This window comes from Cydia fagiglandana, chromosome 2 (genome assembly GCF_963556715.1).
Source record: "Cydia fagiglandana chromosome 2, ilCydFagi1.1, whole genome shotgun sequence".
Lineage (NCBI taxonomy): Eukaryota > Metazoa > Arthropoda > Insecta > Lepidoptera > Tortricidae > Cydia > Cydia fagiglandana.
In genome coordinates, this window is record NC_085933.1 from 7,278,998 (window position 1) to 7,351,086 (window position 72,089).

Below are 72,089 nucleotides of genomic sequence, written 5' to 3' on the forward strand. Positions count from 1 at the left end.
TAAAACTTTATTGAAGTATTTATATAAAACTAAAAGGGAGGTCGTTATTTAAGAGTTAAAACATTTAACGGAAGATTTTTTTTTATACACAGATAGGTACTAAACGTTGAATGACAATCAGAAAACTTAATAGAATATAATTTTGTGACTTATGTAAGATAACAAAAGAATCGTACAATGAATTTGAAGTAATAGTTTATTCTGCGTATAAAAAATAAAAACGTAAGCTATAAAATATCTTCAACGACATTTCCCAAACGATATTTAAAAGTAACAAAACATGGAACTCAATCTTAATTTTAAGGATACAAGGTACTTCACAGGGAACTAACAGAATCCTACCGGCAGGTACAACCTACCTACGTACTAACGAATACTAGTAATGGCAAGACAGCATTACCGATGGAGGACGAATGTATGTATGTATGTAATCTATTTAGCAAATTGCTCATTGTTTCACATGAATTACACATCTTTACGAGGCAGAAACAATAAAGAGAACCCGACGTAAATCAATGGACGTACGTACATACACGTTAATATCGTTACTATGTTACAAGTTCTACCTATTGTTGTATGGAACTAAACGTACAGTTACAAAGCTGTACTCCTTATAACTTTTCGAACGGCTCCTAATTTGCACATTCCCATAAAATATCAATAAAACAATTACAAACGGAATAAACGCAAACGTTAACGGCTTAGAAAATGCAACAATTTAATTCGTATACACACGTTGTCTAGCTCAATAACTTTTCAGTGGGCCCTGTATGGTCGCATTTTTATAGTTGGGGATAAGACTTCAATACTCTTCTGACAAGTATGTATTTAAGCACGAAAGTGAAATATGTTATTCTTATTAGCTACAAGACAAGACAGTAGCCACATCCAGCCAGGAACATGCCTGCTCAGGACTAGCCGGCATACCAGGGGACGAAATTTTGAGGGGAGTGACACGCTCTGGGATGGGGAGGGATAGTTATAATCAGCCGGCTATGCAGTCTACAGCCAATATTGGAAGGTAACCATAAAACCGCGACCATAATAGACATGCAGTGTGTACTTACGTCCGGTCTGATGAATTATGCGTGCATTCTAATAGTAGTTAGACCAATATAACCGACAGATAAACAATGGACTCTTTCTGTCACTGGACTGCGTTGACTTTGGAATATTTTGGCGAAATCTAAGTTCACTTTCACGGTAGCACCACATAACATAGATTAACCAATTGCGTATCTGTCTTTGTACTAGATTGATGACTGCCCTTGCACTATGCGAACAATACCAAATAATTTCAAGCGCTTTTAATCGTTACTAACCATCAGATATCTAAGATATTTATTACCTATGCATTATAATTTATAAAGCCTACTTATACCGAAGTTACTTAAGTACATTTTGTTCGATTTTCATTCTCGATTTTTAGTTTAGAATGAGATAAAGTTCTATTACTAACGACAACCTTATACGAAGACTATGGGTTATTTACGGTTAAAGGATATTTGTAATTATTGCACGAAGGTCCACAGGTTGATTCTAAGAAAACTTTTTAACGAAAAGACAACGATCCTTGTAAAATGTCAATCTTTATGGCGTTTCGTTAAAATTGGCCTCCTTTATCAGCCTGATGACATCAACGCATTTAATGCAATCTAAAAATATAATCAAATATTTTACAATAGCTATGTTAATGACTGACCTCCGCACGGTTACTTTGTTCCAGTCTACAAGAAACTATTGGAATAACCTTTGAAATGTACTTATATTAAGGGGTGGTAATCCAACTGAATCCTTATAGTTCGTATTTTTCTGTCACACCGTGGACAAAATAAATAATACACCAACTTTGATTTTTGTTCGCTTAAAATAATATGTTTTACAATTTAAGATGTCGTATAATTAATATTTCACTTAATACTTTGTAGGGAATAAACGCTAAAATGGACTCCATGCAACCACGTATATCGCGTCGCTGCATGAAAAATCTCCTTTTAAAGAATCATGTTAGAAAAATAACAATTTTGAGAATTTATTTCAGGTAGGTTGAGTAGAAATGTTTTCTAATTTGACCGATAACTTAACAGATAAGCTAAATATGCGTCTCTCCCGTGTCGCAGAACTTACACCTACTTACCGACGACTTATCTTGTGCTAATGATATCACGACATATACTCGTAATCTGTAACTGCTATAGCTACAGATATACAACTTCCCCAATAATACAAGTGGACAGATATTGCGAGATGATCTATCAAAAATTTTGATAAGCGAAGAATTCAAATCCATACAGTTATTTATTCACTATTTTTCTTTTTATTCTACCCTGACATTTAATTTACGTATATGGTGACTATCAACACTAAATTTTTAATCTAATTTTGTTCGGATTACGTATTGAAGTTTACAGATATTTTGATACATGAGGTTTCGCAAAAATAAAAGCAAGTGAGAAGGGAGTGGTGAGAATAGCTATAAATTATTTTAAATATATTTTGGCACAATACGAAATTGTAAATTAAAAGTGAAATACAAGCGGTTTTAAAAGATGGTTAATTAATGGAATTGTGAGCTTCTTTTTGTGTTTGCTAGGTAAATATTTTTTTTTGAAATAAGTAAAAATACTGTTGTCGGATAATGTTAAATAGCGCGTGTAGATATTACTCTAGATACAGGTTTATCAATAATTCATACAAAGTCGGACCTATTATTTATCTATGTATTATACACTTATTCTACTCCACTTTTAAAATTACGTGTAAAATTTTATATTTAGTCACATTATTGTTACCTATTTATTATATGCTTCATCGTTACGTATATAATTTTGAACATCAGATAATTCCTGATTGTGGACAACACTTTGAAAGTCATTTTTATTTGTTCGTTAATTTGGTTTACCTTTATTTTGAGTATATGGACAAGGAATTTTTCGACTATATTTATCAAAAAATACAGCCTAATTCGAATCAATATCAGGTCCGAAGACAAAACACAAACACATAACGTTAGTATCAACTAATGACGAAGACCTATTTGCAATTGTACTTCGATACGTATTTTGTTACTAAATATTTATTTTACCTTCTCATGGAATTAATAATGAAGGTATATACAATAAAGAGTGAAGATATATGTACTATTGTAAACAATATAGGCAATAGGTATGACCAAGCAGCAGTTGTAGCACTATATACCTATAAACATAAAGTCAAATAAACAACAATTTATGATCCTAACTACTGGTGTGAATCACAACTGGACAAAAACTAAAAGGACAACCCTTTTGAAATCAATTGATAAATATAACAAATATTACAATTATTAAAAAAAATGTGACCGACAAAACATAACAGTCCACTGAGAGCGGACAAATAATAAAATATACATCAAAATGTACAGAATATATCTATTAATAAAAAAATATAACATAATGGATTATAGTAAGTGGTAGCAATAAATACTATGAGATTCACAGATTTAAAATCTTAACTAACAATACCGATCATCGCCCTGGCTCCGTGTAAACCTTAGAGCGATTTTGTTAATTTAGTAAAATATTATTGCAATACAATGTGTGGTTATGGCAACAAAATAAATGCTTAAAGCACATCACCAGCCTGTCCACGACGCGCCGCCCGGGGCCCCGGGGCCCGCGGCCGCCTCCGCACTAAAGGAACATATACAGAGTCACACGCCTCCACAACGAGGCGACTTAATCAGCCGCAAAACATAAAAACTAGTGGATACGAAACGACTAACGTAGTCCGCCGTCCTTAAGACGCACTCGCATTCATGTATTCACACTATTATGATACAGAATCAGTCAGGATTTGCTAGCAAGGGACGCCTTACGTCGGGACCTTGTTCACTTTGAGGAGGTCGCCGGAGCCCTTGTCGAGGGGCATCTTCATGGGGTCGTGGTGGTGCGTGACGTGGTGTCCGTGGTGCTCGAGCTTGGCCTGCTTCTCTTGCTGCTGTTGCTTCATGCGATCCTGCTCCTCACGCTCGCGGCGCGCCTGCTCGTTGATCTCCTTAACTGCGCGGAGCTCTTTCTTTAGCTTCATGCGTCGGTTCTGGAACCAGATCTTGATCTGCCGCTCTGTGAGGCAGAGCGCGTGCGCGATCTCTATCCTGCGCCGGCGCGTCAGGTAGTGGTTGAAGTGGAATTCCTTTTCTAGCTCTAACGTTTGGAACCTCGTGTAGGTCTGTCGGCCCCGCCGTCGTGGACAACCGTTTGGCCCTGAAAAGAACAAAAAAAAATGTTACATACCTTGATTACATATTCATATAAAACACAATCGCAATTGCATTTAAAGGATCACCTCAAGCCGTGCTGATAACAACAACTGCACTTGAGGATGAGGAATAGCCATAAAATTTCACTTTATACCATCTCAGATTTTAATGGCTCATTAATAGATATTTTATTGCAGCACTAAAGTTAATTTTAGAGCTATCGGCTACTGTGACCGACCGCAATGTAGATCAAATATTAAAGTTTAACAGGCAGAGAAATAGGTAATAAATGACAAACGGTTCGACGCTAACGCTAAAATGGGAGCTGACCGTTAAACGGCGCTGCCGAGACGCGAGGTAACAAAACCCAATTTGAGTAAAGCAAAAAGTAACGGAAAGGGTTAAGAACAAATGGACCATAAATGGACAATAGTGTTCCCTAAAAAGGACGGTAAAGAAGGGTTGCGCAACTTTCTAATGCATTGTAAGGTGTTCTTTTAGTCGATTCGAGGAATCCGTGAAAGTCAACCCTAGTCATAAATCTGGCCGGCCAGAAACACACCGAAGTAGTAATCCTTATCCACGATTAAATTTCATCTTATTAATTCTCACGTAGCCGGGGCTACATAGACAGGTAAATGTTCTCACAAAGGTTGGCCGGACTGGTTTTCGAGTCAGATAATAAATAAGACAAGATAAATGGTCGTCCCGTCGTGTATTAAATTAATAGCGGGCCGACATTCTCCGGGAATGTGTTGTAGCGGCGCTGCTGCCCTCTACCTGCGCGTAGCGGAGAATAAATGAACGACTCGCGGACAACAACTATCAATTTAATTAATTACGTTTAGATTAAGAAAATGTATTTCCGCGGCTAGAGACGTGTTTAAAACTAAGTGACGAAGATTAGACATCATAGAATTGGCCATTAAAACGTTTTCTACATTTTTTTTACGTAAATAAGCTCTTAACACATTTTTGACCTTCTGATTTCTATAATTACTTTTAGGTGATTTACCTACTGACTTTATTGACCGTTTGCGAGAAACAGTAGATCTGACATTAAGTTAAATATATTCAGTGTTGAAAACTTCGCGTAAATTAGAAAGATAAATGCCGTAGGTACAGTTCTTTGTTTAAACTGCTAAAAAGATTAGGAGCAGGATAAGTAACCGTCCTTCCATAACCAAAACTTTGTTGTAAAAACTGTAAAAAGGTTGCTCACCGACTTTACATTGTAGACATGCAACTCACCTCATAATGCTTAAAATTTTCAAACTGGGCACGTAATTAAAAAATGTGCAAGTGCGTATAAATCATGCGACTCGCCCAAACTCGGCTACCACATTTACATGTGCCGTAAATTACCCAAACTGCATTTTTACGGCCGTAATAACATTTACGGTCCTCGCTTACTTCAACAAAAACTTAAAAACTGTTTAAAATGTCATAAATAGAAAATGGGATAATTATATAAGTGTGGTTAGACGAGCACAAATAGCCAAACGCACGCGCGCGAGAGAGATAGAAAAAGCCATTCTAATTTTAAAAAGCAAAGATGGAACCCAAAACACGAGCTATTAAAATGTAAGGTCGTAAGTGATGACCGTTGACGTATGAGCGGCATCATTCCGGTTTACGCGGTAGGGTCTAAATCTGTGTGCGACGGAGGGCGAGTTGGGCCGTTTGATGGGGGTCGGTGATATGTTAGCGAGGCAGGTTGGGCACCCCTCGGTCGCCATGGCAACGGTAAGGAACCTCCCGTCAGCTGGCTTCCATTATTCTCCACCGTATTGTTGTCGGGGTGGTTTGTTGTAGTTACGAATACCTGCACACGCTCTTTTTTAATGGGAACTTTTTCCCATAGCCGATAGAGATCGGATTGAACAGGATACAATATGTTTGCCTTATTTGCATTTGCCTCATTCCGAATCTGATTAACGTTTTTTGTGCAAACAATAGGTGTTTTATATAGACGCTTTGTTTTTTATTTGAGTAATTTAGTGTACGAGGCGGCAATTATTTGTGGCAACGGATTTAAACGAAAAAGTATGTTAAGGCGTAAACACAATATATCTGGGGGAACGACGCGCATTAATAAGAGCGGCATTGTCGATGTCCGGACGACACGGGCATGCCGGCTCTCGCTCTCGGTCCTATCCCGTCTTACAGCTGCCTTTTTGTCATGTCTTCTACTTATTTTTTGGGGTATTCTAGAAAATATGCCGAATAATTGAAACAAGCAAAACTACAGTCTAAAATTGGGGAAAACATCATAAAAAATTCAATTTTTAAATTTGTAAAGGTATAATTAAAATAGTTCCTAATAAGTTAATAAAAAAGTGTTTTTAAAAGCACTCTTTACACACATTGAGTAGCGGCTCGATTCGGAAAATGAATTAGATCTCTACTAGACCTCAACAAGTTACGATATGGATAATTTAAAGATATTTGTAAGATAGACATGTAAAATTTGACGTTTCCGCGATTCTGGAGGTCCTCTTGAACGATTTCGACAAGTTATGACTTAGATATCCAAGTCACATCTAGTCGATATCTAATGTAAATCTAGTTGATCTCTATATCGTCTCTAGATCTTGTGATTATCTCGTTTCCCGAATACACGTGTAGGTAGTATAAAACTAAAGAACGTATTTATTTGGATAGCCAAAGGACATATCTGCTGACTGTGTATGTCAGAGTCAGACGATACATACATATAGCCAAGTAAATACGTCTACGCAAACACCACCGTGGCAATACGACTTGGCTCGCTTTTATCTCAGATATAAATCTCCCAGAAAGCCGCTACCTTATTTATTATTTTATTTAACTCGGCCCACCTTTGTACGAACCTGTTTCTTGTCGCTTGATTAATGGTGCCGGATCGCTAAGGGTCCGATACAAATAAATAATACTGAAGTTCGGTCCAGTAAGAGCGTTATTTATAGTAGGCTTAACATTAAGGGTGGTTTAGAGAAAATTATGAAAACCATTCTATAACAAAGTAAATTAATTAGAGTTTCATTAGACGCACCCGTAAGTAATGCCGACGTTAATCTAAATATACCTAACGCCGGCGCGACCGGCGAGGTGACATACAAACGGTTGTTTAAGACAATAGATTCTCATACGGCCTAATAATTCGTCGAAATTAAGCCCCGAATTGTATTAGGTATCAATTTAAGGCGCATTAAAGCGTCAAAGGGTTCCATAATTCCTGTGTTGGCGAACGGTTTATGGGCCATAACTCGCGAATTGTCGTAAATAGTCGGCTGTGTTCGGTCGCGCTCGGGACTCCATCTTAAAATAGTTCGTGCGCTTTCGGAAAACGGGATTAACGATAAAGGTTACATTTGGATGTCAACTGTAGCTTTACTGTTGAGTGTTGCCAACATAACTGTGTCTGTCGAGTTACTTGTTATAATAAGGGCTCATTCAGACGATGCGAGAACTCGCATGCGAGTTTCATTACATTGCGGGTTTTGATCGGTCGGTTGAATTGGACGTAACTAACAGTCCGCAGTGTAACTAAAATCGCATGCGAGTTCGTATCCCGATTTCATATTTTTTAAATCCTTATGGAGGCACATGGTACCAAATAAATTGGACTACAAAGTAATTTTAGGTAATTAATGAAAACACACGTAGGAATGTTCCGGTGACTAATAAGTATAATAATGTATAAATACCTAATATACGAACCTATATAGACATTGCAATCTTTGTTTAAAATACCTTCAATATCTTAGTGCGATTTTCTTTGTGCCAAAAGGCCCAATCAACATTCCTCAGATAACGCGTGAAGTAGCATTAAATACATTAAAGCTTTTAAAGGGCCACTTAACTGGATTTAAAATAACTTATTGTATTTAAAGAAAATAAATTCAACACTATGTCGTAAGGGAATCATCTTTTCACGTGTTTAAAATTACTGTAATGTTTATATTAAACATTATTTCAACTATTTCATTTTAATGCCAGTAACGGGACCCCATCGCGTTAGAGGTAATTAATATGAGATTTATTCCAAGTGCATGTTATCTTGGGAGGAGAAAGTTTTTTGAACAAGATTTATAGTTTTGGGTTGTTGCTTAACAATTTTGGTGCAATAAATTGTCTTTATTTGCATTCTTTGTGTCATTAATTTTCGGTCAATCATAGGAAATTTCGACTCTATATTCCAGGATTTTTTTTTTACATGTAGTTGATGTAGTATATATGTAAATATTTTTCAAGAAAAGTCGATTACTTAATTTCAACCGGGATGCGAATTCTGCCGCCAGTTACTTTGCACTTACTACTCCTCTACTTATACAAGTAGAAAAATAAAACATGTAGTCTTAATCTACACACACCTCTTAAGCTCGCTTGGCCAACTACCTATGTGTTGGATAACTCGAGTCGTTTGAGTCCTCTGCGTTAACAGTAACACTCTACTCAGTTTTTAGGGTTCCGCACCCAAAGGGTAAAACGGGACCCTATTACTAAGACTTCGCTGTCCGTCCGTCCGTCTGTCACCAGGCTGTATCTCACGAACCGTGATACCTAGACAGTTGAAATTTTCACAGATGATGTATTTCTGTTGCCGCTATAACAACAAATACTAAAAACAGAATAAAATAAAGATTTAAATGGGGCTCCCATACAACAAACGTGATTTTTGACCAAAGTTAAGCAACGTCGGGAGTGGTCAGTACTTGGATGGGTGACCGATTTTTTTTAGTTTTTTTTTTAGACTCAGACTCTATAAAAACCAGTCGAGTTATTAAATTGTAGACTCAAAATACTCGAGTTCCTACCAACACTAAAACTACTTACATAGCTGCAAAGCGCGCGTAGCCGCATGAAAGGAACCTGGCTAATATTTCACGGGCTCGTTAGGTCGGTAAGGACTTTTTTGCTCACTCACGCGCAAGTTAAATCACCACAATGTTGTTCTGTGCTCGCTAAAGGACATTGGCATTGGTCAGGGTTGGCACATGTGTTGGTTCCGAATGTGTCATTGTCGTAACGGTTGTTACGTGTTCGATGATCGCTTTAAAATTATTTGACTGAAGTTCCGGCGATACCTATTTATTATTTGCTTAAACATGTCATTACTTATTTTAATCTGATATTTATAGCAAAGTTTTTATCTTATCTTATCTTATCATAAAGATAAGATTGTTTAAATATTAAATTCAGGCTCATAAAGCAATCATCTGCCTTGCACGTAGGTATTCGTATAGAATTTAGAATCGTAGGTAATTAAGAAGAATAACTATTATGCTATAGGTACTTTAGGGTTTTTCCTGAAGGACTAGGTATAACCGCCCTGTATTACAATTAGGTTCTTACCTAAATATGGTAAACATCAGGTGATTATAGACCCCTATTATAGCTACTAACGACGTTGGCCTATATTTCTGTATTAAAGTCACCACTGCACTGACTTTGGAGAAAGGCCGACAGTATAGTTAACCTCATCGAACTCACAGATGGAACAGAAAACCTACCTAACCTACACTATTATATACTTTAGAGTTGTCCTATAATATAACAGCTGTTATGACATATTTTCCTAGGTGTAGGTATGTTCAACCGACAAAGGAATTACATCGAAACTTAGTAAGATTTCCATGATTTTTCATACACAGTTAGGACGTGTAATTATCCGGTAGTCACTGGTTTGACAACCCTAGAGTTCGTTCAGCACATTGGAGAGTTGAAGTGAAACGATCTTTGATCCCGCGCGGCAACTGACGTCACGATTTATTCGTCCCGAGTAAGTACACTCATCCGTGGCTGCATGACTGTAATGTAGGCCGGGATTAGGTATATTTAACTGTCGCTTATTCAGAGCTTAGGTTAACTAAGGATCAGTTGCACCAATTCGTCTGTCAACGTTAAAGCTTCTGCTAAATTTTAATATTTTAACTACTAGGTATCACTTTTAGTAGTAGTAGTAAACTCTTTATTGTACAAAAAGACATATTAAAAATGACATACAATTAGTAAGAAGTACAAAAGCCAACTTATCCCTTTGAAGGATCTCTTCCAGTTAACCTTTGAGTAGATGAGAGGAGAGATTAAAAAGAGGGTGACAAATGCAGCAAAATGTACAACAAGGTACCAGAAAGATAAAGGATATAAATATATACAAAATTTATAGGATAAACATACATATATTACTCAAAAAGGAATGGGGAAAATACACTAAAAATTGGAAAGAATTAGAACGATATAAAGTAAGTACTTACTTACTATTACTTACTTATTAGTACTTGGTACTTTTTTGACGTTTACTTAGTTTTTTAAGGATTAACCATCATATAATTTAGTACAAAATGGCGAATGTGTAGATATTTGAACTATTAAATATTAGTTAAATGCTTTCCTATTAAATTACCAAGAGCTATTATTGTTGAATTAGGTATATATACTTCCAGTTTTTCAAAAACCGTCACCTTGCAGGTTCATACAATACACATTGAATACACGTCTCATATGTCAAACTAAATACAATAATAAATAATCCAATCATAATAATACTCCTTGTATAACAGCCATCAAAGATAACATTAACTATACATAAAGACCTATATTTTAAGAACAGTGTAACACTGAAGATTGTACATTTATTACTGGCAATAAAACGCTATTTATTATATACAAGCCTATACTTTGTGCATATAAAGGTAGTTGTTATTGAAATTGATGACTTTATATGAGATAAAGAGGTTAAAGGATATCGTTGACGACACATCTGCGGGTTTGGAAGAGGAATGGCGTATGTGGATATTGCTATATACTCGAAATGTGGTACTTTGGTTATAAGATCACGAATAATGCTTGGTTTAATTAGCCTCAATGTTTCCATTATATATACAAAATATACCTACATATAATGACCTTACATAATATAAAGGTTAGTAGTATCTGTCATCTACATGATGGCGATATAAGTAGGTACCTACCTACTTAGTTTTAATTGCAGGGAGGGTAAATTACCCCAACATTGGCCTAAATTGTGGTTGTTGCTTACTTTCGTAGGACAGCCTATATTGCTGCCTTAAAACAAGGTTGAAGGTACGTAAATATAATCATTGGAGGAGATCGACTTTGTTATTAGGTAAATACACCTTAAGTAGCTTAGAAGTGTTTTTTATTTGACTTACAGGAAATTTCTGATTGCTAGCAGGTAAATGATTACTTGCTAACTTTTATCTTACTGCTCTAAGGCAATATCGTTTGTCAACCTTAAACTATTTAAGTAATAATGATTAAAGTTTGTATTTACTTCGTCATATCGATGAGTAAATACAGGATTGTCATTAAAGTTTTAAATCTATTTTAAATATTTACAAAATTGTATACAATTGAGTACTTCAGATTAATTTAGCAATAAAATAAAAGATTTAATTTCCCATCCCAATAAGAGAAGATATGGTAAAGTCAAATAAGAAATGTAAAAGCTTTTCAGTCATTTGGCGTGTTGCCAAAATACGTTGCCAAATGCATGGTTTAAGAAAAATGCCACCATATATGTCTCACAGTAGAAATACAGCATCTTTAAAGTAAGCGAAGCAAAGATATGACAGAAGGTCATTTGCTAATGAAAATTTTAGAAAAGGGACATTACTAAACTCTGTAAGAAGAGAAATATTTATACTATTTATAGTAATTTCTAACACAATGTGCCTACTGGTTTTATTCGGCTATTTTTATCTATGTCCCTATTTTGAATTATATGATATGTATATAGGTGTACCTACTTGTGTTTTATTCTTATCATATCTGAAACTCAATAAATCCCAGTAAAACTGTTTTATTTTGTCCAAATATCGTAAAAACTATCTCTCGAGAAAACGGAACGGAAGAGTTTTAAAACTGGAAAGTTCTCAGGTAGGTGGATTTGTTTGTTAAGGGAAATCTATTTGAAAACACCTTTATTCTTTCCCTCCTCTATTTTCTTTCGCTAACATTGTAACAAATTCTTGATTTTTGTTAAGAATTTTGTTTTTGTACCTATAGTACCTGTAGATAAATTCCATAGTTTAACTCCATTTAGCGTTAGACAGGTAATGATGTTTGTAAAGAAATATTTACAGGTACTATTATATGTATAGGTAGGTGGTGTATGTCGCTTCTAGTTCAATCTTCGAATGTAGTTCCTTACTAATGAGTTCCATTTAATAGAATTGTATTGATTTTAAGGATCGAAAACTTGATAAATATAGTAAAGTAATACTCAGAACAATATATGTATATTAGGTACCTAAATTCTAAAACTTAGCAAAACTCGTAGAAATTTTCTACATACATACTTCTTCTACTTACTTTACAACAGCATGTAAACCCGGTGTAAACTCCCTACAAAACCATTTCTCACAACAGATTTATCTCAAAAACCATGTATCACAGTTGCAAAGCGTTCTCGGTAGCAGGGACTGGTTCCGTATGCAAGCCAGCCCGTCACTCGCATTCATACTGAATGAGCAATGAACCTTGCCAGACCGGCCAAAAGACATCTAAATGAACCAAACTTGCTACACGACACGGGTCAAGTCACACTGGCCAGGCTGGCCAAAGCATGAACTCTTTGCAATCTCCAGCAAGCAATTACATCCCTAACACTGAAGGATTTTGGATCTAGAATCGCGTGATGTTAGAAATGATGCTACTTATGATAATGCTATCGACCGATGGCATCAGGATGCATTGCGGGACGCAACTTCGGCGGCGCCAATTATACGCAGTAATAGTTAGTTTTCTAGCATATAGATATAAATGTAAGTATACTTAACGTAGAATATATGATGACGATTAAGTTTAATATCCGTCCGTATTGAGATCAAACCGATATCATATGTTGAGTTCCTATTCACGACTATAGGTACCTAAGCCCTATTCATCCGCAACGTATTTGCAGTAAAATGCTACTATAATGTGCCACAATAGTGCCACACCCGTGTTTAATTAACAAACATAACCATCAACTTAATGAAAATGAATCACGAAACTAATTTAAAAGACAAACAAGAGTTCGCGACACAAAACAAACAGCAGCCCTCGGTAGTAAATATACGTCTATTAGGTATATTATATAGCCTTCAGGAGTGATATTACAGTCGCTTACCAAGTAAGGGCGAGTCACAGCTCTAGAGAACTAGTTTAAGTATTTTCGTTTACACGAAGTTGGTATAAATCTTTATAAAGAATTGTTATAAAGAGTACGGCTACCATCAGTTTGGCATTGACATAAACGCTATCGTGAACGTAATTTACTTTCTATATATCTCTTTCGCACTAATATGTCAGTACGAGCGAGATGCATAGAAAGTAAATTACGTTCACGATAGCGTTTATGTCAATGCCAAACTGATGGTAGCCGTAGAGGTCACGCTACACCAGTACTTTCTTAAACTAGATTATACTAGCGCGACCAATAGTATTGAGGATTTTGGTCGCTATTAGAAGCATACATACTCGTATATGTATGTAGGTAGTTAGCTAGCGCCAGTGCGTCCAAACAACGAATCCCAGAGGGCGTAATTATACAAAGTCTGCAGCGGATGTGCATTCACCGCGCCGCCCCAAAAGGAACGGCGCAACTGTTACTAGACTCATGCGGAAATGCACTCTAAACTATTAGCATTGAGTCCTTTTACCAAAGAACGGAAAAGCGAATTTTCAGCGAGGATTTTCCCATTTAATCCACGTCTGAAATACATACGTTAGCGACACAAATAAATAAGTGCAGTCTGCCGCCCACTGCGCCGGGATTAATTCACTCGCCTCTGATGTTTTAATCAAGCTAAATATAAACTCGGATTAAAAGAATTCGTTTTGCTTTATATGCTAGTTTCCGTGTCGATGTAGCGCTTTGATATCTAAGGTTTCTTTGAGATAGATGCCGACCAATGTTCTAAGAATGCTTGTGTCAGCTGTTTTAGGCAACAATGTTCCAAAAATAATTGCTGATGTTACACTTTTTTCTTAGTCAGTATTTATGTTAGAGGCCCACGTGTTAATACTAAAACAGGATGTTTAAAACTTCAAATTACCGCGCTAAGTACGCACTTCATTTCCTATTATTATTTTTGAGTATTCGTGTAGTAGATAAGCTCGCGGCGTCGGCGCTCGCGGGGCTTAGAAAGCGTTATTTTGATAATATATTAATGTGAAGTGGTCGTACATTCCCATGGCGAGAGGAGAGGCCGTTTTATTTTTGAAAATGACTCCATCAGTCACAGATAACGTTCCTGAGGCGTCACAAAAAAACTGTTATTGTACGTATCGTGTGTCACGTACCGGTTTGGAGTAACTAAATATTGTTCAGTTGAAGTTAGTGGATACTCCCGTGACTTTATCGCTTGTAGCCGCCGAGGGGATAGTTAATTTATAGATATCTGGGAGATTACACCGGAAAAATCTTCCAGTAAGATAAAGCGAGGAATAGAGCTCTTAAAATAAATTTATTTCCGAATAGCACAGAACCCGACAAATATTTAAGATACTAATGCGTTGATATAAGAGGTAGGTGGCATTATTATGAAAATATAAATAACGTTACGGTGCTTATTAGTAAGAAAAATCTATCCAACAAATCAGCTTTAACTCTTTGAACTTAGAAAAAACGTCTCACAAAAACGCGACACTGAACCGCCCACGTAAATTTAGAAAATGTACGCCGTCATTGTTGGTGTATAATTAATTGTGAAATTATCATCTCATAACTGCCAAGGCTGGTGTAAAAATCTTAGGCACTGTCCAATGAATCACAGTAATGTAGATAATGCCGGTTTATTCTCGCGTTTATAGAGCATAAAATTTAAAATGCAGTATCGTAAGTAAGCGCTGGGTGCGGTACGTACTGGTCGCACAATAAAAGAGCTTTTAAAAACATCAGCTATCTCGCCAGCCATTCAGTCGGTCGTGTTACGCGTTGTTTTGAAAGCGCATAGAACGATTACGATTACGTTTCCGACGAACCGTCGACTTCAAGTTACCTACGTATCGTCATTCGAATCTCGCGCTCGGATGTTTGGTCCGAAACGGCCGTTCATTAGCATTTTATGAGTGATACGAGCGATAATGGTGTAATAAGACGCATCGAGCGGTCATACGACGTGATAGACGCCCGGCCTGCTGGCACACAGCGCTCTTATGGCCCATACTCATTCAGATCAACGCATTCCCATTCACTCGATGGCTCTTATTGTACATTTCAGATGTTCCGATGCTTTGAGCGACGGTTTTGTATTGTTTTATGGGTTCAGTAAGCACTTTACGACAGCAATCGATATTACTAAGCTGTTTCAACTCGAACGGCAGTATAAAACATTTATTGTTTAGTTTCATCATGACCGGTTTTGATTCTTGGCACACATTATCTCTAGATATCAAATTTTGCCTATATTTATATAAATAAAAGTATTTATTCCTACGTAAATACTTCTGCGTCGTTATTGCTTCATCGGATCGTAACAGAAACATAAATGAAACATTAAAATGGTTTTATGACACATTTCGTTAACGAGTTACCTTGTCATCTCTTCCCAAACAAGAAGATCGTTAAACTTGCCTTCACTTCGCACCTCTTACTTCCTTTGGATATAAAAAAAAACCGGATGGTTTCAATTCAAAGGAATTGCATATCCGGTGCTAACATGATTGAGACTACAAGATTTGGTCTTAGCAATAAAAATTAGTCATATTGTGGGAGTGTCTAATCAACGAGGGGAAACCTTGCATGTGGAAGAGAAAAAACCTCTACAGTATTGCTACCTGTGTTAACATACCATCTTTGTGACCTACAAAGGTCTTGCCTATCTAATAGGTAAGCATGTGTAGGTATTTACAGATAGAATAAGTTCCTAGCCTAGTCAATAGACTAATCCTCGGGCAGGTGTGGAGTCCGTGCCCCATCTGCCGCGGTCCGGCTGCCCACGGTCCACGCTCTATACTCTACGCTCGTGCTCACCCCCATGCCCATCATAAACTCAATCAGCCAGGGGCGGAAGATCGTAAACTTTTTTTAGAACGTCTCTCAACAAAACGCGAATCGTAAAAGTAATTGGAGCCCATTCATATTAATAGACGTTTACGAGGTCTTCTCCATAAAACTGAGATTGTCATCGCTCTTGCGCAAGCTATGTCTATACGATTGCTTTTGAATTTGTTGAATAGTTTTTATTGGCTGTAAATCATAAGCCGTTGGATTAGAACGGTTTATAATTAATAAAATTCTGATTCATTGAGGATTGGCGCGTTCCTTGTATAACGGCTCGTGAGCTCGTGACGCTATTGTTTCCAAGGTTACGCCTACACTACATGGGTTGCCGCGATTGTTTGTTTGTCAACGAATCAAAGTTTTAAGCATTCTGATTAGTTTACGACTTGGATAACCTACACGCGACATCTCAATAATACTTCAATCAATTACTCTGATTTCTACATCAAACTTCAAAGTAGGGTGTGGTCAGTTCAAATAATACCCTATTACGTATGAAAGCTTCGAAAATTTCCTGACTGATTAAGTATTTGGGGATAGACCTGTACACACAGAATATCTATTTATTCATAGGAAAGTTAATTTTGGCTGCTACACACAAGGAAAATTACATTCTCGAGATACGTATTGTTCTTGATTGTAAACCTTATCTGCCCACGGGCACATCTGCCATATATACCATCGCAGGAATTATTTTCCATCGTTCCTGAAACGATATCGAGATAATATGGGGAACATAGTAATATCGGACCGTTTTCCCGATCGCGGAAATAAATAGAAAGTCCACATCTGTCGCTCACCTCCTCCCAAGGGAACCGTGCAATTTTCTTACCCTCACTTTAATTCGATCCCCGGAAGGCTCAGGCCATCCCAAGAATATTTATTATTATATCTTTATTAACGCCCTCGTTACGTCTCTCGTTTATTGCGGATTAGATTTGTGCTTACTACTGCTTTCTATATGCATTTTTACGTCAGAAAGCTACCACGTAAATTATAGCATCAGCGTAGCGGCGTTTGACAAGTCGTAAATTATTAGACTTTCGAAATTTCCAAATAGTATTTCACGGGCTTAACGTGTTGTTAAAATTAGCACGACAAATTTTATAAGCAGTAATTTTATAACGAAATTGTCGTTAAGATTATAAAATGAAAAAAGCAAATCGTAAAACACTTCGTTGAATTAAAATCGCGTATAATTTCTATTAAGGTACATTAAAACCAGAGTAGAGTAGGCTCTCGTACATTAAAAATACATAAAAACCTTTGATAGATTTTACAAATTTACGATATGTCGAATAAGCTTTAATGACTCAAATAACGTCGGGCGGGGAATAACTGTGATATTAATTGTGAAATAGTTCTCAGAAAAATGACGTTTCATGGCGCAGCGGGCTGTATTTTCAGCTATTTTACTGCTTGACAAGCTAATGAATCATAATGACTGATGCCAATCCTAAGGTATGCTGCGAATACCTACACGGAGCGTATCGTGTGTTGTTTGCTCACGATTCTTAGTATAAAGATAATCAAAGATACCTAGATGCCTCGACACGGGGTTCCGATAAACTAATTAAACCGAGTGCCTCTAATATTTTATTCCAACCCTCTCCCGCTTGTTTATATCAGCAATATTTTAACTCCCAAAGCAATATCGTAACGTAATTTAAAACGAATTAGTCTCCCCTACAGGGCTCCAAATTTGAATACCGCATAGGTCGCTCGCGCCCTTTTTCATAGGTACAATATACCTTTAAAAAACAAAGGGCGAACACTGTTTTATAATTCGCCCCGCCCCCGCTGTAGCTGCTCGCGTAAATGTATTTTGGAATAGACTCCCTAATGTACGAGAATGTCTAGAGAGCTTAAGTGAGAAAATATTTCGCTTCAAAATGGATGCTTTTATCTCTGGTTATATTGGCATTTTGTCTGATAGTGCTATGAGATGGGAATTTCGGTACTGAAAAATGTAAGCGTATTAGGTTAAGATGAGTCTACGGCTTCAGTAATTGAAAATTAAGTAGATATTTCGTTTAGTTGTACCACTGTATATAAATAAATGAGTTAAAAAAGTAAAGTAAGTAAGTAAGTAAGTAAGTAAAGTAAGTAAGTGGCTTTTTTTAGAAATTAACAACGTCAAGTATGTAACTATGTATTAGAAATATTATAGGGAATTGTATAGTAGGTACAAATAATACAAATAAAATCAAAACAAGTAAAATCAAATATACCTATATGAATACTGTCAATTCTTAATACACCGATAACTACGTAACAAAATGCACTTTCAAACCGGTCAAGGCTAGATCTCCCGCAGTAGTTATTTATGTCGGACATGCTTTTCCTACTATAGCTAGTATTAGAAAACTCCAACTTGCATGATTGGTACTTTTTCTTATATGATTGGTATCTATTTTCAGTTTATGATGACGAAAGTCATCTTCAAATGAACACATTTACTGCTAACTCGTGTTACGCAAAATTCAATCATATCATCATACAACTAATTTTGATTAATAAACCCCTTAGTAACAAATGTACATTTTGAGACTCGATGTGCTTTGTCTTTCTTGAGTTATTTATAATGTTTTTCCTTCTTAGCATACGAATGTCAAAAATCAATGTACAAAATATCTACAATATCAGAAACCTTACGGTCCTTAAAACAAATTCCTACCGAATCGTCTATTTTAAAAGATACTTAGGCGCCTAATTTTACTAGATTAAGTACACAGAATTCGTTTCAGTTTGCCCGTATATGATTTACGCCACGTCACTGACGAAAGTAAATATTTTTCTAAGAAGCGTCTAGCGTTTAAAACCTGTGGTCAGGCGACAAAATGGCTACAAATTGAAGCCAGGGCGTGGCTTGCTGCAGGGGTTAGATGCAAATCTAATTTGCTATGCGTCGCAGACCTCCGACAGGGCTCGTTAGCCCTCCTTTGTTATTAATTTTACCATCCAAGCTACAGTTTATGACGAGTTTGTACGGACGCATAAATTGTGATAATTGAAAGTTAATGCGGGCATACGTTATGGCGGATTGATAACGGACGGACTTCAAGGCTGGCTATTGTAAATTGATTTAGTGGCTTTGAAACAGGCCTTTTGAAATACCGAATTATGACTGCTGGTGGTTTTGAAAAGTTCACTATCGCCGGTATCGAGAATTTAATATTTAAGATATTACGTAGTTTCGTTACTGTCAGACAACGCACCGCTTACACACTTAGATGTGGGATTTTGAACTTTAAATCTATCTTCGAATATTATTGACTAAGACATGAAGCTGATTTTTTTATTATGACCATACGGTCCATGTGTATCCTCTATCACTTTAGACCTGAAGCTGATTTTTTTATTATGACCATACGGTCCATGCGTATTCTCTATTACTTAAGTTACCCCCTAAAATCGATATTGACATATCGTTTGTCCTCGCGTTGTCCCGGCATTTTGCCACGGCTTATGGGAGCCTGGAGTTCGCTTGATAACTTTTTCCATGATTTGACGTAGCCACTAGTTTTTACGAAAGCGACTGCCATCTGACCTTCCAACCCAGAGGGGAAACTAGGTCTTATTGAGATTACTCGTAGTCCGGTTACAACTATGTTGAAGTATTTTGCCTATTCTTCACAGTTCCATTAAGTCAGTATCTCAAACAGTACGTGCTATTACAGCTAGATATTCTCTATAGACTATAATATATATACATAGTATCAGCGACACTAATTTAATTACCACTTAGGTAGTTATATACTGCGAGTAAGCAATTCATATGAAGTATTTTTTTTTATCTTAACTTAATTTATTGCGTTAGTTTTTACACTCAAAAATCACACGGAACTTAACTAAATTATAATTTAGCGTCCAAACTCTCATCGCACGTTATATTATAGGTATAAAGTCCTTCCCTAAAGCATCGTTTACACTATGCCCATTAAACAAACAATTCAGTTTTACCTCGCCTGTATGAACATCATATCTCCCATGAGCTCACAAAACTCTTCAAGTCTCCGTAGTTACAGTTCAGACTTCATAATCGTTGGTTTAGAACGTTTTAATTACGAAAGCCCTATTCTGAGGGCGAAATGCGCCCTTAAGGGGCGAATAGCGAAGGTCTGCAAAGTGTAAACTACGCTTAAGTACTAGGAATAGTTTACCGTGCGACATTGTCGTGTTTATAGCTAGCTTTATTAGGGACATAGCTCGTAAAGGCTCGTTTTGGTAATTGATTATGCTGTAAGTATTATCTTATTACTTATACTAAACCCGTTACAGCTAAACAGTACGTCTTAGGCCCACTTGCACCATTCCACTAACCCGGGGATAACCGGTTAAACCTGGAGTTGCCATGGTTACCAGTACAATTTGACACTAGGTTAACGGTTTAACCGCTTAACCTCGGGATAGTGGGATGGTGCAAGTGGGCCTAGTTAATTAGATGTACTCACATACCTACAATAATTTTATTAACATTTTGTTACAGCTTGCATAAAAGCAATTTATTAAAGATTTAATGAAAAACTTAATAGTTCTCATTTCATACATCTGGCCCAGCCCATACAAATTACATTAATCCCATAGCAGAAAATTTCTATGCGCAATTAAGGCTCTTATAGTGAGGAATGCGTTTAATATAGCTCCCCCGTCGTTAAGGCGGTGTGGTGATCTCGCGTGCTCACGCACCGCGGCGCCACTGTACCCTAAGCTCGTTTGTTACGAGCAATTATAATTAAAAATTAATCCAACTCGGGAAATTAAAGTTTCATTGCATGTTTCGTGGTAAATTTTTAAGCGCTTAATCAAAGTGGTGTTGTGAATGGCGCGCGAAGCCGGTTTCGTGCAAAAACTTGGATAGTTTGATTGTGATATTTATTTATGTTGCGCATTTATAATTTTATAAAGTGTTCATTACATTACAGGCCAGTAATGTATTACATTTGTGCCTGAATAGTACATTACTACAGAGGCCGGGACGAAAGGGGTTGCCAGCCGAAGACATATAGACGGCCGAGCGAAGCGAGGCCGGATAGGTCTGAGCGCGGGCAACCCCATTTCCCGCCGAGGTATGTATAGTGCTTTTCTCAAACATGCAATGAAATAAATAAAATAAAAAATCCACGAAACCCAAGTTTTATTTATAGAAAAAACTAAAAGTAAACTACACCCAAAATATAACCAACATGTACCTATATCATTATCACGCGTATGTTTTACACGAGTCGTGTATTTTTACTACCCGTATATTTTCATGTATCTTTGATTTTTTCGCCTTGTATCCGTCTGACTGTCGTTTTCGTCACATAAGTTTACATAGTCTTTCATGTTGATATCATGTTTCACATACATCGTTGCTTTATGCATGGAGTAAATAAGTATAATTTCCACAGTGTTGAAGAATTTGTAGTTACATTCATTTAAAATATGCCACAAAACTGTTTCTAATAAACTGTAAGTCATTTTTCTTAGTTTCTCAAATAATAAAATTGCCATAAGCAACCATATACATACTTCGTCTTTGACTTGGCGGCAGAGGCAGCAAGTTATTTAAAATCAATTCTGCTTAAGCTGCCAATTCCAACACCTACGATTACAATTAATATTAATTTCATTATTTCGTCGGAACTCATATTAAAGTAAAAAAATCAACAACGCACCACAAATCCAATAAAACAGAATGAAAATTTTTCAACTTTACCTCCATAACAATTTAATAAAAATAACTACGCGTGTTTGAGTAGACCTTTTTACCGCTAACGTTTAGATGAAATATTTTAAATGTTTTTATTTGTGTAGTTAAATTTATAATTTAAAATTATAGAATTTGGTTAATAATGTATTATTTATTAAGTTCATATTGATTTTATACAAATAAAACTGCAAATTATAGCAGAGTGTCATTACGAACCATAAAGCAAATACTGCCTCTAGTTTTTTTTAAATGGATGAATGCCAAGATGCTGTGTCACAAATATCTGTGAAATGAAAATTAAAAAAGAGGACTTTGCCGGCCTAGGCCTGCAAGATTTGTATGAAATTCCATTAACTACCTTTTGTCCTAGCCGCACCTGAAACGTCATACTTCGCAGCCTATTATAAGGAACATAACATCAATATTTCATTGCATGTTTGAGAAAAGATCATTAAAGTTCTCTGAAACAACTAGGTACTTAATTTACTACCAAATTTTAAAATCGGACCTAGAAAAAGTCCAACGGATGTTTGGATATGAATTCGTTTATGAAATATTTAAAAGGGCACACTAAAAACTGGATTAAGATGATATTATAACTTGACGTTACTTCATTTTAGCCCAGGCTGTTCCTAGTGTAGGTATCTTCGTATTGTAAAGTATATAATTACTTAAATATAAATAATAAATTTAATATATTATTATAAGCACATTCTCACACAAATTGACTAAACTTAATGTTAGTTAAATTCTTGAAAATTTATTTCTATTCTTGATATTTGTGAATAAAAATACAGAACCAAATAAAATACATTTCAAGCACGCTCCTGACCCTCAAAGCCGTATCTACATATCAAAATAACGTACACGTACAAACCACCATAAATTACTGCGCATTACCCACACCTAGTCTCGCAGTTATGTTAATGTGGAACCACCCTCACCGGCGAAAAGATAGGATTGCAAATTTGCGGCCAACAATTTATGATGGCCCATCTTTCCCCCGGGGCGTGGGGCAAACCGGGTAAATATTATAGGCCCATCGCCGTTTGGGAGAGTTACAGCGCGATTCGGAAAATGAATTAGAGACTAACTAGATACGATATAGTAAAGATATATGACGTCCCACGGAAAAAGGTACCTTATGGTGGTTGGCGCTTACGCTATTATTAACGCCGCTCCAATATTATTGCTGCGCTATGCGTAAGCGCCAACCGCCATAAGGTACCCGTGGTTTCCCGTGGAACGTCACATATCTTCACTATTTCATATCTAGTGAATCTCTAATTCATTTCTCGAATCGCGGCGCCAGCCGCCATAAGGTACCTTTTGCAGTGGAACGTCACATATCTTTACTATTTCATATCTAGTGAGTTTCTAATTCATTTCCCGAATCGAGCCGCTAGCCGAGCTCGTTGCCCACTAAAATGACCCTAAACATTTTATTTCGTAGCTTCGCTATTCCCGTAACGCTGCGGAATGACGCCGACTAATCTTGGGCCACCATTTAAGGGTGTTTCGCGCCTATTCTGTATATAAATATGTCCGGATTACACATGTTCGTATGGGGCTTTTACTTTTTCGACGTGCGAATAACGTGGTGCGTGTCATTACGTTAAGTAAAATAATACATTTCTATGTATTAACATGAGCGTTTGTTTAATTTGGTTTCTTTCTATTCTTTCATTACGGGCAGAGTGCTCCGGGTAATAGTTTTTTTCCCTCGAGAGGATTGATTTGGCCGATTTTCAGCGTTCAAACTGAACACGGGTTATCCGTGTATTATAATTGATAATATTTTAGAGTTCATCTTGTTTTCACACAGGTAACTTTTTTCTCACAAAAATATTTTTTTTCTTATATTCTGAGGTACATTTGCAAACTTGAATTTGAACTTACCTACCTATTAGTAGTTTGTTGAAAAGAGCGTAGTTTCCATGCAATTTTATTAAATCAAAACCTTTTAGTAGACACCAAAGTCATACATTAAAATAATAGTGTTACATGTAGGTAGGTACATGTAAGTAGTGTACGCCCAGCCTTAATTACAGTTATCAACGATTAGTGGAAAACGCAGCAATTACGGCCAACAATAAAACTGTAATTGTTAATTTACGGCCTCTGAGGGCCTACAGCGAACCACGACGTTCGACGTGTTGCCGTGTCACACTTACGTAAGGATTTACAAGTGCAACAGAGAGGCAACACGTCGAACGTAGTTCGCGGTAGGCCTTCAGCTCCACGGCCGCTGCTCGTGTAACAGAATTACGATCCTATCTGCGAATACGATGACTACGCACAAATAGCAATCTTAAGTAGCAAACAATATTTCATAAAATTATTAAGTGCAGACATTAAAATGCCGTCCGGCCATGTATTATTAATTGACTTTTAGTAGAGCTTTTTTTCTTTGCAATACGGTTTAAGATTGGTCATTCAAGTGTGCCAACAGCGGTGTCCCGGCTAGCTGTTTCGGAGTAACTTCTATTAATGCCTAGTGCCTCATTAATTGGGTACCTAAGATATAAAAACACAACCGTAAAACAATCCATTTGTAGTCCTAAAGCTCCCAACTACCTATGGTTTCAAATTAACTCGAATATCTTCGTTCAGGTGTGACTATTATTAAAATGTCGTAGTTCTATTTCTATTGCTTTGAAAGAAAAAGCTCAGACAACCCCAAAAAGGATTTGCTATTTATACTGAATTTCATACTGAACTTGTGCACTATAGCTGTACTATTGGACTACTAGTTGGTTTTACCAAAAAGAATAGATAGTATAGAGGGGTCCTGTCATTGTAAATTTTGTAGTCACAGTAAATTTACTGCCATCTATCGACACACGAATAAAACTCAAAATGAAAACGTATAAAATTATCCAAAAAATGTATATATATGGATAAATGATTTTATCATTTTTATATCATTTTGATCCATGTTCATTCACTGATATCTATGTGTTAAAATTGTTAAATATGAAACGGTGTCGTCACGCCATCTAGCCGAGCATAGGCTAAAAGTGTGTGCGGCATCTATCCGAGAATGACTTTTACTTGATTTCCGAGGCACGCTTTTTCCTTAGACTTTATTCATCTTATACGAAGTTACATAAGTCTTTGGTTTTACGGAACTAAAGATTTCCCGGAACTTTGCACATAGGTACTTATAGGTACTCAATAGTAGACAGGCTAAGAATTCATGAGTTTCATGACGCTATAATTATGACTGGTATGCATGCAAGGCAGGAAGATGACATTAACGGCGCGATTCGGAAAGTGAATTAGAGATTAACTAGATACGATATAGTAAAGATATGTGACGTCCCACGGGTAAAGGTACCTTATGACGGTTGGTGCTTACGCTATTATTAACGTCGTTCCAATATTATTGCGGCGCTATACGACGTGAGCGCCAGCCGCCATAAGGTACCTTTTGTCGTGGAACGTCACATAACTTTACTATTTCAAATCTAGTGAATCTCTAATTCATTTCCCGAATCGTGGCGCCAGTCGCCATACGGTACCTTTTGCAGGGGAACGTCACATATCTTTACTATTTCATATCTAGTAAATCTCTAATTCATTTCCCGAATCGAGCCGTTAGTGTGTTTATTGCATGACTTATTCTAATAAATAGTGTGGGATGTTAATATAGTGTGAATTTATTGTTAACTTATCAACGCATATTAACTAGATTACTTACTTACAAGTGTTTGCTCTTAACATTTTTTATTGATATTTTCATACGCAAAAAGGCAAATATGTAGATGATATAGTTCCGATTGACTGACGAAACATATTGTTACTCTATTCACACGAGCTCCCTCTCTTTCACTCCCACCGATGTAAATGCGACACCCAATAAACAGAACGGTTTATCGACTGCCACTGCAATTCCAATTTATTCTGGTCATTTTTGTCTACTTCAGGGGTCCGATTTTTAGGGTGATATTATTTTTATCGCTTTATCTGTTATGTTGGTATTTGTGTTTGGTAACACTCTTTTTTGTGTGTAAACTACCTAGGAAACGGGCAATGAACTTGTATTTCTGCGTTGCACATGAAACAACTATATGTGACGTCGTTTTCATAAATTCAGGGATTTCGTGTAAAGGTGACAGTCCATTTCCAACGACAGATGCACTACTGTCCATTTTACTATGGAAATTGACAATGACAGCGACGCGTTCAGTACCGGTAGTGCAGCTGCGGTTAGAAATGGAATGTTACCATAACACGTTGGGCTCGGATTCTAATACTTAGTAGGTATCTTTAATGTTTGTTTCGAATCGTTGAGTAAATTAATATTTTTCTATGCATAAGTACATATTATTATGTATACCTACATAGCATGTACGAGTATAACCTATGTATGTATGTAGACCTTTAACCCAGAACGATTCAGAATAAAATAATTTACCCTGATTTTAATAATCGATCGAATCTTCACACGTACCGCCCCTCCCGCATCCGTAATCCGTTGTTTAGGATACAGAACAGATAGCAAACAAAATATTCTGATCTCGTACCGATGTAACGCCCTTCCTTACCGACCCCCCACTTATACCCCTGTTATTGGCACTTCTTCAATGTCAGACACACCCGTTGTCCCCGGGTGCCCCTCGGAGCCCCCGTGTCCCCCGGTTTGCCCCTGCCGACTCCGACATACATTACGCTACACCGCTCGACTGCTAAGGGCTACAATGGGCTACATAAAATTATATCAATTGCATGAATTTTACGGCTGAATTACAATTCCAGATTTGGCACCTCGTTTGTTATTGTCAGGGACTCAAGGGTTGTTATTGTCATACGATATTTCTGATTAAAAATAGATAGCATTTTATATTTATTTTTAACGTCACTATAAATTATGGATCTGACAAATTCAATCCAGTATTGCATGTGACTATTTGAACTGCTGCGTTATTTTCTGTTGTGACAATGTACAGTTTATTTAAATACTGACGCAGAAACTTGGTTCAAGCTCGTTGGTTTTATGAATACAGCCGTATTAAATGTATGGTTTTAATTAGATAAGTAAATACACTGGGTGGCACGCTTGCGCGTAGGTAGCAGCCATTGATGAATAAAGTAAACCGTTTTATCGATTGCCCAACCTCGCTTTACATGAACAACGCCGCGCAAAATACGAACGTTCTCTGATTGAGTCATATATCGAACGGGATAAATTAAAGTTTCGATAAAACTTGTATCTAAAATCGGGAACGGAAATTAAATATAAATAAAACATGTTTCATAGCCGCCTAGTTATTTAAAAACGAAAGGAAACGAAACGTTTGCATCTGCATAAATAAAACAGAAACTTTGATTGGTAATACACAGAATGTTATTTTACATTATTATCAAAAACCGGAATAAAATATCGACGTGGGTGGCTCGGAACCGCAAGAAGCATTGTAATTAAAGAATTTGATTGCAATTTCCTCGCCTTATTTCCATAAAACTATGGCGGTACGCGCAACGCATAGATTACGTTCATATTTCAAGGCAGTTATTATGCGCTGGATATTGCAAATGTCATCACAGTATAAAGTAGATAAAGTCATTAACATGTACCCAACCCACAGTGAACGGAGAAGCGGCAAGTTCAAAAGGCCTCAAAAATTCTCCGGCAGCACAATTAAGCAGCTCTACAATAAAATCGTCATTTAATTTCTTGCTAGCGGTAATTAAATTACCTGAATATCGCCATAATTGGTTGCATTGCAGTTAAACTTTTTCTTTTCTAGAGGACAGATTTTCTTAGTCGTACAATTGTGAGGTCGCACGAAAATTTTGATACAATAGTAGCGCCTAATTTATTGAGAACTTTAAATTCCATTGTGTACATGCTTACTGTATTTATTAATGGATATGAAGTACTCTGTACTTATTTATTAGGACATGTAATCATGTGTTCTCTTTAACGATGATTTGGGCTGTAGGTATTACCTAAAAGTAAAAAAAATGGTTTTTGCGTTAGGCAACCCATAGGGCATTCTGCACCAATTTAGCGAAATTTTATTCATGTTTGGATATTACATTTCCTACGAAATTTCTTGGCAGACTCTGGGATCAAATTTAATATGTTTACTTCACAACAAATTAAATAATAGTATCTGGATTTAAACAATAACTGAGTCCATGTAGCCTAAAGGTGTCATTCCATTTCCGACGACAGCTGCACTACTGTTGCGACGTTACTGTCATTCATTGTCTTATCATTCATTTTACTATGGAAATTGACAAAAAAATAAATATGATTTATGATAATATGTGATTGTGAAAAACTTAAATTAAAAATCACAAACTAAACATTAAATAAGGAATATAATCCATGCACGGCACACGAATACGACTAGACTGATATTCATCGCATACTCCTTCGTTAACGTGGTAAGAGACAAATAAAGGAACTGTGATTCAGATGGTATCAGCAGCTGGTATGGTACTACTGTTGTTTTGCGGTAAATTTGGTTTTTTAAACACTTACTGTAATAGTAAAACCTTCAAAGTAAAAAGAGAAATAGATAGGAGAGGCCGTTCGCACTTACTTTTGAGAATAAAGTAACAATGGTATGGTGGTAATGGTATGGTGGTATGGTGGTGGGTGGTAATGGTGGTGGTATATTTATTGTAATGTGATGGTTTTCTTTATTAATGCCTAGTACAATATGAACTTTTGGGAACTTAGATGAAATGTAAATAGCATTCTTTGTTACCTATTTATATTTAAAAGTGTTTACTATTATATTGATGTAATACTGGTATCATTTATACATTACGGTACCTAAATATGTGTAGATATAAATTTTATTAACAGGTACTCATCATTTTTAGAGCACCGTACAAAACTTTGTTCACGGTGCTCTTATGGGATCACTTCGGTCTTGCAAATCGGTTAAATGCGTTTTTATTTGAGGTATTGTTTGCGGCCAGTCTCTTCGAGACGATGCTCCGGGTGACACTAGGCTTTGTCGATACCTATCTAAGTATGATGTTTATTGTGTTAATAAGAAAAAAACATTTCATTAAAACAATAAACATACTGGTTTACTAAAGAAACTTTTGTAATCTAATAAGAATGCTAGAAAATCTAATTTTGGTTTGACGTTGTAAATTTAACAAATATCATTAAACCAAAACTAGGCTTCAGAAGTACGTACGTAATTTACAGAAGTACGTACTTATTAAAAAGCAACTCCGGGTGGTGCTATGTTAACCTACATTTCTTGATACACATGTCATGACTCACATGAAAAATTTAAGTGTCATCTTTAACCGTTTGGTATGTGTTAACTACGCCGACATTCCTATGTTGTTGCATATCGCGAAATCATCCCAGCGTATCGTATCCATTGCATTATCTAACCACACCCAATAGCATTAATGTATGCACCCGCATCAGTCCTGCTGCGTGGCCCCTCTCTGTCGGCTGTATATCAAGATTCGTATCTTGGCTGCGTTTGCGACTGGCTGCAATCTGATTATACTGGCCTGGCATTCTTGTGGCGTGATACTCGGGTTCTTTAAACCAGGGTAGCTTGGCCTCAAGACCATAAACATTGCCGTATCTACAAGCGCTCTTATACTGGTTCTTCTACCGGCCAACTTCTACGTATATTGGAAATTGGAATGAATGCACTGCGCGAGAGTTGCGTGACAACGAGTTTTTCTATAAATGCGATTGCGAGGTGAAAATCAACGTTAATTGATTACAATTTAAGATTACTAAAGAATTATTTTTTTAATACAAAACCTAATAGAACTCGAATAATCGTGATTACCGCACTAAATTAGCAATTCATATTTTTATAATTTGGTCCTAATAAATAACGTCGATGATGTAAACCGGTTTCTTAATAATTTAATTCATAAAATTAATTTTCCTTTAGATATGAACATAATATAATCGATTATACCATTCAATAATTTGAACTCAAGAGAAACATCGACTAAATATTTTATATTGTTTCTATATTGTTATAACGGTAAATCGGGAGGACTGAGTCAAACACACGTATGGACAGTGTGGTAGCTATTTAATGACTAATCAGGCGCGGGCGCAGCCGCGCGTTATATCTAAAGTACGTTTACTACATTCCCTCCACCTTAACCTAAAAATACTTTCTAAAATCTACAATGTTTTTGTTCCGCTTCAAATATCCTTCACGGGGAGGTTCGCCCTCAACCGGGGCATCGACCGCCGCTGGGCCGGCCACGGAACCATCCGTTGCGCCGGGTGGTGCCGCCGTGGCAGGGCTCTCGTCGCAGTCCGACCACAGGCACGCATCAGTGCCGTCGGTGGCCTCGGCCGGTGGTGGCGGCCCCGGCGCAGGTATGCTCTGGCCAGGCACCGCAGCCGCAGATCCTGGCTCGACTGAACTGAGCGTGCCACTGCGCTGAGCTGCGTGCTCCGGTGGTACATGCTCGTCGAAAATGATGACCGGTATTGCGTCATCTGCGTCCTCATCCGGCTCTCGAGCGCGTAGATTGGTCGGCTGCTCCTCCAGATCATCCGCTGTACACTCCCTCCCCCTATATTTGAGGAGTTGATTGGCATGTTTTTTTTCTAATTTATCAGAGTTCGAAATTCTTACTAAGAATAATGTCTGGCCTATCTTCCTCACAATAACACCGCGTACCCAGAACGTCTTTTTATTTATTACACTTTGCACTAACACTGACTCATCTATCTTAAAATCTACATTACGGTTACCAGAGTAGTATTCACGCTGCAAGCACTGTTTGTCTTTGACTACTTTATCGAGTGTTGGGTCGGTAGGCGATAAGACGGCAGGTTTTAGCAAATCCAGGCTACATCTGAGTTTACGTCCGAATAAAACCTCAGCGGGAGATCTGTTAGTCGTGCTGTGAATAGAATTCCGGTAACGCAATAAAAATTCTTGTAATTTAATATTTATATTTCTTGGGCTAGTCCCTGAGAGAATTATGGATTTAATAGATTTTTTTATTATTTTTACGTAGCTTTCTGCTTGGCCATTGCTGGCCGGGTTATAAGCCGGCGCAGTAATTAGTTCGATTTTATTACGCGAGCAAAATTCTTTAAATTCCGATGAGACGAAAGATGTGCCGTTATCTGAGACAATTGTATTAAATAGTCCAAACCGCGCCATCACTTCGCAAAGCTTATCAATAACCACCCGCGAACCATAACCAGAAGTAACATTAAAACATTCGACCCACTTCGAGTACGCGTCTACAATTACTAAAAACACCATATTATTGAGCGGGCCTAAAAAATCCACGTGAACTCGTTGCCATGCAGCTGTTGGATAAGGCCAGGGCACCAGGGGGACGCGTGGTGGGGCGGCGCGGAGTGTGCTGCACACGCCGCATGATGCTACACAGCGCTCAATATCAGCTGACAGACCGGGCCACCACAGCCTTTCCCGCGCTTCTGACTTCATTTTATTTACACCGAAATGACCCTTATGCAATTCACTTAAAATTTGCTTATGCAAGCTAACGGGAATAATAATTTTATGGCCCCTCATTAAGCAATCTTGCTCGACCGATAACTCGTGTCTACAACTATAATAAGGTTTTATTACAGGGTCACTGACCTTATGTGGCCAGCCACTTTGTACATACCCCATTACTAATGAAAGAGTAGCATCATTGCGAGATTCCTGGCTTATATCCTTTATAGTGAAGTACTGCTGACCTTCACACACGAAATGTATATATGCCGCCTTATCTATCGTGCTATTGTCCTCGCGGCGGGTTTCAATAATCGCTCGACTCAAATAATCTGCGGAGTTATGAGCGCTAGACACATATTCAATTTTAAAATTGTAAGCGGACAGAAATATCGCGTAACGTTGTAACCGGTTCGCAGTGATTTCAGGGACCCCTTTATCCGGGTTAAAAATGGACAGTAATGGTTTGTGGTCCGTTCTAAGGATGAAGGGTTCCGCACGACCGAATAAATATTGGTGGAACTTCCGTACAGCAAAAACTATACTTGTGGCTTCTTTTTGCAATTGGCTGTATTTCTTTTCCGCCGAAGTAAGGGAACGCGATGTAAATGCCACGGGTTTTTCTATTTTTTCTTCAACTTGGGATAAGATCGCCCCGAGGCCCGTTGGTGACGCATCAACTGTCAAAATTAATTTCGCGTCAGGGTTGAAATGAGCTAAGGTATTTTCTGATGTCAACGCTTTTTTAATAGCAATAACCGCATTGTCATGTTCCTCTGTCCATTCCCACGTAACATTTTTTTTTAACAAATTATGCAATGGGCTTAGAATTGAAGACGCGTTCTTTATAAACACCCTATAATAGTTAACCATCCCTAAGAATGATTGTAGCTCTGAACAGTTAGTTGGAACTTTAGCTTCTAATATCGACTTAACCTTTTCAGGGGATTTGTGGATTCCATGTCGGTCTATGACGAACCCTAGGTAGGAAACGGTTTCTTGAAATAAGGTGCATTTTTCTTTTTGTAGAACTAACCCTGCTTCCTCTAGCCTACGGAACACCTTATGCAATAATTTTAAGTTTTCCTCCTTACTTTTACTAACGACTAAAATGTCATCTAAAAATAATAATACCCCGTCAAGACCGGACAGGAGTGTCTCCATTGACCTTTGGAACGTCGCCGGCGCACTGGACAATCCAAAAACTAAACGTGTATATTTAAACAAGCCTTTATGCGTATTTATACAAGTTAACATCTGTGAAGACTCACTTAAACGAAATTGATTATATGCTTGCGAGAGATCCAGTTTTGAAAAATATTTCGCGCCGTGCAACTTAGTAAATAATTCATCTACTCTTGGAAGTGGATATTTTTCTACTATTAAATGCTTGTTCAAAGTGGCCGAATAATCTGCACAAAGTCTTATGGAATTGTCATGTTTTAAAACTGGAACTATCGGACTGGCATAATCTGATGATTTAACTGGCACCAGAATACCTAACCCGACTAGACGATCGATTTCTTTACCTACCCGCTCGCGGAGGGCAAACGGTATCGGTCTAGCTTTGCGAAAAATGGGTTGTGAGTCAGGTTTTACAGTTAATTTAATTGTAATATGTTTACAACAGCCTAGATTATCTGAAAATAAGTTAGGATAAGGTGACGTAAGTTCCTCTAAAATATCTTCACATTTATTGATCGGGGCGACTTGTAAATTGAATCGGCGAATAAAATCCCTACCAAGTAAGGGGGCCCCGCCGTTTCGCACTACAAAAACATCAATGTTATGGCATTGTGATCGGTATGTTATCGGCAAAGTTAGGACCCCTAGGATTGTAAGCGGGCTTCCATTGTAAACAGTCAAAACGGTGGCGCTCGGTTTTAAGGCAAGTTGTGAAAAATGCCGCTTATAGACCCTGTCAGAAATGACCGTTACAGCCGAGCCGGTGTCAATTTCAAAATCCATCTTTATCTCATTGACTAAAATAGATTCCCGCATTGGTTCGCCTCGATATGTTCGGATATTGCAAATAAGTTTATGCTTACCGTCATCATCATAATAGTCGCAATCATCGCCGTCCGCGCAACACTCGATAAAATGTTGTCCACCGACGTTTTTTGAGGGGCACATCCTTTTCAGGTGTCCCTTCTTACCGCACTGTTTACACTTATAACGCGTAAATTTACACGTTTCAATTTTATGATTCGTGTAACCACAGGCCGAACAGCTAGCCGCTCCTGATGCCGCTAATGGACGCACGCCGGGCGCTTGCTGCTGCGCCTCTGCTGCCATCCCGCGCTTAGGTGCCGGTGTCGCTTGTACCTTACACACCCGTAAGGGTTCCTGGCCCGAGGTATCCGCTTGTGAAGCCTGTGAAGCAGTCTGCTGCGAGCCGGTACGAGCACACCGAATGTTCTCGGCTATGTCTAACGCTGTGCTCAGCGTCAGCTCGTCCATCTTCCGCGTGAACAACTTATCCCTCTCTGGCCCTGGTGCCATTCCTAAGACGAACCGGTCCCGTAAAGAATCGTCCAAAGTGCTCGCAGTAAACCCGCAGTATGCCGCTAAACTACGCACACGAGCAGCCCACTCTGTTAATTTCTCGCCCGGCCGTTGTGTAGCACTGTGGAACCTAAATCTCTCTGCAAATCCACATTTCTTAGGCTTGAAATGGTTATCCAAAAGCTCGATCACTTTATCGTACGGTAAATCGCCAACTATGGAGGGTAAAGCTAAATCGCGCACAAGTCTATAGGTCGATTCGGCCAAGTTACTCAAGAGAATTGCCCGCCGCTTATTCTTTTTGTCGTCCTCCGCGATATCGTTCGCTAGGAACCATTGTTCCAGTCTATCTTTATAAAGTAACCACTCTTGAACTTCGTGGTTAAAGGCTGTTAATGAACCAACTGCTAACTTGGCCATTATAAAAAACACGCGTTTTACTAATTCGCACTGTCGTCGCCACTGTTATAACGGTAAATCGGGAGGACTGAGTCAAACACACGTATGGACAGTGTGGTAGCTATTTAATGACTAATCAGGCGCGGGCGCAGCCGCGCGTTATATCTAAAGTACGTTTACTACATATATCTAAACTTATTCTACATCATAATTTAATGAGAAGATAGAAAATATTGTATGACATGTCATGTTGCCGACGCGTTTATATTATTTTCTTGGCATATTAATGTTAGTAGTAACATAGTGATATGACAACCTTGTACAAATTATCTTGACGTATGCATAGCCTAGAGATTCCAGTTTATATTATTAAATATCTCGTTTCGAAAATACGAGTATATCAAAAATTGTGTCAACAATGTATCTTAAGTTTGAGTCAACACTCGTCTTTCAAGAACAGATTTTTATCGCGGTTTATTGTTTGTCATCTATTTTAACATAGCAAACGTAATTTGGTCGTTTGTTAGAAAAGTTTGGTTAATATCCTCCGTCAGATCATCGAATAGTAAGAGCAACATTGTCACTGAAAAATGTAAAAAAGAGCAGAAAACACTTTAAAACCTCAACAACGTCACTGAAAACAGAAGATGAAATAAAAATATTCCTATCTAATCTCGAAAAAAATATTGATGCTATTCCGAGCAACTACAAAGAAAATATTCAGAGCTTTTACGACGCTATCGAGAACTGCATTAAAAATAGCTTAAAAACCGAAGTCACACAACAAGACGAAGAACACAACAACTACTTTTTCAGCGAAACTACAAAACTTTTGATCAAAAGACGTAGTGAACTTTTGAAAACTGAAAATAAAAGCGGCGAACAGAAAAAAGAATTGTCTACTCTATTTAAACAAACAAGTAAGTCGATAAGAAAAGACTTTAACCTGCACAAGAAAAAGACCATAGAAGCCAACTTAATCCAACACAGAAGCGCTAAAAGAGCTTTTAAACAACTATACACACACTCCGACTGGATCCAGACACTTAACCGAGGATCGAATCAAGCTAAGTCAAGAAAAGATGTAATATCATGCGCTACGGAATTTTACAGAGACCTCTACGCTACAATTAACTACGACGCGTTACCATCAATAGAATCGGAGAATACCGAAACAAATATAAACGAACCAATCACAATACAGGAAGAAGAAGTTCTGAAACACATTAAAAAACTAAAGCGCGAAAAAAGCCCTGGGCCGGATGGCTTAAGAAATGAGAGTCTCAAAACCGGAGCACCAATACTCACTAAACCACTGACGTGCATATTTAACATGGTCCTAAGCACAGGGCAAGCTCCTAAACAATGGTATAGCTCGGACATCATACTCCTATATAAAAAAGGAAATCCTTTGGACATAGCCAATTACCGCCCCATAAGTCTATTGTCTACTGTGTACAAGCTATTCACCTCTATCATACAAGACAAAATCAAGTCCCAAATAGACAGCATGCAACCAGTAGAACAAGCAGGATTTCGTTCCGGATTTTCGACCATGGACCACATCCACACTATGGAACAAGTCATAGAAAAATATAGTGAGTTTAACAAAACTCTATATATGTGCTTTATCGATTACACAAAAGCTTTCGATAGCATACACCATAACTTCATTTGGAAAGCCCTTAAAACATGTGGAATAAGCCCAGAAATAACTAGAATCCTAATAAACATATACTCAAACAGTGTAAGCAGAGTGAAACTAGAAACCAGAGGCAATGAGTTTAAAGTAGGTAGAGGCGTCAGGCAAGGCGACCCACTGTCTCCTAAGCTTTTTATAGCCGTCCTGCAAAACATATTCGCCGATCTGAATTGGGCAACAGAAGGAATCAAAATAAACAATACACGTCTTCACCACCTCAGATTTGCAGACGACATTGTAGTTTTTGCTGAAAACCATCAAAGCCTGGAAAAAATGATACGAGAGCTTAATATAGAGAGCAAGAAAGCTGGTCTGCACATGAACTTAAATAAAACTAAAATAATGACGAACAGCTCTAAAAGTTCAATTTTACTAGACGATGTAGAAATAGAATACGTGGATAGCTACATCTACTTAGGTAAACAGGTATCATTCTCTAAGACGAATAACGAAGACGAGGTTAATAGGCGAATCACCTGTAGTTGGAATAAATATTGGGCGCATAAAGACATATTGAAAGGTGACTACAAGCTAAGTATGAAAAGAACTGTGATGGATACCTGTATTCTACCCTGCTTGACGTATGGGTCCCAGACTTGGGCTTATACAAAAAACATTAAAAACAAAATAAGGAGTTGTCAACGAGCCATGGAACGAAGCATCCTAAACCTAAGAAAAATAAACAAAGTAAAAAGTATAACAATTAGAAAAAAGACAAAATTGACAGATGCATTACATCATTCCTTAAAACTGAAATGGCGATGGGCCGGACACTTAGCAAGGAGCACAGACCAACGCTGGACCCTCGCCGCTACCAAATGGGCCGGTCCGGTTGGAAAAAGGAAAGTCGGACATCCACGACAAAGATGGGCGGATGATCTTGTTAAAGTAATCGGCAAAAGCTGGCTAACAGCAGCCCAGGACAGAACGAGGTGGAAGAATCTGGAGGAGGCCTATACCCTACAAGAGGGGTCCCTATAAATTAAGAAACGTAATAAAATAAACTAATATCGATGTAAATTATGTATTTGGGAAATAAAAAAGGCTTTATTATTATTATTATTATAATATCCTGCGTGTCGCCCGGCTTCCTCGAACGTGTGTAACTGCGGAACTCTGGTCAGCGAGCCAATTTGTTTTTATTGAGACTACCCTCCAGTTTGCATAACTGGTAGGAAACGCTGAGCCCGTTGTAAACAAACTTAAACGTGACCAAATATCTCTGACCTCTGAATGTGACTACGCATGGGGTAGCTCGGAGGATGGAGCCGGATCCGGTAAGGCTGGATTATGTGGCCAGGTCTACCTTTAATCTCAGCGAGAATGTTTTCACAGCGTCTGGTGTTTGGCCTCGCCGACGTGTGTAAACAATACACAACGTTAATAGAGAAATAAATTGTACGCATTTCATTTATCCCTTTACAGAGCAATCAGCACCTATAGGATTATGAAATGGGCTGTTATCGGTTCGCAGCAGGCGTTTGATATGTGGCGAACCGCTGACTTTGTGTTGATATTGCCGTCAGATCAAACTGGTGAACCTGGTTTAGTGCTGTTTACTACGCTCCAGAGCTACTGAAGCTTAGTACTACAGCCACTCGTACAAGTCGTTACCTAATTTTGTGAAACGAAGGTGTACCTATGTTTATTACATAATTTTCTTTACTTTGTTCCATTGGTGATGTAGGATATCTTAGTTATGTTTTTATGCAAGCTTTTACGGTTTAACCCTTTAAACGCCATCGTGAATCTTGTTGGCATGCACGAAGGTTGATGTCGGGCTGTGGTCGCGCGGTCAAAGGGTTAATATACTAATGAAACTGACTCAAAAGTAAAAGTAGAATATAGCATATGTTTATAGGTACATCAAGCTACAAAATTGCATGGACTCATTTTAAATGTAATTCATTCATAAAGTGGCCATGCACTTTGGCAGCTGCACTCTAAAAAAAATTTGGTTGGCCCTATCAATATTTTGATAGTCGTAATCAAGCATCTTGATTCCATACGAGCCTAACAAGGACTTCGACATTTCAAATAAGGTAATTCTGATTGATCTTACTATTGCTATGTAACTGAGCCAACTAAGATCTTGTTCAATATATACATGAAAAAGAATTATGGTAACTAATTGACCCTAGTAAGATCAACTAAGCTTGATATTTATTGAATCAACCTACGTTACATAATTATGTCAACAAGTTAATAATAGATGCAAGGTATACAATTGTTAGGATTAATCAATACCTACTTTATTAGTTCAATCACAGATACACTTATTGTTTTAAGTAATCAGCTTTCATTGATTTATATAAGATCGTAATTGTTGTAATTAACTTAACGTCAACTAAGAAGAAACTGCTCTTAGTTGGTCTTCATTTTTTAGAGTGTGGGTGCACAAAGGTATGAATGACAAAATGATTAAGGTATGAATGATAAATGTTTAAACTGTAGGTAAACAAACCGCGTTATATTACCTATTCGTATAACTGATTACGATACCTAACAGGTACCCCTGACTAGGTAAAGCTTATTTCAAACATAATTTACGACCCTTCAAACATAGCTTAGGGTGATATATTATTGGCTTGTACAGTAAGTATGTCGTTTTGAATATGTTATCAGTTAGCGTGAAAAGATGGTAGAGGAACAAACGAATTACAAAATAGTATGCTAAACAAGTGTCAGCGGGATTAAATTATTGATGTATTCATAGGACGAGGTGACGCATTTAAAGCGAACGTAGATAGACTGCCAAGGCGTACCGTCAGAACGAGAATGTAGGAAAAACTATAATTTCAAGAATTCTCTAGATCAACCTGGGGTTAAGTACCGTAAAACCGCCTTTAGACCAAAATCTCCCAACTGAAGTCCATAACTAACTCGAATATCTTGGTTTAAGTATGACTATTATTATAACTACCTTGTTCTGAGACAACAAAGTTTCATAATTGTCGGAAACACCCAGAAATTATTTAAAACAATATTGGTATTTGTACTCAGATATTGGTACTTTTAAGTGTTGAACTTATGTATCATGGTTGAAATATTGGACTAAGTAGATAGATAGATAGATAGAATACTCTTTATTGGCACACCTCAGTAAAAAGATACAAAAGAAAAGTATACAATTGAGTAAGTAAGTGGGTGATTTTACAGTACCCAATTGTATGGATGCTTCATGTTAAAAATGAACTCACAAAAAGTAAACGTGATCCATATGAATTTTTCTCTTAAACTACTTTGTCTTTGTTCATTTCTGAATTTAAAGCTTTGAATTACAAACGTCTTAAAAGTATTTATAGAACACCTACCCAATAATGGGACAGTGTAAAGAAATGTTCGTAACTATAGGTATGAATTATTCTTTTCTGTAACAAAAGTGCTGAGCATTGTATAAAAGGTATCGATGTACGCGTATACGGTATAATTATATCAAGGAAAAACTCTGAAAACAAGCAATTGTACGGGACAGACCCGAGGTTTAAACTAAAACAATGCGACTTTTATCGCTACTTCATTTCTATGAAGACCCCCACCCCTCCAGTTTTAATGTAGGTATTTCTATTGAACTTTGCCGCTTGTGCTCATGTGATGTTGTCTGTACATGCAATTGCTGCATCCGGTGCATTGTCGTGTGAAAATTTGCTAAACCGATATCTATTGCAATAAAATGCATGCGTCGATATGCAATAAATAAATACATGCCGAATGAATAATAAAGAAATAAATTAAGTAAATTGATTTCCTCATAGGCAATGTAAGGTGCATTGGGGTAACTTCCATAGATAGGTTAAACTAGAAGCACTCTCTACTTTATTAACAGAAACAAGATGTCCTGGCATAAGGGTTGCAGCAGATTAAGTGTTGCCAAAGTATAAAATGTAATCTGGTTTTGTAGATATTAGCCATTTTTTTAATTATCCCGCTTTCGAAGTTACTCCAATGCAACATGGAGAGGAGTATTCTATTTAGACCTCCGAGTTTACAATAACAGATTTCATCACACTATACTTTTTTCAGCAATTACCGCAATGGATACCTAATAGCAAATATTAATCCACCATTAAAATAATTTGCAAATTGCAAATTAGTGACAAAATCAAGGAATATCGCTATTACCTATACTCCTTGTACGCCTTTATGTAAATAAGAACGTCCTTTACAATTAAATCTGATGAAAACAATATTTTAATTTGTTAATCTCCACATATTTATAATAACAAACGATAAAGTTGATTTTTAAATATAAAAAATAAATAAAATGTAAACGAGTGAGAAAACAAGAGGCACACAATAAAAATACGTAGTTCAAAACGATGTCTAGTATAGAAATACGCATCGGCCTAGGAGGGAAATGTAATTTAGTTTGCAGCAAGAACAAATTGCAATAAAAACGAAAATATCACTGAACTTGTCAACGGGCAAAACAACACTCATAAAAAACCTTGAGGTGTTTATTTCAAGAATGCCCTACACTACACCCATATATTGTATGTATTTAATCCAATCGGATTTACCCGCAAAAACTTATCAATATATATAAGACCGTAATCATCGGACAAATATAAACTATATCGACGGGAGTTTAAGATCTTGAATCGTGCACAGCAATCGATAATTGTGTAAGTGCCAACCTACTCGTATGACGTTCTTTTTAAAATTTCTGAGACGTAATGAAAGGAACGCATATTGATTAGCTCTATGATTCTACGAAGAAGTAAAAATAAAAATACATTTGATTGTAAATTTGTGAAGAAGTTCGTTCACTGGGAACATGCATACACGACATACACATGTAGGTACATATACCTAATAGTTAACTAACAATACAAAAAAAATCACAAAAAATGCGTTGAGTATGTGTGAGTATGAGTCACGTACGTCCCTATATTAACATGACTACTCGTATTGATCTGCGATTTGAGCGAAAGTATATAAATTATTATGAATATTGGGTCAATGTCCAAGTATTATAAATAGGTATTTTTTATATTATTCTTTAGATATGTAGGTATAAGGGGTCCCTTTGTTTCCCATAAAGTTTTAAGTCATAATGTATTGATTGTCATATTATAGTTAGTCATAAAACTGAAACCGTTAACTTTTCAGCATTTTTGTAAGGTTATTCTATAGATGGGTTAGGTTAGGTTAGGTTTGTTTTATGGCAATCCTGAAAAGTTACGCGTTTTTGAGAAAAACCAATTATGACTAACGAAAATTCGGACAAACAATACATTATGACTTAAAACTATTTGGGAAACAATAGAGACCCGTAGGTATAATTGTAATTAATCAAATCTATTATAAAAAGAAACATGTAGAAAATAACTAACAAAAATATTTTACTAAACACAATAATGTAGATAATATGAAATACGTGACACACTATCAAATACCTACCTAACCACTATAATAACCAGTCGTGAAGAATCTATTTTAATTTTTCAAGCATCCTTGAAGTGTATCCCATGTCTATTTTATCTATGATGTCATTGTTTCAAGCAATGAAAGTTAAGATAAAAATAACTCAACACGTGACCAGTTTACCAATGTATGCGAATATACTTATTTGGCAGTCGTGACCAGTCTGCTTATTTGGTGACGAGCGCTGCCGCCCTAAGCTAAAAGGCAGTTTTTCGACATTTTGCCAAAATGGACTTTTTGTGATATTCGTAATGTAGAGATCGAGACGCATCGACCACTTTGGCCCGTTTTCCGATAAGTGGCTTAGTTTTCGAGAAAAATATCGTAAAAAGACCGTATTTGCACTAATTTTCATTCGTTCCTAGGCTAAAAAGCGACTATTTGACAAAGCCAGGCTAAAACAACGTATATGCAGCTATACGTTTTTTTACGCTCTGGTTTGCGTAAAATCTTATCCACCATATCTAGCCTAAAATAACGTATAAGGCAAAAACTAGGCTAAAAATACGTAAAAGACGCTATACGCACTTTAAGATTAGGATCTTTAGCAAAATTTTAGATCTGATACTAGTCTAAAAAATCGTATTATATTTTTTTTTGTTTAAATGTCTCATACGCCATTTTAGCCTAGTATCACTTAACTTTTTTACATCACCATAATAGTCTTTGGAAACGTATAACTATTATACGTTCTTCTTATTTTGTATGGACGTCGTATTAACCGCAAACAAACTTTTAAAATGGTTGAAAGTGCGTCTAACTAGTCTATAACGCAGTATATGCTCCAACCTTCGTCATGCTCCCCGCGCGCCGAAAGACACCTTTACGCTAAGTAAAAGCCGTCAGCCGCAAGCGCAGGCTTGTGGCTGCCGGAATGAGAGCGGAGGTGGCTTTTTGCGCGCGAAATATTGACCGAACGCCAAGGTTAAAAAAATACTTTATTATTGCATTACCATCATATGTTATCAATAATATGTAGTGTTTACAATTAGTACCTTCGAGTATTATCATTTTTATCAAGGTATATACTTTAAAAATGCCTCGCAAATACTTCCGCTCGACAGCAAATACGTCTTTCTAGCGTAGTTTGTGATGGTAAAATTGTTCATACGTACTTTTCTACAGCAAACGTTGTTTAAGTTTTATTTATTCATTGGACGGTTTAACTGCTTTTATTTAAATAAAATCAAATTGATATTACAGCAAATCGTATCGGGTTTAATTCCTTATAAGCCAAGTAGGTATTTGACATTATGAAGAGTTTAAATCTTATTGAAAAATGTTTTAAAGGGAAATTTAATGAGAATTCTTACGGGCAGTATAACATTTTCCGCCTAAGTATTTAGATAACCAGGACAAAGGACCATGAGCATCTTTGTATGGAACCTGGGTCCATCCGAAAACCAACTGAGAATTAAAGATAATATTATATACACATATATATATAATATTTTACTTAAATGAAATACTTAAGTAGGTTTTATCTAGTTCATATCGCACCAATAGATTTCGATAAGAAATATCGTAAATTAATTACTGCAAATTATACTACGTTTTATTTATCATAGTATTTATATATTACAGTACTATCTATTACGTTTTATGAAAAAACAATATGTATCTTAAAATAGGTTGGTATGTTTGTGTATTAGATAATAGTTGTATGTTAAAATAGTCAAAGCTATGAGTTTGTAATCTAATAGAAAAATAATTTTATTGTGAATCTAATTTTTAATTACAACCGCTAAAAGGCGTTTTAGAATTAAATAAATGACAGAGTATGTGCAGGAATTAATACACTCGTATTAATTTTATTGCTAATGTAGACTATATAATTCGCTAACGTATTACCGTGCGATGAAATTCCATGCCTATTGATAACAAACTAAAATAAATATTAGAGATGCCACGAATTCGGTAAAACATTATGTATTTTTGAGTTACGTGTATGCAAAAACTGGTCACCTACAAAGATAAATGTTTGCTAAGATTTAAGTCAGCAGCAAGCTGGGTTCTCCATACAACTGTAGTTACGCTCTTATTTTAAAACGATTAGTTAGATTGCTCTAAAACTTTGTACTCAGTAAAGGATAAGATATATCTATGCCTGTAATTAATGTGTAGCTTCAGATACCATGGAAAAAAATACAGCGAAAATAAGTTTTTCATACAAAACTTATTTTTCCTCTATTTCATTAGTTTTGTTGGAATATAAACTAATTAGGTACTGGCATAGATATACCTCATGTCATTGTATGTGCAATTTAGTACAATCCAACACGTTGTTTTAAAATGAGTACGAATCTCCGTTTTTATGGGAAAGTAAAAATTCGGCTGAGCTTACTGCGGACTCTTAATGCTCATTAGAAGTATATGTAATGTCATTAGTAGAGTCGAGTAAATCTAGTCTATTATACAAATAAAATCAGAAAGGCCGTACACTAAAAATTTGTTACATATTATGGGGCTATTCCCACTAGTTAGGTATCTACCGCCAAGTTGTTACCAGTGGTAACTACTGGGAATTTATATCCCACTTTTCTTCCCAGTAGCTACCACCAACTCAGTTTTGTGGTAACTACTGGGAACTTCTTTTTCCAGTAGTTACCACTGGTAAAAGGTGGGATTTTTTCCTAGTAGTTACCGCCAACATTTTTTTACAGTACAATTTAAATGTTTGTTTATTATATGAACACAAAACACTACTACCAGGCTATTATTAAAAAAACAAGATCCAGCGATTACTTTTTGGATTATAATCTTAATTACCATACAAAATTAACACATAGATCGGGTTTTTCCCACTAATTACCATCAAATTGTTACCAGTGGTAACTAATGAGATTTGTTTCCCAGTAGTTACCACTGGTAAAAGGTTGGATTTTATTCCTAGTAGTTACCACCAACATTTTGTTACAGTTCAATAGTAATAAAAACAGTATAAGTAGAATACTATAAATATAGAGGCTTTATTGAACCCTAACAAGATTGTAGTGGTAACTACTCCCATTAGTTACCACTGGTAACAACTTGATCGTTACTAGTGGGAATAACCCAATTTATATGGTAATTGAGATTATAATCCAAAAAGTAATTGCTGGATCTCCTTTTTTAATAATAGCCTACTAGTATGGCGTTTTTTGTTCGTATATAAATAAACATTTAAACTACGTGACTGTTTCTTATTCCCATTTCTTCCATAAATACTAATCTATAAAACCGTATATTCGGTGTTTTTGTTGGTATACGTTTTTTTACACTAGCACGATAGTCGAAAATCTGGTCAAATTCATAATTTTTCCTAGTATACTAACCAAAAAGGCCGAATAGCTGCTATAGGGTCTTTTAACTTAGGATCTCAAGTGCGAATTATTCTTTGGTACTAAGCAAAAAGGCAGCATGTGACATATACGGCGTTTTTAACTAGTTTCTACTTCGGAACTAAGTTAGAACGCCGCATAACGCATGTTTACCGCCTTCTTGACTAGTACGACCTACTCATTTTTAAGCTTAATACTAATTTAAAGTGTTTTTTATAAAATAAAAAAAAACTGAGCTGTTTAGAAACATACTATAAATACCTAAAATAAGTACATATATATACCTACCACATACAAAAAGAAAAAATGGAAAAAGTTTTACCGTTTCGTAGAAATTCAAGAAAGATGTTTGGGTTGGTTTTTTGCGATTATCTCGAAACTAGCTTTTGTCGAAAAACTGCCTTTTAGACTAGGACGGCAGAGCGCCTCTATTTCAGGTCAAAAACACTGGCTAATGACACATCCACCATAAAAGAATTAAAAAAGAAATTACTTTTTTAAACAATAACGATGTGAAAGGGTTAAAAGTGTTTTGTTCATGTAACTGTCGCGGTTAGAATGTGGCCAGTATTTTAGAGATCCTTTCACAAATGCAATAAATCAGTCAATTGTTTCCTTAACTCGTTAATGAGTGGAAGTACGCGAGGCGCTGCACATGTCGAGCCAGCTGTTTCTATGACAGTCACGTCCACAAATCTGGCAGTTTGTTTTACTATACCTACTACGAGCTGAGCTCGTTAAATTTTTATAGCCACAAGGTCGTCGCTTTATGGTCAATTCTCAAGTCGGTTATTGTTCGCGGACAAACTTTTTTACAACAGTGTAGCGTCAATCACTTGTAGCGGCGAAGTTACGATTGACAGTGATTTCCACTTAATTGTTATAGCGCTATAAAATGACTTTTATAAGCTCTAAAAGTGTTAGGATAATTTGTTTTGTTTGGCTAATCAATGCGTGTAATATATGGATAATAAAGGCGTATAAAGAGGCGCCGGCGTCTTATTCGGTTTTGATACTTTATATAAGTAGGTACTTTGCTGTCGGCAAGCTTCTGTTTATAAAGTATACGTATCTTATTTTAGTTCCGATGATAACGCTCACGTTTGAGTCCATCGTTACTTTGCATAAGAATTGTATTATTTTTAAAACATATAAAACATAACACCTATTAGGTCTTAAAACCGTATGGTTACTACTCGTATTACTATAGAAGCACATGTTAGTATAGACGTATACAAATGACCCTGAGATCGTCCAAGAGTCGGTGTGATAACAAACGATGTTTTGGCTGCGATTTTGGCAATATCAACTTTCGCAGAACGACCGCAAACAGCGTAATAAAGCAATTTGCGACCGTGCCAACAAAACAATGGCCCCGGTTCTAAGCCCGCTTTAAACTTATCGACAGCATGATTTAAAACCCTTTGACTCGGGCCTTATTTGTAAACATCTTGTTAACACAAAGGATCGCTATTTTTGCAAGGGAAAAAATTGCACAACCCATTGCCGTGAACCCTTTGTGCGTTGTTTTGACAGAACGGGGAAAGTCGCAAACGCATTGTCTGATTGTATTTTACCTTAACTTGTTTAGTTTGTGAGATAGTGACCCACTATTCGCTATTGTTCTAAGAGAAAGTCCCGCTTTATTGAGATCTTGGAACCCTTTCTGTCGCTTTTTGCAATAGCGCAATCGCTTTATGACACTTTTTTGCGCTCAAGACACCGCAGGTATCTTGCTTCCGAAATTTACCTTGACGTTATTGGCACGCAATTCGGCAGTTTTGTGCAAATTCGCGATTTTATAGAACATGGTTGTAAGAACAGATAATAACAGCTGAGCCATTAAAATTTAAAGATGGTACTTAAAATTTGTTACAGAAGAGAACCTGGTAATAGCGTCTTTATTAAGCGTTATAGCTGCTTCTCTAAGATTGGGCATTGGGCTTCAAATTGCACTTCGCCAAATCTATTTCTTAAAATTAATTCTTTTGATGTATTTTTATAGCACGTTCCCATTTTTACTTAGTCACATTATTGTGTTTACCTACACTTAATAGTGTTGCAGTTCGTACCTATTTAAAAATATACCGATGAAGACATGAAATGAATATAATTGCAACGGAATGGTACGACAAGGCGTCGAACTGTTGACACTGTGCCAACGGACTTTAAAATAATCGCGCAGTAACATTAACCGCAAATTTAATGCAATGCTTTTATAATACTGCAATTCACTGCAATGTTAGGTACTCTTGCGTTTATGTTTCATTTCATTTAAAGCCCATTTCATGTACTTGGTGATGAAATGATTGACAATAACCTTGTTTAGCGATTGATTCGTTAATTATGTTCGTACAGTCGCCATCAGATATATCGGAGCAGCCGAGGTGCTCAAAAATATCTGAACACGGACTCTAACGCCTTAACAATAAAGACGTGTTCAGATATTTGTGAGCACCTTAGCTGCTCGGTTATATCTGATGACGACTGTACCAGTATGTTTTTGTTTAATATAAATAAAAAATTAGAACAGTATTGGCAAAAAGGTAACCTTAGGTACAAAAACTTGCCCTTTTTATTAAATCGAAATCGTAGCTTTCAATCGTTTCACCATTTTCAATTAACTAAATATACTTAAAAGTAAAAGAAAATAAATTTGAAACGATAAATACCATTGAACTCACCGCAGACCACGCGGTCGAAGGGGCTCATCCAATCTGGAAATGGAAAATCTATTATCAATCGTACTGAAAGTTCATTGTTCCGGCAAATGGCATGCACAAACATTCAGCTTAATCTATTGCCGAGCACAGATATAGATGGTCAAGCAAATCTTGTCAGTAGAAAAAGGCGCGAGATTCTAATTTTCTATAAGACTCTATCCCTTCGGGCCTACATTTTTCAAATTTGCCGCCTTTTTCTACTGACAAGATCTGCTTGACCAAGTATATGTGTACGGCTTTTACATATTTGGTTAGATGGGGTAAGAAAAACACAAGGGCCAGAAAAACACTTGAGTAGGGAATCCTCATACTGTTTCTCTTGGCCGTGCCTCGAGAAAAAAAACTGTATTTCGCTTACCCCACCTGGCCTTAAGAGATGTTGATGTTATGTGTTTGATGTGATACATACCTATATAGGTAGATATGGTAACTTTCATAATGCAGGAAATAGGGAAATAAGAAAATAGGAAAACTGTCTTAAAAATTATTATGTGCATTGCTTGATCCAATAAAAAAAAACAAAAATAAATTTAATTCGAAGAAACAAAAGTTATATTACAAGGCATTGTTGAATGGCTTTATGATTATGAATTACCAAAAAAGAGATTAGAATAAATACAACTCTCCTTTTAGTTACTATAGAAATGCTGCTACAAGACTCAGAGGGAGAAAGATAATTCAATGTACCTAAGTATTTCTCGAAGACAATGACAAAACGTTTGAAGAATACGTAATGGATACAAGGGAATAAATATTACTGCCTACATAGGTAAGTAATTTCCTCACATGACACTGTCCAATTCTTAATAATGGCATGAAATAACAGAATAAATAAACAAAATAAGTGAAAAACAATGTTAGCAGACGTCAATTTTTTACAGTGAGGAGCGTCAAACTCAGATAGAAATAAAATATAATTGTGTCAATAAAAAATTAAGGGAACTATGGGAAATTAGTGACTACTCTAGTATTATTATCTAAAAAACTATTATGTTCTTCTAAAATGCTAATATGTTACCATATTAAAATAAAACTATTCCATTAAATCGCTTTTGCGTCGTTAATATCTACATTTTTAAACATGCACAATAAGAACAAAGAATAGATGAAATCAATTCTAAAGGAGAAAAGAACATACAGAATAAAAAGTCAACGCAGGTACCTATGCTATAATCGTATACGAGTACACTATACAAAAAAAAAAAGTCTAAAAAAGTCTAAAGTAAAGTAAGTAAGTAAAGTCTGTGCGGAAAGAGAAGATCCGTAGAATGTATGGGTTCCCTTACATACATTCCACGATTCTTCTCTTTCCGTGCAGAACTCTATCTGCATATAATATATGCGATGGAAGTAAAGATACATGCGCTACAAGCAGATGTTATTATTTTAAGCATTTTTAAGCAAATTTTCATGCATTTCAATTTGACCTATGTTAAGTAGGTATGTTTTGAATTATGTATTAGTTTAGAGCCCCAGAAGCCAATTCAAATGTACTTATACTTACATTATGATATCACATTGATGTTATTTTATTATCATTAACGCGTGCGTCTCGATCGTCAATACATGTATGAACAAATACCTAAGAGTTAAGTAAACGCGCGAATGATAACTTGGTAAGAATAATATATGCCATTAATGTGATATCATATCGTAGGTAAGTACGTTAAAATTGGTCTCTGGGGCTCAAAACTGCTAATGGCTACAGGCAGCGTGTAGCGCTTTGGTTAAAATCGGTAGTCAATGGTTATGGGTTTGCCTTGTATTTTGGACTTTTATCCTATATAGATCTTGCCGCAAACTCGTTTAACTTTTCATATGTGTGTGGTCAAAAATGGTGAGTTCAAACTTTGGTTGAGTTGTACTGAGCAGAAAACTGACTAGAATTTCGGTCACGATCCTTATCATATGTTAGGTATACAAGAGGTTAAATTAGAATGTTACCTTCTAATTCTACTTCACCTGGCCCTTGTTCAATCTTAGCTCTAAGGTCAAACAGTTTGCCTTTCTCAGGGTTTCAATTACAATGTGTAACACAATGCCTTGACTCTATTATGTAAATCCAAGCCATAACAATAAAACGAAGTGAAATAAAATCGTTTAAAAGAATATCTTTGCATGAAGGCAGGCATTAGCTAACAACAATAGCTAATTAATTATTTTCTTGTCCTATGTATTGTTTACTTTTTCGACATTAATTATGGTGTTTTCTGGTTTTATTGCTCTCTTGTGGCAAAAAAACTTAGCTTAATGAACTTAACTTTCAATTTATAAAAAACTTAAACAGAATTATAATTGAAAACGTACCTGCCATTCTCACGGATTTATTAAATATGTTTATAAACTTTGTTTACTAGGTGTATAAATACTATAAGTAGCCCCAAAATATGAAGACATTATTTTGGATCTTATATTTTCCGAATCTCAGTAAATTCAGTTAAGTATTATCAGTAAAATTTACAAATAAAGGTCTACTCGGAGATCCTACCTAGACTTACCTACCTTGTAACAAAATTTACTAAGTAATTTTTTAAAACTTAATGGTAACAATTAAATTAAATTAATTCGACATTTTTACACTTACATTATCATAGACATATAGTTAAAAGTAGGCATATATGTATAGTGGTCTTCATAAATCAGGTTTAAGTATTCTTCCGCCTACGCCTGTGTATTGTAACGGCAATCAACTATTGTCTGATAGAGTCATTATGTCATTAAGATGATAGCCGTTATGGCGTAGTTGATAAGTAAATTGGTATTGTAAGCAAATCGGAATTTAATAAAAGGTAATCGTTTGTCAGTTTTATAGTAACATAAATATATATTTTTATAGCACATTCATCTGTAAGAACAGTATACCATTATTTTTTTCGGGTAAACTGAAGGTAGGTCATTCGTAGAGTTAGACTCATAAGTTAGGCAGTTAACTTGAAGTAATTACCTAATACCTAAAACAAACAAATGTAAATTTACTAACATACATTTGAGAAATATACCTACCTATTTTAGCATACTAGATAATTTTATGAAGTGTAGTGAATGGCTGCTTTCCAATGAGGCGGAAATGAGCGGAGAATATCTAGATGTGGAATTAATTCCCGCACTCGTCTCATCTCAGCTCATCTTCATCTTAGTTAAATTGCAACCTAAGGCTTTGGTATAATATTGATGAAGTAAAATGAACGGTATATATCTACCTAGGAATAACGCCCTACCTATAACATAAGCGTCCTGGATAATTTAGTGAATTTAACCAAAATGTAAACCTCAAAGAAAAAGATAAGTATTGCTTAACCTAAAGCTGTTGCACTATTTGTGCTTCCCATACAGTTTATTTTTACGATAATGCAAACGCAATTTAATTATAAAAAAGTGGCGGTTTGCAAGCTATTAGTAATGTTTTTGATAAAAATATATTCTTAATTAAACTAAGTCGTTAAAATGCTTTTAATGTAGGTTTACTAAACGGGTTCACTTCATTGATAATTATTTTTAGCTTTCTCAATTATTATTTCGATTAAAACCGTTTTAATGTTATCCTTTCGTACCTAATTATTATATTAATTATTTACCTAAATCAACTTAAAACTCTTTAAGACGCCGTTTTAATATTGAGATAAAATAATCAGTATATATAAATCTGACGATAACAGCTTTCTATCAGTACCGAAAAGTCGCGTTAAAAGTAAACCAGCCGGGCCAAAAGCGGTTTGAGTACCAAAAGATCCCTAAAAAGGTTAACTCAAGAGTGCCGTATCAGCCTCATAATTCTCGTAAGAAAGATAATGATGTTCTTACGAAGTTGTTTATAGTTTTTTGGGAATGTTGGCAACAATGTATTAAGAATATCGTAAATTGGTACGTAGGTAGGTGTTTGAAAAGTGGGTTTTATCTCATTTGACAGATCCTGAGTGTGGATTGATTTCGTATCGCAACATTTTTTTCAGATAAGTAGGTTAATTGAGTGTAAATAATTAGTGCATATTTTACACAGTTATAATATTAATAACCGTTCTATTTTTTTTGGCTACTTCAGCTATACGTAAACACTTCAAATCTTGCTATGTTAGTCCTATTAAGTAAAAAAATAATCTTTTACTGTTTGTTACTCACTTTCAGTTCACAATTAATATATTTATAAAATACATAGGTACATTTTACAGTTCTTTTTCTGCCAACGGTGAAGGCAATGCAAAAACAAAAATTCAAAAGTAAATTTTCAGAACCTGTCCGCGATAACGCGAAATGACTTTAATTGGGCCGAATAGGTAGGTATCTCATTATTTTAATCGCGTGTTTTATATATTTTCAATACTTTTTACAGTTTTACTTTAAGTTGTCAGTTATCTTTTTGTGGTTATCTACTATACAGCTCCTATGGATACCTAACTCGTTATACATATCTAAGGTAGGTATGGTATTCAGGTATGTGAATAATCAAGTACTTATTTAAGTAGAAGTGAAAAACATTTGTTTGTACTATAAAGTTATTTTATTGGATATTAAGATGAAATTGTTATTGATATACATACATATGTATAGAAAACTCCCCTACCTACTATACCTAATGGACGTGGCACTTATGAGACATAGGTAGTACACAACTTTTAACACTGAACTGTCAAAAACTCCAAACTTTCACTTAAAGGTCTCATGATTGCTCTTTCCATAGAGCCAATTTTAAAAAGGCTCTATTAAATTAATAATATCGTATAGATACGACATTCAACTCTAAGTCAGACTGAGTAAAACAAAGGAATTTGAGTCTTTTGCTAGTTTTAATAAAGTTTATGTATAATTGAATGAAAACTAGAGAGCAATGTTTCTATTGGCTGGTCGGGACGGCCATGTTGGTTCGCGCGTGCGCGCTGCGCCGTCCCGCGCACATGGTGCCCGACGCCACGATGGTACGTGCATTGCCACTAAAAATAAACATTGACTCACCAAATTTCATTCAAACTAACATTTATAGAGCACGAACGTACTACGTAATATTGTCAAAAATGTTGTATAAACGTTACGAGGAATAAATTTCGTCTAGCCCACATCTCCGCCATTTTAATTTCGGACGCCGCGTGTCAAGCGTCACACGCACACACCTGCTCGGATATTTCTGTAATCTCGAGACAGATTTTTTCCGGTATCGTTCGAGACATTTTTATACGGCAACATTAGAAACAAATCAAGAATAATGGTCATTTCCAAAGCAAAAACAAGTCGATTATAGGCCATTTTATATAATTTTAGTGAGCTACGAGGCCGTTATTATGTTACATTGGCTTTGATCATGAGGTATTTTATACGCGGCGTTATTGATGAGGGGCATGTGGCTGATGTGGCGGACGGCTGGTCGTTTCTAGGCTAAATGAATTGTTTTAACACACACTTCTACATAATGCGTCCGTGTCAGTTTCAGGAGTACGTAGCTACCTAATTAATTTTCTAACGGGAGATATTATTAATAACAGGTACACTATATTTAAAAAAATAGGTAAGTAAATAGGTACTACCTACTGTTATTTTTTAAGCTGTCGGTACATAATTATAGGTACCTATAGGGTAAAAGTGGGATAGGTGCCCCAATTTTTGAAATTACTTGTTATCTCTTAGTAAAAAAAGCAAGATGCCTTATTTGTAAAACGGGTAGGTACTTAGGTTTATTATCTTCAATTTTATGAGAGGAATAAATATTATCTTTGATATTTCCAGAGTATCGATGATTATTGCGGACCTCAAAATTTTGGGACAACTATCCCATGTAGGGGATAGTTGCCTAATCCATGTAAATTACGTTTAGGTCAGATGCCCCGTCGAGAAAGAGAATATTTATCCCGCAAAAACTATGATCGCACCTAGCCGTCTCATGCAATTGCACAGAGACATGTATGTGTTGTAACACGGTCAACTTAGTTGTAGTGCAGAGCATTTATTTCATTCGCGAAACTAGAGTAATTGCAATCAAGGCAACTATACCCCCGGGGCATCTATTCCAGTTTTACCCTATAGCGCAGAAATATTAAGTACATAAGTATCTGTATTTTAAAATAATAAGTTTAGGTTCATATTACTATAGGTAAGTACCTACGTAACCTACTACTACGCTTCTGCTGATAATGTTCACAATTAACATTTTAAAAAATCAGGCTCAATCCATAGTAAAACAAAAAAAAATCTATTCCAATTTTTGCAGCTACAATAAAACTAAAAAAATGAATTATAATAATGTGGTTGAATTATCTAATTTATGCAACAAAAAAATGTATTTTGTGAATGTTTAAAATACCTACTTATCTTCAAACACTTTAAATAAGTTCAATAGGAACACACCTACTGCCATTTCAATTAGAGTCTGTTCGGAAGGGGAAGCTTGTGGAATGTATTTGGCCCCATACATTCCTTTCCACACAGACTCTAAGTATGATGTAGGTATATACCTAAATTAAAAATATAGTTCAGTATTTTTTATAAGAAGGTCGGTTTGAACCTTCAATGTGACATTCATTAAGCAAGAAAACATCCATAGACAAATCCAGATCTGTATTTATTTTAGGAAAACCGCTGGTCTTAATGATGTGTAAAACTAAATTGATTTGAAAAAAATGTTATTAAAACTGACGATGGCCATTTAAAATAAAATATACCCAGAATTAAGCGGAAGGGAGACACCATTACTCAAAATAATGGCCAAATGAAAAAAAAAATAACATTCGTAATGACTCACTCATTCTCTATGTCAAATATTTTAAATAATTAACCAGAACTACAGAATCTTTGCTGCTATAGGTGCCTTCACTTTTAGGTATCATAATTAACTTTAATTGCACTTTAACGAAATGCAAGCAAAATGTTTTATTACTTTTTATACAACATGTGCTCATATAACTGTAATTTTATTATTCAGTTCTTTGTAATTTTAATTAAATATGCTCTCACATTAATTGCTACGTTACCTACATTTTTTTATGCCTACAAGACTTGACCTCTTTCGTCAACGCAAATACCGGGTATTACTTAGGTGCTGGCTTTCTATTTTATACTTTGTAATTGTTCAAGGTAACATAAATAAAACGAAATACCTAATACGTATGTCAAAATAGTTAGCCGGTTATTAAAGCTTAGGCCATAAAATCGCGAGTCAAATAATTGTACCATTGTATGCAAAGCGTACAGGCAGTTCAGTACTGTAATGGACAGATGTTTTTGAGTACTAAGTGGACCGCACAGAATTCATCGTATTGTGACATTAATGTCTAACTGTAAAGTTGCCTAGATTGTCCTAGGTTAGTTTTACGAGTTTGAAATAGCCTTATCGGAATTTAGACTTGTGGGCGATAAATAAAGTTGTCTAATTATACGCAATTCGTACTGAGGCGGATTTCTAATTGAGGAACTTAGGTCATGTTTAAAGCCGACCACTGACTAACAGGCCGCCGGACGATATCGGCCTGTCAGTTAGAACAAAAATTTGACAGCTCCGAACAACTGACCGGCCGATATCGTCCGGCGGACTGTTAGTCAGTGGTCGGCTTAACATAAGTGGAGCAATCGACCTTTCAGCGAATCAAGTCTCCAAGTAACATTAAGCACGCCAGTTTTTAGGGTTCCGTACCCAAAGGGTAAAACGGGACTCTATTACTAAGACTTCGCTGTCCGTCCGTCCGTCCGTCCGTCCGTCTGTCTGTCACCAGGCTGTATCTCACGAACAGTGATAGCTAGACAGTTGAAATTTTCACAGATGATGTATTTCTGTTGCCGCTATAACAACAAATACTAAAAACAGAATAAAATAAAGATTTAAGTGGGGCTCCCATACAGCAAACGTGATTTTTGACCAAAGTTAAGCAACGTCGGGCGTAGTCAGTACTTGGATGGGTGACCGTTTTCTTTTTGCATTTTTTCCGTTTTTTTTTGCTTTATGGTACGGAACCCTTCGTGCGCGAGTCCGACTCGCACTTGCCCGGTTTTTGTTTTATTGGTTTCCCGTGATTGCGCGCAGATAATAAGAGAAATTATTAGTTTAGCAGTTTTTTTATATTTATTATTAGCCAAAAATATGGTAAGTTCTACTGTTTTTTTTTTGTCGTTCAACGTGTTAGATTGCACTTTAAAAGTAATAATTTAAAACAAAAAAATATGGTTGTTTGTAAAGTCAGTTTACGGACGATAATTTTGCGTATTATCGTCATAAGGAAACATTACCATTACATTACGTAACGTTACCATGGAGATTATTGGAGATCCGTCCACTACGTTACCATGGCGATCTGTCCACAACGTGACACTTTTTCGTGTAGGTACGCGGCCAGTGTTCATCAATTTATAAGACGTTATCACGTCAAAAGTACAGCCAAGTTCTTGTACTAAGGTAGAACACAAAGGGATACGGAACATCATGAGCCCGCCCTAAATCCGGCGGCTGGGGCGGCCGACGGCGGATGGTTAAAAAATCCAAAATCCTCCAAAGGGAGAATTGCAAAAAAATGCCAGTAGTTAAGGCTCTGTAAATAGTCTTAAGTTAATTATTTCAAAGCTGAAAATTGGCTATCTAGGTTGTATTTATTGTAGTTAATTAAAAAACATACATATATTAGGTAAATATATTAAGTTTATGACATACGCCGACACACTTTCATGCATGTAACATAAATAGAAACTGCTTAATAATGGAATCAATTAACTTAAGACTAATTACAAGTCCCTAATTACGTTTTTTTTAATTCAGCCCAAAGTATATCATTAAACAAATAGGTAGGTATATACCTACCTACCTAGTTTCAATAATTAATTTTAAAAAATAAGTTTAATACTAATTAAAATCACTTTGAAGTCATGTAAGTATTATTTAAAAGGTATCTTAACTATCCAATATCTATTTGGTATACTATAGCTCACTTTAACTTATTGTATTGTTACTTTAACACCGGTAAATTACCTAGGTAAGTACGCTTATACCTATGTTTTTATTTACGTATAAGTACTTACAGTATAAGTCTATTGTTATTTTTAATTAATTTAAACGCTGACATAAGTTTCTAATTTAGTTTTCATTTTATTAATATTTAATTAAAATAGAGATGATGATTAATAATTATTGATAACTTACCTATTAGGCGTTTTTGTTTTTAGATATCTCATATCTATGTCGGTGCCAATTTATTTATTTAAATGTTTTATTTAAACAGGTAATAGGTACCTATACGATGTAAATATGCATACCTAGATATATTATGCATATAAAAAAAATGTTATTATTATTTAGTAAGAGAAAAAGATTTTTAAATGAAATTAAAAGCGTGTTACAGTTTTAACAACCAATAAATAACTATTTAATTGCTTATTTATTTCATGTTTAGTACCTAACCTAGTTATAATTAAGTAAATGGTACCTAAATGCCGATAATAGTACGATTAAACAGCTATTTTATTACTCATATATTTTAATGTTTATTTTATTGTTATGAGAATGGCAATTTGACGCTTTTAATTGCGTAGATAAAAATAAATAATTAAACTTATCCAAATTTCTTACGTACTCGTATTATTGATTTGTACCTGGACATTAGTAGGCAGGTAAGATAAGTTATCGTGATTTAAATAATCATAGGTTCGTTCAAATATTTACCTGCCTACATAATATAAAACGTACATACCTATATACTTAGATAAGTGGTTACTAAGATATTAGAAATAATGACAAGTATATACTGTGTAGGAAGTTGTCTTATTATATGTACTAGTGTGTGTAGGTACCTATATACCCGCTTAAATATGTTAATGTAGAAGTTACATTAGAATGTAATAGGGCTGTTTATATATTTTTGCGATTAAGTACCTAAACTAAAGTTGTATTTTTGATTCGTCTGCAATCAGCTTAAGTGATTAAAGTCATAATTAAAATATTAATCGCTTTCAGAAGTATAAATACCTAAATAGATAGGTTATAGGTAGATAATAAATACCTAATGAGCAGGTAGGTAAATAAATTATTCCGATTGGAATTTTCTTGTTTAGGAGCAATAATGTTAACAAAGTCTCCAATATATATTACAGAATGTTTTAAACTTTGACTACGTATCTACCTACTTACATTGCAAAAGAAATTAAAAGTAGGTAACTATTTAATTATCTACGACATAAAACGTATTAAGAATAACGTGCCTACGTCTACTAATCTACTAAAAGGTAAAGCAAATTGTGGAAATAAATAAAATGCGTTTTTTTTTTCAGAACGAGCACAAACACACTCATGCAAGGAGAAAAACATTTACCGGTGATGGACATCCAGGGGTACCGCGGAATGTCGGGGAGTGGCTGAGCCGAGGGCTGTGAGCAGGCGGCGCCCATGGCGTCCACGGACGCCGCCGACGCGGCCGACGCCGCCGACGCCGCGGCCTGGTGGTAGAACTGCGCCGCCGCCGCCATGCTCGCCGACGCCGCCGACACAGCCGCCCCGCCATTGTGCTGGCCCAGCGCGTACATCGGGTCCGCGCCCACCGCCGTCGGGTACCGGCAGCTCTTGTCGTCCGCTGACAATCCTCCTCCGGCCGAAAACGGCACCGAGCCCCCGAACTGCTGGTGGTGTGACACGTATGGATACATCCTCGCCGGCGCCCCTGGCGAGGCCGAGGATGAGCTCGACGAGCGCTGCGGACTCCCGTTGCCCGGCGAGCCGGCCCCCAGCGCCGCCGCCCCCAGGCCTCCCGATAGCGACGAGCTCAACGACGTCGACAACGACGACGACAGCGACGACGACAGCGACGCCTCGATCGGCGAGGCCCCAGCACCCGCGAATAAGTTCTGGTGGTGGAACTGCTGGTGGTACTTCGGGAGCATGCTATCGATGATGAACTTGGAACTCATCGCTCGGCGACGCGGCGCGCGACGATCGCCTCGCGGGAGATGCGTTTATCGCCGGGCGATTCGGATCGATTCTCGCGCGTGCACTACTATGGCCGCGAATCGTTTATGACCCGCGTATGAGGCTCTACGACTCCGAATTCCCCGTCGCGTCGTGGCGAGCGTTGCCGCTGCCGCGCGCCGTTGAGGCGGCGCGTGCGAGCGGGACGGACGCATTTGCGGCGGTCGCGCCGGAACCCTCTCCGTCTCATTAATTCCAACCTGCGTAGCTTATATTAGAAAGAGATAAAAGCTATTTGCTAACGACCATTCGGACGGCCATTGTTCGTAATGGCGCCTCGCTCCCCGCACCCCCGCGCGGCCCTCGTCTACGCCAATAGTGATCCCGTGTAGAACATTCACCGCCAATCACAAACCATTCCGGCACTTCTAAATGTCAAACTGAATGGCTTTAAGCAAAATTGCACCATTACGTTCGAAATTAGTGATTTGGTATTGTTTTGTAACTGTTTAATTTTCAGGTAGTAAAAGTGCAGTTATTTATAATTGTCACGAACAAAATCGTAAAATTTTCAAACACTTAAAGCACTTATTAAACCGTTTAACAAAGTAAATTTTATTAAAACAGGTAGGTACTGTATGTAAATGCAACAAGTTTATATTACTACTATTTTAGTAATAGGTACCCTAAGTAAGTAAAGCAACAGTAGATATATAGTCAAAATAAAGTCTTTAATAACAGATTGCAATATAGGTACGATAAATAAGAGGCCTATGGTATACATATTTTTTATATATGTAATTTAAATACATAATATGTAGGTTTGATGTTACATTTTATAAATAGGTTATTACTCGTATGACCTAGTTTATACCTACCTACTTAATAATATTATATCAATTAAGAAAAGTAAGTACCTATAGGTTGGCCATAGGAACTAAGTTTTTTGACTAGATAAGATTAAAATGTAAATTAAAAAATAAGGCATTGAAACTGAAACGACATTTTTTAAATATTTATTTAAGTTTTTTTTTGTTTACTAGTAACGTTTAATAATTAATGCATCCCACGATAATTAGAAAACCTTTTCAAGTTTATAAAATAATTCTGCATGTGATTTTTAATGAAAAGCTTATTGCCGTAAATCAACTCAGAATCAAAACAAAGCATCCAATAAATGACATGTTACTATGTCAAACCATATCACCCATTGGCTGTTTCGTTTTTAAGTCCACAATAAAACTGCTCATAAAATCTATTTAATAACCACTAAACGGTGAAATAAAAATCATTCAAAATGAGAATTGCACCGGACTGTTTTACGCGGGCCACGTGGCCGAGCGGGTATCACTCATCCCGCTCCGACAGACGTCCCGTCCTCGTCGCACGTTTCATTCGTCCGCGCGGGTCGTAACAAAAACAAGCGTAAGTGCGATATCAAACTTTATGGCCATTAAAATAAAATCGTTTATGGTGTGAAAATTTTATTTATTTATTACCTTTTTCATAGGTCGGTATCTTTAGTGCATGGTTTTTATAGGCTTAAGTTGCCTTTTCAGCTTTATCAGGTCTGCGGTTCGGGCGTGCGGTAGTAGAACATTGCATAAGTATAGGTTTTATGTTGTTATTGTGATGTTTTTGCCGTAAACGTATGGAATGGTTGATATGGACAGTTTGGGTCATTTTGTTTATGGGAGACGCTTTTTACTAGCCAGTAATTGTTTATTTGGTAATAAAAGAGATCAGGTCATCTATTAGCTATTAGTTTGAATAGGTATTGAGATGTAGGGCTCGCTTTATCATATATGACTTTTGTAAATCAAATCAAATCAAAAGCATTTATTTTCAGGCAACTAAGGCCCAGATACATATTTTACAAACTAACATACCTAATGTACAAAAATAAAAATCTTAAATACTAAAAAATCATTTTTGTGACGCAGTTTAAAGTATCGCCTCAAGTTATGAACTAATAGACCTCGAAAGTCAATACGTATAATAGGCATGTGAAATATGATTAATAGGGACCTAAGATAATAAACAAAGAAATACATTATTTCTAATAAAAATATTTTTATCAGGGTCATGATCGAGTTTTCCCAATTCGGCTTTTAGTAAAGATATGAAATCAGATCACTTACCTACCCATACATACATACCTACCTACAAATTTACCCACACCTTACCCACACTTTGGAGACAAGCGTACCTATACAATTTCGTATAAGTTAACACTCAAACACCTAACTGTATTAGGTATTTTCTGCTCGATTGAAACAAACTGATAATTTATTTATTTAAAGATCTGTAAGTATTGGTATGTCACTGATTAAATATTGTACTTTGAGTAGAGAGAGATTGACCATGATTTTAATATACTATTATCTATATAAAATCATGGTCAGTTACCTATAATGATAAAAATTTAAGTAAGTATGTACTATGGTCAATATGTGGTAATTATATGATCCACCCAGTTTATTTTTATTATCTACAAATAAGTACCTATAAATGTATTTTGCAAAACCTTCACTTAGCAGGTAGGTAGGTACCTATATAAAATGAGTAAATGAAAGCTAGCTGGGAGAATATAGGTATACTGGTGAGATAAATACTGAACCTAAACAAGTCAGCAGGCAAAAGGGTGGCACCAGCGCGTTAAGTTGTAAAAATATACATCAATATAATTTAGCAAATACATCAAAAAATACAAATATACATGTATAAGTATTTATACATGTATATTTGTACATGTATAAGTATTTATACATGTATATTTGTATATGTATTAAAATTTCCAAATATTCACGTAGTCGGTAGCTACCTATTAGGTAACTAAAATGAGTAAATGAAAGCTGGCTGGGGGAATATACTGGTGAGATATATATTGAATCTAAACAAGTCAGCAGGCAAAAGGGGTGGCACCAGCGCGTTAAGTTGTAAAAATATACATCAATAATTTAACAATGTTGCTTTTACACCTTTAAACATTAATACGACCTAAGTGTAAACCAACCAGTGACATTCCAAATGCGAGCAGAGCACGAGCGATGTGGTCGCTCGGGCGAACCACAATGGTCTCCTTTTATGAAAGCAAGCGTTGCAGTAACATGCTGAGTCGAGCTTTTTAATATCACGCTGCTTGAATGTCAACATAACTAGTATCTACCTAGGTTAGTTGTTAAGTTAAGTTGGTCAAGCAGACTCTGTTAGTAAGAAAAAGGCTGCAAATTTTAAAAATGTAGGCGCGTAGGGATATCGTATATCATAGAAAATTTGAATTTCGCGCCTTTTTCTACTGACAAGATTTGCTTGACCATCTATAATTTTGAAGATTTTTTGTTTTAATGTCTAATAGGCACGACTAATGTGATGTTTGTGATGTTAATTAAAATTGTCTTTTAGTGAGCCACTAGAGATGTAGATTTCGCAAACCCCCGTGGCTCCCCCATTATGAAAAAAAAAAACAATGTCTGAAGCAGCAACAATAATTATTAAACTTGTTCACAACGTTTCACATGAATCCGCTGAGAAATGCGACAGCCTGACATACGAAAACATTTTTGCCCACGCTGAAAGTAAACTAAAAAACCCCTCGCGATTCTTAGTTAAAAAGTTATTAATGATCTGGAGGTACACTGGACCGTTCGATCGCACAAACACCAAGCCTCGGGAATAATCCACCAGCATTGCTTCAGATAGGTAAATTTCCAATCACAAAGAACGCCGACGACGCATCACACCCCATTTTATAGACGATCGATGTTGTAGAGGCCATTATGCAGCCACAAAGTCCAGGTGGGCGGGGCGTCGTAAACGTGCTCCGGAGGAAATTTACAATCGCCGCGAGATTTAACGACCAGTTTATAGATTCGGGCCTTTAAAATTGGACAGCGGGCAAGTGTCGGATAGGAGCTATTGCGGACTTGCGATCTGATGCTACCGATATCAACTACACTCATGCAAGAGTACCAAAAATGGGTATGATTTTTTTCATAGAGGGTCAGTATGCGCCTTACTCTGATGCTACCGATGTAAACTACACTCAAGAGTACCAAAAATGGGTATGATTTTTTTCATAGAGGGTCAGTATGCGCCTTACTCTGATGCTACTGATGTAAACTACACTCAAGAGTACCAAAAATTGGTATGATTTTTTTCATAGAGGGTCAGTATGCACCTTATTCTGATGCTACCGATATAAACTACACTCAAGAGTACCAAAAATGGGTATGATTTTCTTCATAAAGGGTCAGTAACTCAGTATGCTCTCTAACATCCCTAAGGCGTGTATTTCGTAAGCTTCTGGTAAGCTTCGGTAGCTTAGTTGGTTAAAAGCAAATGGACCGGTGTTCCAAAACGTCTCGAGTTCGAGTCTTGTCCGAAGTGGTATTTTTTTCTTTAATTTAAAAATATTTACATGTAGACAGTTAGTCCAAATAGTCCACTGACCCCAAAATACGAACACCCATATAAGGAAGCAGTTACCGACACCAGCTGGTCTTTAAATCTAGTGTCACACTGTTTTATTAATTACCCATTTCCATTCATTTGAGTAGCCATTAGCGTCACTATAAGAATTTGAGTGCCAATTCTGATCGGAATAGAGCGATTTAAATGCTAGTGGGAATCTTTGACTCTTATCTATCTGTAACTGGCAATGACCCCGTGGTTGTAGCAACACGATTGTAAAAATAAAAATCTCTACTAATATTATATATCCGAAAGTAACTCTGTTTGTCTGTCTCCATTTTTAAACCGTTGAATCGATTTAGATGAAATTATCGACATCTTCTTCAGCGTCAATAATTAGGTAAGTAGAAGAAGACTTTACAAGGAAATCTAAATCTAATTACATTGTTGGGTGTTTACCTAATTTAATTAACAAAAGTAAAGTTTAGAATGGTCACAATTTATTGATTGTATACCGTACCTAATAACTGTCTGACAGACAGCATATTAATATAATCATTGTTGTTATTTTAAAAAAAAAAAGTGGACAAAGTTTTAACAATTAATTAGGTACTACTACTACATATCTAATATTATTTCTACTCAAGACGAAAGTCTTTAATCAATGTGTGTTACCAGTGATGACTTACGGCTCCGAAACGTGGTCTTTCACTTTCGGCCTCATCTCAAAATTCAAAGTCGCTCAACGAGCTATGGAGAGGGCTATGCTCAGAGTTTCTCTGCGTGATCGAATCAGAATTGAGGAGATCCGTAGACGAACTAAAGTCACCGACATAGCCCACCGGATTAGCAAGCTGAAGTGGCAATGGGCAGGCCACATTGCGCGCAGAGAAGATGGCCGATGGGGTCGAAGAGTGCTCGAGTGGAGAACTGGAGACCACGGACTAGCAAGCGCAGCGTAGGACGTCCACCCACTAGATGGACGGACGACCTTGTTAAGGCCGCCGGAAGACGCTGGATGCGGGTCGCTTCCAACCGGTACGAATGGAGGTCTAAGGGGGAGGCCTATGTTCAGCAGTGGACGTATTATGGCTGAGATGATGATGAAGTATTTCTACTAAGAATCGTAACAAGATTCTAATAGGAGAAAAGATGGTAATGGTAATGGTACGTATTCTTTCTAATTCCATTCCGTTACTTTTTCATAATATGAAATGGCGGATATCAATACTTTTTTTTCATATTAGATTCAATGGCAAGCAGTAGCTGAGTGAGAAAGTACATTTTGACATCAAAATGATACCTTTGGGTATTTCGCTCGTACTTGACCATAAGTCCGGCTATTGGCGCACGGGCGAATGTTACATCATTGTGATGTCAAAATGTAAGTTCGAATAGCGTCCTCAATTCAGATTATAAAATTGATGGATCGTTTGCTCCAGCGGTCATTGAACCCTGAGAAAATTGACGGAACGTCCGAGTATTAAAGGTCAAAGGACATTTATGTATTATCTAGTTACCATAGGTATGTACTTTGCATATATATACAGTGTGTGTAGGTAAGTATTTTATTATCCAAAATCTAATTATATAAAAAAAACTTCACATTTAGGTACCTACTGTAGTTAGGTACGAAATTAAAGTTTGGGCAAAATTTATAAAAAAAATCTATATAATATCCTTATATTATTATTTATTCTCATTTTTCTTAGGCTAGCTTTTTATAATATGTATAAAAGTAAAATATAAAAACACTTACAAAACAATAAAAAATACATATAAACACATTATAAAAAACCTAACCTAGGGTGCCGCCAGCAGCGGGGCAAGGCCCAAGCTACCGGTGGTCAGGGCTGCAGAGAGAGGAACCGGCGGACTATCCGCGCCGTGTCCAAGATCACTGCCTTCTGCATCTGTCCCTTGATCCAACCACCTAGCGAGAGTCTCTCAAGATGTTGGTACTTATATTATTATTAATTATTGACTCCTCTTGAGTCATCAGGCCAATATTATTTTAACTAATATGTTATTAGAGCGTTTTCGCAATGTCCGATCCTATATCCGATATCGATAAATAAGCAAAAACTAAACAGTGCCTTATTATATTTTTTTAAAACTACATTTCGTTATTGTTTGTTATTCAAAAGTAAGCGTTATGCAAAAATTAAAGGACTTGAACCCATAGACAATTTTACTAGCTCTTTTTCTCCAAAGGTCATCCGACATCCGATATCGGACCGGACAATGTAAAACCGGTTTATTACTATTACTTAGGTATTACCACGCATGGTATGACTGGACAATATTGAACAAAAATTAAGGTCTCATTCAGGATGACTGTATTAGGTACGTTTGATCGCAATTATGTTAAGAAGTGTTTACATTAACAGTCAATTTACTTAGTTCTATTTACATATGAATAGGTAACTGGAACAAGTGTGAAAAGCACCCATGTTACTCGCTTTGTGTAAGAAAAGTAGAAAAAAGTTATCGCACGATGAGTAATGGCGTTTAATTGGATAATTTGAATACGGCTGGGGGCCTAGCCAAGTGGCAATCGTTGATATAAAACGTCAATCGAAAGTGAAATAATGTATAGATATGATCACGTGAGTTTTCGTTGCATCTGTCATCAACATTAACTAGCGAAATTATGGTTACGAGTTTAAACTATTTTGGATTCTACGATGAACAGATTCGACGTTCGCGTGAAATAGGATTTTCTACGGTCGTATCAGCGCCATCTACCAGGTTATTGAGTAAACCCAAATTAGTTGTTTTATAATATACTTCCCAATACATTTTTTCTTTTTAATCGGCATTTGTCGATGTACGATTGTTATCGTGGCTACGCCCCCTGAAGACTTATTTAAAAATTAACGTTAATTAATGATTTCCTCCACCAGTTGCTGAGTTAAAGACTTTCTTGAGACTTACCATATTTTCCGCATAGACATCATCACCTGGAACCAAAAAACATAAGATATAAGTACTTGTATATTTTCTGCTAAAGCAAAATACACCTGATACCCTTTGAAAGAATATGTTGAGATAAAAATTGTAGGTATAAATTAGTCGATAGGTACATTGTAATGTAGTCAGGTTGAGTATTATGCTATTATATTTTGTTGTAAAGATTAACTCACTACCTACCTACTACTGCTACCTATCACTTTGGGTAACATGTTTAACAAAATTTTAACAAACTCTTGTACTGAATATTGAATTCTTATTAGATTTGTAAGTACAAATTAAATAAGACCCAGGCTCTATCACTTAAAACACAGCATTTCATACAATTGTATAAGTACTTTGAATTTTTGAGGTGTCCAGATAGGCTTTAATAGCTCTTCCTCCAACTCGGACCTTTGGAAATAATCCGACTATGCAAGACGATATTCTGCCTCAAATTAACATCATTAATCTAAACACTGAATATATCAATAAGAAACTATATATTTATTACCTTTTCTTATTTATGTAAAAAATATATGTATATACACCTGGCATCCTTTTAATACAGCATATATTAAATTATCATGGCTGTAAGCAATATCTTATTTAGCTATTCGTACTGGCAGGGCGGGGCGGGTAAGTAGGAAATTTTAATTTCACGTCTGGCCCGGCCGGGCGAGGAATTTGTGTGGCATAATAAGTGAGATTGTTGCGAAATTTGCTACAAGAAAAAGAAAGAGGGCTCGCGGCGCACCGTGCGGTAGCTTAGGGTGGACAAGCCACCGGGATTTCGAAACCAATGCGGCAGGGTGAACAGTTAAAATAATACTTATTTTTTAAATATTGATAACCAATTTTAATAGGGTGTTCACGAAAAAATTGAGGTTAAATTAAAACCCTTCTCATATTTTGGAAGATAATTAAAAAGTTGTAGATAAGAAGTTTCTAAGTAGCAGGGACTTAACTCATAGTCCTCATAAACTTTGAAAATAAAAAGTTACCCAGCATTTAAAAAAAATTAGTAAAATTTTAAATTGAGTTACAGTAATTACAGACCAGGATCATTATTAGATACCTACATAATGTGTTCTGCCCATACCAATTAGGTGTAACCACGGTCTGTGGGTGTAACTGTTAATAATGTCATTTTGAATATTACATATTATGAATATGACTATTAAAGCCTCTCACAGTAATTTAATTTTTCGCTTCGCCGTTCAAAGAGGCAACACCAGCAGCGTGCTAGGCACAGTCGGCACATTTACCTACCCGGGTACCTATCAACCCTAGTCTATAGTATACTTAATTTTTAGATTTAGTTTTTAAGTTTGTAAATTTCTGTAATATTATTATATAAATAAATGCATAATTAAATTAAATTACATTTATTATCTTTAAACTTCTAATAAACTTATCTCTCTTACTTACACTCGAGAGTAATGAGGAGTTACGTTGTATATGAATGCATGTGTGTATTCTAAGAAATCTATCTATCGCAAACCGCAGTTTAATTATGTACATATCTAGGAAACCCCACTGCAATAAACGTACGGTATTTTGTAATAGACCTCTACGCGGTGGCGCTACGGATGCTACGCCGAGTCCGCCGCGCCGCGTAGGGAGACAGTTAGGTAAAGTACCCCTTGCCCATTTCGGCATAACATTCTAGAAGTTTAAATAATAGAATAGAATAGAAATACTTTATTTGGTGTAAAACATAAAACTTAACCTATAATACGTCTTATTATAATATATTCTAACACCAAAATGGATGCCACTCAGCATATGCCGATGACTAAGATACATAGTCATGGCGCTGGTTTTCAGGGCAACCAGGAAAATCACAATAAAAATTAAAAATTAAAACAATAAAATATGATAAAACCAATCTAACGTGTGGGAGAAAGTGAGTTTAAACTATTAATAGACAAAAACAGTACCTATATAAGTAAACTGTGCTTTAAACAATTAGAGAGTAGGTGAACATACTTGTTTATAAACTTGAAACTATTAAACTGGAAGAAATTATAATAATAACATCTCGCACCGTACGTCAGCTCATGTGTTGGAAGTTTGAAGATCAATTAAATACTTTTTAATCTTACTTTTAAAAGTTGCTGTCGAAGTACAATTAATCAATACAATATAATTAATAAGTAGGTATTTTTCTATAGCAGTAAGTACATCACAAGCATGTCGCAAGGTAATAGTATCATTTTGAAGATAGTTTTAGTATAGTTTTTTTATTTTTTCTGACATCTTGTTACAGCGTCGACTGATGTTCAAATAACTTTGTTTGTAAAGGCTTATATATAGACCATTATATATTATATTTACTATGGTAATGGTATTATGCTCATTTATAAATTATTAAGTAAATACCTGTTATTTTGATTGCGCACCATAAATTATCTAAGTAAGTTAGATTTTAAATAGTTCGGTTTTTGACTTGGGTTAATATTAAAATGTGTGATTAATATTATAGTATATATTTGTGTAATTATTAACAAAATAATGATTATAAAATAAATATAAGTGCATAGGTATTAGGTTCGTATCTCTCTATAGACTCCCGGATTCAGAAAATAAAATAAATACTCCGGTCCTCAAAAATATAAAAATATCACCCTGCCCGTCATATCCACTTTAAGCTAGCCCCCGTCTGTAGCACGTGTAAGTGGCAGCTTCAATATTTATGTGCAATTTTTCCGGCCCCCGCCCCCCGTCTACCCCGCGGCGCCCTCGCAAAGGATGCAGCCTCCTATTGCCGCACAATAAGTATTTATAAACTAATTATTACTGGGCTTTGAGGAAGCTAGGTTGCGAGCTAGATTAGTCTAAGTCTAAACCTAGGGTCTAAAATATTTTGGGGATGCAATCTGCTGGAACTGGGGTTAAATTTGACTTGTTAACTAGACAAATCGTGAGATTGCCGCCTCGAATAATAGGTTATTAATAATAGTGTGAAATGCTGTGCCTGTATTTTTCAAAGGTTTTTAATAACCTTATCCTAGGTATATTGCTGTGTTAAATAAGCACTTATGTACCAATACAAATAGCGTATTACAGACACAAGATTTTCTTTGCTGTGACAAAAATGCTAATACCTACATTATACTTACTTACCTATTGCTACCTTTAATGGATTTTTAAATCAATTTAGATAATACTCGTATTTCTTTAACATTGCATAGAAAACTGCATACCTAATAGTTAGGGAGGCGAGGTAGCTAAATGGCGTAATTCAACGGCGCCGTCGAGACCTATCAAAATCGAAAGATAAAATAATTTCGAAAAGAAAAGCTCGTATGGCAAAAACCATTTTAGCGGTGGGTTTGGCGTGTATGGTTTTTCAAAAATGTTAAAAAAAACAGTTACTTGGGCATTCTCGAGCGTGTCAGATTTACTTTAGTATTATCGTTCATATAAATAGGAAATAAGGATGTAAGGCAGTATTTAATTAAGACTAGTTAATTATTGCTCAAAGTAATGTATTTATTATAGCGACAACTACAAGGTTTAGAATATGAAAAATGGTAGACATTATTTAAGTAATATATTTATATAAGCAGATTGTAAGTAAAAGTATATTGTAGATTTACGGAACAATTAATCGGCTTTATTATCACATCATTCACAAAAATATTATTTTATGCGTAATAAATATTGGTGGCTTAATAGTTAGTACTGGCTACCTTAACGTACACACTTGGCATAGTTTAAAATAGTAATAAAGATCGAGCAATAAGCCACATGATGTATTACACCGTAATCAGTTGGAATATACGTTACATAGTAACTATTAAAAACTCATCAAAGGGTTATATTCACATTAAAGATTGTAACGTACATACCATCAGACTATAACACAAAGAAAACATACAGAAATTTATAACAAGTCATAAAATCACAATTAAATAAAATTGACACTTAACTTCGTTCGTCGTCGTAGCTCTCCAACTGAGAAGTGACCCACAACTGTCAGACACCCGCTTATATTCGATTAGACTTCACCCCTTCTACCACTTCTTGGTGGGAATAACAAGTAAGATGTTTCCTGCACATCCGGTTATTATAATAATTCAATTCAACAAATGTATTTGCTGCATTTAGTTTAATTGATTATAGAATAATTAACGCAAACTAATACAAATTTAATATCATGGCTTATTATTATAAAATACTTTATTTACCTTACTTATGTTCTGACAGTTATGGTCAAAAAATATACATGGAGGGTAGTTGTGTTATTGAACAGCAGTTCTAACTTATTATTTCGATATAAGTACGTATTAGCTTAGCAAAAGTGAACCATCTCGTAAAAATGTAAGTGTGATCTTTGTTTTTATACTACGTATCTCACACGGCCATACTGACAGGTGCTTCGTTCTCGAAGTACCTTATTTATATATTTATTATTATTTATTTATTATATTAAACTTAGTATATGCAATGACTATTTTTTATTAGTCAGATACTATATCACATATCACATTAATCAAGTGAGAGCTCGAAGGCTCGGCAGCAATTATCCTACTTACAATCACCATACTACTGTTTCACTTATCACATCAAGTGAGCCTCAGTAGCATGTATCACCCTAGGTTGGCTACTGGTCCACTTATAACATCAAGTGGGGCACACAGGCTCTGCAGCAGGTCCCTATATTGCTACTTTTTCACTTACATCAAGCGAGAGCTCGCAGGCTCGGCAGCAATTATCCTACTTACAATCACCATGCTACGGGCACTTATCACATCAAGTCAGCCTCGGTAGCATGTATCGCCCTGAATTGGCTACTGGTCCACCTATAACATCAAGTGGGGCACACAGGCTCTGCAGCAGGTCCCTATATTGCTACTTTTTCACTTACATCAAGCGAGAGCTCGCAGGCTCGGCAGCAATTATCCTACTTACAATCACCATGCTACGGGCACTTATCACATCAAGTCAGCCTCGGTAGCATGTATCGCCCTGAGTTGGCTACTGGTCCACCTATAACATCAAGTGGGGCACACAGGCTCTGCAGCAGGTCCCTATATTGCTACTTTTTCACTTACATCAAGTGAGAGCTCACAGGCTCGGCAGCAATTATTAATCGGTTATTATTTTGTCAGATAAGCTTTTTAACTACACTGGAATGATGTACACTGGAAGTTCTCAATCGATCGATAATCAACTCATGTCTCATTCACATAAGTAAACTTTATAAACTTTTCTTTTTTTTCTTTTTTAATACATAAATTACCTTAAGTATATAAAACTTCTTAATCCCATAGTCCAACTAGCTTATGTTTTGAACACTAGAAGATGATAGACATGTATAAATATATTTATGCATATGTACATAATAATATGTTACATATTCATACTTACATACATAAAAATCATTCACGGTTAAGGAACAAATCCTTCCGATGAACACACAGATGTACCCACTGGATATCGAACCCGGGACCTCCAGTTTGGTATGCAGAGATTTCTCTTTTTTTTTTGACAAATAAAAACGCCAACACATGAAGTTTACTAATCCAAGACCTCAAATCTTCGTAAACTTACTAAGTTCTTGTGCACTATAGGTTTACAACCACAATAAATAATGAATTTTAAAGAGAGAAAAAAAAAAGCTAAATTTTATAGTATCATTCGCAAACGTTTCTGTTTAATACAAAATTAATTTGGCATTCAGCTGGCAGTAGACGGTCGGGAAGGCATCATGGAGGTGGTCAGTTAAGAAGGAGGCTTGCTCAACTGGACTCGACTGATAGCTGGAAGTAACCGCTTAAGATCGCGACAAATGGAAAATAAATCTGGGAACCCTATGTCTCAAATTAATTTACAATAATTAATGTTTCTAAACTATTCTCCTGCCACAGGTAATGTCTATACCTACTAGGAGTTCTTAACTTTTATAAATTAACCTGAATCGTTTAACAGAAATAAACATTTTTCATTTTTTTTTTTTGTTTTTTTTTTTTCATTCCATTAGAACTTCCTACGTTGGTCACTCCCATGAATTATATAAACCTAATGTAACAGAATTTTAAACTCCGTTCGGCCATCCCACAAAACAACTATTTTAAAAGTCAGTGATCAGTATTATCTATAATGTATTCAATATGTATAGATCTATCTTTTATTTAGCTGAAGCTTCGGTGGCAAAATAAAAATGTGGTTACAAATAATAGGCAACTTATTTCTTTTTATGAAATGGTATTTTGGAGCTTCCATCGTAACTGTCCTTAAACCGCAGGAGATAACGCGATATTCTTCTAGTTGAATCTTAACTTATCGTACAAAGGCGGATTCATCTTACAAAAGTCGTTCTCTAGGATGGGTCTAGGATGTTTTGGGCTTCTGGGTAGGACACAATTAATTCGAAGACATATTATTTATATCAGTCATGCT

General features: G+C 36.2%; 1 protein-coding gene across 4 annotated transcripts; it reads right to left on the reverse strand.

The window, feature by feature from the left end:
- Positions 1–1,466: 1,466 nt before the first annotated feature.
- LOC134674791 (homeobox protein abdominal-A homolog) lies at positions 1,467–58,857 on the reverse strand. 4 transcript variants are annotated; one of them, XM_063532955.1, is made up of 3 exons: positions 57,724–58,857; positions 47,414–47,446; positions 1,467–4,244 (listed from the first exon to the last, which is right to left on the reverse strand). In XM_063532955.1, exons 1-3 carry the CDS (start codon positions 58,313–58,315, stop codon positions 3,853–3,855), a joined length of 1,017 nt encoding a protein of 338 aa, XP_063389025.1. In that variant the 5' UTR covers positions 58,316–58,857; the 3' UTR covers positions 1,467–3,852. The 4 variants fall into 4 exon arrangements, with proteins under 4 accessions (XP_063389025.1, XP_063389006.1, XP_063389014.1 ...); XM_063532936.1 differs by having other exon boundaries at positions 47,414–47,461; positions 57,724–58,856; XM_063532944.1 differs by having other exon boundaries at positions 47,402–47,446; positions 57,724–58,855.
- Between the last annotated feature and the right edge of the window lie 13,232 nt (positions 58,858–72,089).

Coding starts and splice junctions, on each gene's coding strand:
- LOC134674791 (XM_063532927.1), bottom strand. CDS start 58,315: ATGAGTTCCAAGTTCATCATCGATAGCATGCTCCCGAAGTACCACCAG. Junction 47,462..57,723: donor CCCCTGGATGTCCATCACCG/GTAAATGTTTTT, acceptor GATTGATAATAG/ATTTTCCATTTCCAGATTGG. Junction 4,245..47,401: donor GGTCTGCGGTGAGTTCAATG/GTATTTATCGTT, acceptor TGTTCTTTTCAG/GGCCAAACGGTTGTCCACGA.